Raw genomic sequence first — 72089 nt, 5'->3', positions numbered from 1 at the left:
CAAAGTTGCTACAGGTTCCTTTTCAACAATTTTAAAATTAGGACAAGGGGGGCAGAATGGGCAGGAGCAGAGGAAGTTTAAGAAGCAATTGCAGATAAGAAAATGATCGTGCCACACCCAGCAAGCCAAGGATGGACCCCCAGCTTGTGGTAGCTGAGGGCCAGGCAGCCCCCAACCAAAGCCTGTTCTCCAGCACCCAAAGGTCAGGTGGCCTGGAAGGAAAGTAGATGCAAAGATAATCTGCAGGGACATGGAGACGTGGCCGGTGGAACACGCTGGACAGTTCTTGGCAGATAGAGAATTCTGGAGCGTTGCCCTGAATCCGGCCATGGCCTTGCCCCAGGTACAGGATGCCTGCCTCAGGAGGCATACTGCGGGCTGAGCACCTGGACATGCTGGACGCACTGGACACACTGCCTGAATCCGGGTGTGCACAGCAGACCCTCAGTGTCCTCACGTCACAGGGAGACCCAGCAACAAGCAGGTGTCGAGCTGGAGCTGGAGGCTGTCACCACAGGGGTTGGGGACAGTCCAGCAGAGAGGCTGGGAGGGTGTCCTCTGTGCGGGAAGGAGGGTGCACACAGGTGGCCACTGGTCCTAATGGAGGATGGTGGCTGACCCGTTCTTGTTCCCCAATCTACCATCTGATTTGACCATGATGGTCAGTTAATCTTAACTGGGGACACGATCGTGCAGCCGACAGTGATGGTCACACAGCTGACCGCGCTGCTCCCACCTTCCCTGCTGGCTGGTGGCACAGCCCCAGGAAGGGAGCGAGCCCCCTGGGCCTGTCCTCCAGCACCGGCTGGGTGTCCATCCTGCTGTTGGCCTTGGTTTGTCCCTTCCCCACCTGCAGGAAGGGGTCAGGCGGATGCAACTCAGCCGGGACCCTGAGGACAGGGACAGCACCCCGGGGGTGACAGACACCCGATGGGAAGGACTTGGTGGCAGGTGAAAGTGAACTTCACAGATGTCCCTTCTGGCACACACAGCGACTCTCAGGAAACACTGGCCGCTGACCTTTTCCTCTGCGCCCGCGAATGTTCTCTGACCCTATCAATGAGCACACCTCAATGAGCACTCCTGTTTATGTTGGTGAATCACTGTAATCAGTTACCACTTCTTTCCCTGCGGTCCGCCGGGTCATGGGTGCCAGCAGCCCCTGCCCCCAGCGCTGATTGGCGGTTGTGGTTTCCGAAAGTCAAAACGAGAGCACCTTAGTACTTATCCACAATTTCTCCCAAGGCCATTTCCCTCACTGGCAAGGAAACAGCCTCCGAGTCAATAATTTCATTTATTTTGTTTCTGTTCTCCTGTAACATTGCACCTTTATTCCCTCATAAAATGAATCCAGTCATTAGAAAGGTCAGGCGAACCTTGGAAAGAATTCTGATTTATTAGTCATTTGCGCGGGAGCAGGTGGTGACGATATGTAGACGGGTACAATTTGCCATGAACGAGGGTGCTGACCTGACCCCCGTTAGCTTGGTTTTACTCCCTTCTGCTTCCTGCCTCACCCTCAGTGCTCCTCGCCCCTCATGTTCTTTCCAGCGGGAGAGCACCGGTTTTGTTTTGCTTTTGTAAGAGTCAACATGATAAAAATATTGATATAATGAATTTAAGGTCATCCTCTCAGTTACTTGGAAAATTGAGGCAGGTGAAAGTCAGAGAAGTGTTTCTCCGTGTTCACAGTACCCCCGAGCAAAGAAACTGGTGTTGGTTGACATCCATTGGCGTTCATGGGTACAACATACCCACCCATCAGCAGTGAGGAATAAAAACAGGACAGCGCCCACGCGAGAGCAGAGGGGACGCTGTCCCTAAATCTTGTGGGTCTCTCACCGCTGTTGATGCTGCCCTCTGTGTAGAAAGCGTTCACAGTCCTGAGACCTCAACATTAAGATCCAGTGTGCTCTATGTTCTTGTCCGGGCTGGGTCTCACATTAATACATTTCTTAATTTCCCCTCCATTTGCTCACTTCTTGGATATGACTTCACAGTGCTTTCTTCTCTGCAGTGCATTCTTCTCTGATTCTGAACAAGGAAGACCCTTTTAGAAAGACATAAAATAAAATCACAGTTGACAGTCATGTTGACCCGCTCTGGCTGCCGTAACGAACTCCCGCAAAATGAGTGACTTCCTCAATGGAAGGAAGGCTGTTTCCTCAGAGCTGGATGTCAGATGTTGGAGGCCAAGGTGCTGGCAGGGTTGAATACCTCTGAGGCATGAGGGAGACCGTGTCCCTGCCTCTCCCAGCCTCTGGTGTTTGATGGCGTCTCTAGCGCTCCTTGGCTGGTAGACTCATGGCTCCCACCTTTGTGCTCATCTTCACGTGGCCTCCCTGTGTGGGCATCTGTGTCCACGTGGCCTCCCTGTGCAGGCATCTGTGTCCAAATTCCCCTTTTCAAAAGGATACTCACTATACTGGATTACTCCGCTAGGATCTCAACCGAACTCATTATATCTGCAAATGACCCTCTTTCCAAGTAAGTTCCTATGGTGAGGTCCTGGGGGTTGGAACTTCGACATAAGTATTCTGGGAGGACCCCATTCAACCCCTAACGACCATATAGGTTAAAGTTTTAAAACTCTTCTGTTTCTGTGTTTCTAGGAGAAGCATCATTAAATATTTTGGAAGTTATTTTATTTAAATAAGATGAATACTTTTTCCTTCTAATGAAACCAAGTCAGCTTTCTTCCAGTTAAAATAAATTCCCTTATTTCTCCAGAGCGACTTCCTGTAGATGATCAAGAACTCTTTTCTCCCCGATTTCTATTTAGAGATTTTTTTAATGTATTTCCCAAAGATTTGAACAATGCAATGTTTGCTTTTTACAGCAAGATGGAAAATACACCTCTGACAGTTTGTGGCAGGTTTCACCTTGAGGCCATGCAGGCTTTAACGACTTCACAAGTCAGCCATCGCTTCTGCACTGCTGCGAGGGAGTCTTGGGAGACAAATCCCGTGTAACGGAAGCACATCAGAAGCACAGATTTGGCTCATTCAACCATTTCATTATCACGGATGATTGTGAATAACTTACACATATATTCACCTTACAGAGTCTTTCAGAAACCAAGGGCACTAAATGTGCATATTTCTGGCTGTTGAAGTGCAAAAACAGAAGGGATACCCTCTAGTACCTCCGAAGTCAAAGGCCAGCACTTGGAAATGAAACTGTGTGACCACTTTTTACACCTGTTAGGAAAGGAAGCAACTTTAATCCTCACCGTCCCCGTGAGAGCCGGACCTCCCCAAGTAAGAAGGTTTGGGGACACCACCTTTCACATATTGTGCTCAATAAGTAGTTCTCTCTGCATTCAACCGGTTCCATCTTTGTGGAAGTTCTCTATATAGAGAACTCTTCTTGTTTTAGATCTCTGACCAAATCTTATTTAAAATTATATTCATGAAGAGATTTTAATAATATGGACAAATACTTACATAATACTAAAAGAGAAAGGAAACATTTCATTGTATTAAAGATATAACCACTTCAGGAAACTGAATTTGGCTTTACAAACACTCAATGTCCGTCAAATTATTCACAGGGATCTGCTCTAGATAGAAATCATTCTCATGGTTCTTTGCATTTTTATTGCTTTGTCGATGTTCTTATAAAACAATTCCATTGTTTTATAAGCCGTTGAAAAAGATAAAACAGAAACAAGTCAGAAAGGGAAGAAAAGACAGGCTAGGCAATTCTGCAAACACCTTCTTAGTTGATGTTAAAGAAATCGCCTTGGATGGGGCCATACAAAAAGTATGTAAGAGGGGACACTGCCCAGGACTCTGGTCGTAAGAGGCAGAGAAACAAAGTGGCAGATTAGGGTTTACACAGATGCTTTTAGTGTCTTCCAACTCTCAAGGTCCTCTGCAATGTGAGCTTGACACTCTTCCAACCAAGACATAGGTCTCTGGCATTGGAGCTGGGATGGAGGGCTAGCGAGTCCCTTGAAAAGAATGTTAGGAGCTGCTGTATGACTCCTGTACCCATCACAGAGAAGGTGATGCACTTGGTCTCTGGAACCCTAGCACTTGCCCTAATAGCACTTGCCCTAAAAGAATAAAGATGTCCAACTGTCCTGAGTCCACCCCCATGTGAGGAAACAAAGCCATCTATAAAGGCACACAGGCCATCCTTGGGTCCCTCCAGCCCATGTGCGGAACCCATGGAGAGTTCAGCCCCAAGCTTTTGAATCTTCTTTGGGTCCAAGACCCTAGATATTGGAGTGTTGAAGAAATACCCCTTGCTGGAGCCTCCTGTATTCCTGACATGAGACCCACAAGAATAACCAGTGGTTGGTTATCCTGACGTGGGGGTTGTGAGTTACACAGAAATATTATCCAAGCATGTAGTTCAAGTTGGATTAAGAAGAAAGGAAATTGTTAATTGATTTCAATCATTTATCCTGAAGATTCCTTCCAGTGTTCCCTTTCTGCTACCAGATGTCTGATCTTCCCTCCAACTCAGGCCTCCTTGAGGGCTTTCTATCTCATTGAGTCACTTCCATGCGTCCGATGTGAATAATTCTCCGTCATGCCCACCACAGTATCTGCTGCGGTACGGATGACTTTCAGCTTTATGTTCTCACATTCCAGCGGGTTCCGTTCTCTCCATTTCTACCAACTGGTCAACAAACTGCTGACAGCATTTGTCTCTGCCCGTCTCTTCTCTACAACCCCTAGTTCGGCTTCCTAGTCCATTGTCCACATCCCCGTGAAGATCTTACCATTTTGCATTTCCATGTACCCTTCAGCCACCCCACCTGATCACCAGATCAGGCCCGAAGTCCTTAGCGTGACCCGCTAAGATAGACGCAAACCCTCTGTCCCACCTCATCTCAGTCTACTGCACTTCCTGGCTTTGCTCTCATGGTCCAGTCACATGGTCCTACTGTCTGTCTCTCCGATGAGCTACGCTGTCTCCTGTCAGAGTCTGTGTAGCTGCTGCTTGCTCTGGAAAGCTCTCTTGCCCCTTCCCCGTAATGTACTCTTTGACCTAGTTAGGTGTAACTTCATGTTCTTTCCTTTGCTTTGAGAAGACTTCTTGAAACCACCTCACTGAGTTTAAATGAGAACAAAGTAATATTTAATTCATAGAAGAAAAAGTTTACTGAAACATGATAAATATATCTTCTTTTACAAAAGAAGACTTTTCTTAGGAAAAAGCAAAAGTGCCCTGACGTATACATTAAACCCACAATGGAATGAGGTCATTTTGAAGTCAATAAGAAAAAAAGCAGCATTGATTTTGATTGGCTTGCAAGAGAAGGAATGTCTTTCATCAATACTTAATACCTCACGTGGAACAGACCCCTTTTCTTTGAATCCTATAAATGCTGCTGATAGAAGTCATTTGGATGAGACTTCTAAAGCGGAAATAAGAACATATGCAAATTTCCTACATGCCCTCAATGACAATGCCTGACTGTCCTGCTTCCCCAATGAGCGTTCCTGCTGCCGTCTTGCTCTTCTTCGCAAAGAGCCAAAGTATGCAGCGTTTGTAACAGTCTGCTGAAGCTAATTGCCGTCAGACTGAGCAGAAAGACTCCGTGCCATAGGCTTACAACTTCAGTACTAGTGTCCCTGACATTTAACCTAGATTCTGAGCATTCGTGTGCAAAATGACCTTTTTTGTGCCCAATCCTACGTTGGCATTTTTGTGCCCAATCCTACGTTGGCATTTTTATGTACGTTCTATCATTTAATTATCACAAACATCTGGGAGAAAGGTGGCACGGACCTTACGTGTGAGACCACGGAGATCCATCCCGTTATTCAGCAAATGTTCAGCAGCCCCCTCTTGGGTACCACGTAGAGCGCAAGAGACACAATGGCACATGTGATTCCTTCACTGAATTTACAAGGATACAACAAGAACGATTAAGCATATCCGTTAAACTAAGCATGCCAGTTGCTTAAACAGAGGGATCTGGGGTCTAAATTGTTAAATGCCATTTAAAATGTTTCTAGTATCAAGTTATATGTCAAAGAACATAAGGAAGTACTACAAGTTTTAAATAATAATATAGTTTTAATTAGCAGATTAATTAATTGGTAAAGATAGATTATTCCCTCTGGTCCCGGGTTCCTGTTCTTACCTCATGCATGTCTCATTCTGTCCAGGTCTGCGCCGGGGCGGACCTGCCTTGATTTGGGACACTGGTGGCTATAAGCAGAGTAATTCCTGTTATCAGTCATGAATGGCAAGTTTGGTTTTTACTGTATTATTAATTGTTTTGTTTTCTCGAATTAACAAAAGTATCTTGACTGCCTGTCTTATTTATCACCCAAAGAAAGAAAAACGGATGTCACATCTTTGTTTTGCTTTTCACATTCGCTTAAGGCCTGGGTGTCTTTTTTCAACGATGTGATGTTTTCCTTTCGACTGAAGTAAGACAAGGGACAAGGGAGCATTGCACAGCACGTCAACTGCACACACAGCGTGTCTGATTCTGTAACCCTGCCCACGTGGGGTCACCGCCCCCGGCAGTAGCAGGAGCGCCGCTGTGTGACGAGAATCCAGTGAGAGGACCGGCCGTGTGCAGGGACTTCCTTCTGTGATGCTGTGTAATTCCCCTGAAGAGGGTCTTCAGATGTCCACAGGGTGCCGCCCGCAGCATGGCGCGCCTCTTCTTAATTCCAGCGTCCCTCCTACTTAGGACATTTTATTGATTCCCTTTTTGGTGTCCTACAGAAACACAGGAAGGCAGCCTTGATCTTCTGAGAACTCTGTGCACTCTCTTCACACTGAGGCAGGACACAGACCTTCCTAGTGCGCGGAGCCTTCTCCTTGTGTGTACTCCTCCTAGGATGCCTGAGACAGCCTGGGCGCTCTGTAAGGAGTCATTCCTCTGGGTCAGGCAGCAATGATGGAAACCATGTTTGCATATTGACTATTTCGTTTCATTCAACAACTTAATTTACTAAACATTTGTCTGCTTTGTGTGTGTGAAAGGTGTTTTGCTGAATGCCATGGTGGGTCAGAGGGCGATGGACAACCTCTCAGCCCTCCCCTTGCCGACACTGTTCTGATTATTTCAACATCCTGTTTGCAATATGTATGTCTCCCTTTTCACAAGGGAGTTTAAAAAGTGGACGAAAGTTTGGTTTCTCCTTTAAAGAGCTTGATGGTGTTTTGCAAATGGGCTAGAGAGGTGAAAGCCACACAGCTTGGGGTGGCACAGGGTGGTGCCGGAGGACATCACTCAGGAGACACAATCCTAGCGAGCTCTGGGCCAGACAGACAGACAACAGGCTCTGCCATCCAGCAGGGCCCCAAACCAGTCAGTTATCCTCTCTGCTTCTCCAAGTGTAGAGACAAACCCTTGAACACGACAGTTCCCACAGGTACTGGGCAAATGAGGAAGAATCCCAAGAGTGCTACGTGCTCTTGCTGTGAGCTGGAAGGGACCGTAGGGAAGGAGGCTGAGAGCTCCCCGCGAGGATATGATGCGCATCCCTGGGGAGCCGCCATCGGTGAGGGGAGCCCGGGAGCCACCTGCTGGGGACCAAGATCACACGTGCATCACAGGCTCGGTTTCTTTCTCAATTTTTAAGTGAATTAATACAATAAAGTGTTTTCCATTTCTTCCTTTATCAGGGCTCAGATTGTCCAGCAACATGAAAAGCACGTTCACAGTGGCCGGAGGGTGGAGGCAACCCAGCATCCACCCATAGGTGGACGGATGGACCAGATGTGCTCTGTCTGCACCACACAGCAGCAAAGGAAGTTCTGATCTTCAGAAATGGTTACAAATGGCAAATTTTATGTTGTATATATTTTACCAAATTTTAAAAATCCCCCCAAACAATGTGACCGATGTAGGCAAGACAACTGTTCTTCACCTAGCCTCACGAAAGGAGTTGGTCGGTCCACGCCAAGAAGGAGCTTAGGGACCCCCCAAGTCTGTTTCTCTCTTATTCTATAAAGGATATAAAAAAGAGGAGAGAAAAGATCCACTGAGGGTCCCCCCCAAACTGTCTTGACTCTCTCACCATTTGAGAATTTACTTTCCTTTGCACGTAGATGTGTGGTAGACCGTTCTGAAGCTATGAGTTTGCTGATATGATAAAGAGGCTCTTCTGAGGCAAGGAACCAACCTTAGCATTTCTCTTGAGGTTGCTACGACTCTTTATAATAAGAGAAGTAAGTGTTTGCCAAAGTCACATATTTCTAGTGAATTTAAGTAAAGATACAAATATGAAAGCTTTGGATGTGGACCCAATTTGACCAATGGGTCTGAGAAAGACCTCCCAACCACCCCCCTTTGCCTTCATCATCAGACCCAGGGGGGAGAAAAAAAGTGCTTCTTTATTCACTGGAACACTGAGTAACTCTTACTGCTGAAAATGACTTTGCATGTAAGAGTAAGATACCCTGTTACAATGTTACATGAGTTTAAGTCATTCTCAAACTAATTTAAGAGAGAGTTGTTAACACCAAGGAGGATGTGTTTCTTGTTGTAAACACTAACACTTGCCATTGGAGGAAGGAAGGGCATGTGCAACAATTAGAGAACCAAGACTCAGCCTTTCCTCAGATGTTAGGTCTGCCTTCCTATAACATGTCTAGTATTAGCTCCAAGTCAGCTAGAAGCCATAAGGACATTCTGCTGCAGGAGGAGTTGAGTAAATTTGTGACGAATGCTTCATACACATTATCCTTTATAACCCTCACGGTCGTTTTCCAAAGCAGGTCGTCAAGTTGCCTTATAGGAAGAAAAGCCAAGCTCACGTCACGTGTGTACAAAAATGCGAAACACCTGTTTGAACCTCAGTTTGACTGAGTTCCGAGGAAGGTCCATTTCCAGCGTCTTCCCGGGAGATCGGTATCAGGATGCATTGTCTGCCCACTTCTCTGAAGCTGGACCACAGTGCGGGGATCGTACAGCTAGCACTCCTAGTCTTCTAAAATCTCATTCTTCAGGATTGGTGTGTGCGTTAGCGACCCTGGGGGCCAGAGACTGGATTAGAGAGATGACCTCTTATTGCCTTAGCCGGTGCGGACATTAGATTAGTGAACAATATAAAGATGATAATATTTTATCCCTAAATAAAACCTTAAGATTCATATTTGTAATATTTGTTATTTTGCCCTGTTATCATTTGAATTCCAGGGTGAAACTCTGGACTAGTTCAAGCTGACGTTTTTACCACCACCACCCCATGTGTGAGTAACTAGGGCTCGGGGCAGCGTTGAGTTCCTCCAGGATGTCCACTGTGTAAGGTAGAAAGGTTTTAAGAAGTTAGGTATTTGGAAACAAGCACATCCTATCCTGAGCACACATAGGATTCCTATGGGTGAGCTAGACTTGGAGGCACACCTCTCCGCGTTTGTGCAAACCTCACGAGGGAAGCAATGAGCTCTCTTGAGAAGAAGCTTATGTGCCCCCAGACATCAATAGGTCAATAGAACACTCTTTAGGGCATGAATTTAAATGGGGGCTTTACTTTTAGAAATAGCAGCTCTCTCCTTTCTGAAGACTTTCTGGACTAGGCCTCTTTGTAATCCTGTTTATTGCTAGACTATCCATCAGTAGCTCATGTGGGAGTTGGTTTCCTCTTGAACTTCAGTCTTCGTGGGAACAGATGTACCAAATGAGAAAATGCCCACAGCAAAAGGCAAGACTTTCCATCGGCCCACACTGTCCATCAGCCACAGGAAATGCAAGCCCTCCTCAAGGGCTACGAATCCTCCTAGGGAGGGATTCATGATCCGGCTACGATCTCACAGTCATGGAAAATGCGTAGGGAGGTGTGAGAATTACCAGAAGTCTGCTTGTTTTTCTGTTTTGCTTGATTTTGTTTTGTTTTGCTATTCTCTGAAACTCCCCACTGGAACAATTCTAACATTTTATCCAATGCACTATAACTTAATCTAACATTTTAACATTCTTATATTCTCGAACATTCTAACACGATAGGGAAAGATCTTTGAAAACACGAGTTTTCAGATGCTAAATGCATCAGATCGCCGAGACCCAAAGAGGAATGCATGTTTACAGTTTGCAGTTTTGATGGGAAGTGGTGTTTTCTCATTTGGTTCTCATCATATCACTGCACTGCAAATGACATAATGATACTGAATCATATCATTGGCACTGTAATGATAGGATGCGAGAAAATAATAGGAAGACAGTCCCCTGTTGCAACTAAGTGTCACAGCTTGCTACAACTGGAGATGGCAATTTGCAATCTGCAACCTTTTTGCTGGCTGAAGATGCTCAAAGATGTTCAACAAACAAGACTGGGGATCCGTGATAGAGGTGAGCTCCCAGATTCAGAAAATACTTTGCCTCCCATTCCTTATAGAGGGCTGGAATTGCAAGAAAAGTAAACTTAAGCAGAGAGAAAATAAATCAGAAGCTAAAAGACACCCTGAAATGGATGCTGAGTCTGTATGAGCACAGGTACCAGCATTGCTAAATTATGCATATGAAAAGGGAAATGTACTGTAATTATCACAACCACACAGGCTTCTCAAAGTGATGGACTGGGCTCCTGGGGAATTCATTCTGCAAATGAATGAAGCCCATGTTGGGGGCAGGAGCCGTGCCTGCCACTGGGAAAATGAGAATGTAGGGACAAGGTATATTTCCTGAAGGAATCCGCTAGGAGGATAGCTAGAGGGTAGAGCGTCCTATTAGCTCAATGAGATGAGTGTACGGATAGAGGTGAGCTGAGAGCCGGCTGACTGCATAAGCACCTGCTGGCCGAGAAGATTCCTCGAGGAGAGCCCAGGTCTCAGTGGTTAGGGTTAGTGTAAATGACATTAAAAAGGAGCACAAAGAGTGTGGTACAGAGGAATCAATTGCAAAAGCAACATCAGGAGGGTTGAGGGTTTCAGGACACATCTTGTGGGTGGTATGGAGGCATTGGGGAAGTTGGAGCTCAGCTTGTATAGACCTATGGAGGGCCAACTCCCTTACTAAGCGGGAACTTGAACCTACGTCTGATCACTCTGAGGAGCAAGAAGTGAAACTGCCACTTTTATGAAGATCAGAATCATTATCACGAGGAGGCATTCTTGGCAATAGATTTCAAGACAGTCTTCATTAAAAAAGTATATCTTAAGGAAATCCCAACAAAAACAGGACAGTGGATAATCTGCCCAGTAAAAATCAGTATGATGTAGGTCAGGTCTAAAAAACCTAAATTATTGGTTGGGAACAATTTTGGGCAATGTGGCAAGGGGACAGAAGAGAGACATATACAAGTGAGGGAAACTATGTTCCAGCAGACCAGGGAGAGGGTTGGGGGGGAAGTTCCCAACATGAAGCTCATCTAAACCACCAGGACTTTCATAGATAAATTTTATGATGTTCAGGAATGTTCCTTCTATCCCTATGCTTTGAAGCGTTTTAATCAGGAACGGATGCTGGATTTTGTCAAATGCTTTTTCTGCATCCATTGAGAGGACCATGTGGTTCTTCTCTCTTCTGTTATTGATTTGTTCTATCACATTGATTGATTTGTGAACGTCGAACCATCTTTGTAGCCCAGGGATGAATCCCACCTGGTCATGGTGGATAATCTTTTTAATGTGCTGTAGGATCCTATGTGCTAAGATCTTGGCATCCATATTCATCAGTGATATTAGTCTGAAATTCTCCTTTTTGGCAGGGTCTTTGCCTGGTTTGGGGATCAAGGTAATGCTGGCTTCATAGAACGAGTCTGGAAGTTTTCCTTCTGCTTCAGTTTTTGGAAAGAGCTTCAGGAGAGTAGGTTAACACCTACTTTCTTCTTTGAAAGTTTGGTAGAATTCCCCAGGGAATCCATCAGGTCTTGGGCTCTTGTTTTTTGGGAGGTTTTTGATCACTGTTTCAATCTTGTTACTAGATATCAGTCTATTCAGGTAGTCAATTTCTTTCTGGTTCAATTTTGGGAGTTTATAGTTTTCCAGGAATGCATCCATTTCATCTAGGTTGCTAAACATATTGGCGTATAACTGTTGATAATAACTTCTGATAATTGTTTCTACTTCCTTGGTGTTAGTTGTGATCTCTCCCTTTTCATTCATAATTTTATGAATTTGGGCTTTCTCTCTTTTCTTTTGGATTAGTGTCGCCAATGGTTTATTGATCTTATTGATTCTTTCAAAAAACCAGCTTCTAGTTTCATTGACGTGTTCTACTGTATCTCTGGTTTCTACCTCATTGATCTCTGCTCTAATCTTGACTATTTCCCTTCTTATGTGTGGAGTTGGTTTGATTTGTTGTTGGTTCTTCAGCTCTTTAAGGTGTAGAGACAGCTGGTGTATTCTGGATTTTTCTTTTTCTTTTTTTTTTTTTTTTTTGAGGGAGGCTTGGATGGCTATGTATTTCCCCCTTAGGACTGGCTTTGCTGTATCCCATAGGTTTTAGCCAGAAGTGTCTTCATTCTCAATGTTTTCCATGAATTGTTTCAGTTCTTCTTTGATCTCCTGGTTGATCCCAGCATTCTTAAGCAAGGTGGTCTTTAGCTTCCGAATGGATAAGGAAGATGTGGTCCATACACACTATGGAGTATTATGCCTCCATCAGAAAGGATGAATACCCAACTTTTGTAGCAACATGGACGGGACTGGAGGAGATTATCCTGAGTGAAATAAGTCAAGCAGAGAGAGTCAATGGTTTCACTTACTTGTGGAGCATAACAAATAGCATGGAGGACATGGGGAGTTAGAGAGGAGAAGGGAGTTGGGGGAAATTGGAAGGGGAGGTGAACCATGAGAGACTATGGACTCTGAAAAACAACCTGAGGGTCTTGAAGGGACCCGACGGGGGGGCGTGGGAGGTTGGGGAACAGGTGATGGGTATTAGAGAGGGCACGGATTGCATGGAGCACTGGGTGTGGTGCAAAAATGATGATACTGTTACACTGAAAAGAATTTTTAAAAATGTTGAACTACACAAAATTTCGCAATTTAAAACTTTCCCAATTTTGTTTTGTTCAGGGATGTATGGGAAAAAAAAATTCTCATTTTGTTTATTCTTTTTTTTTTCCTGAAATAGCAACACTTTTTCCATATTTTTGGAATCTTCTTTATTTCTTCATAGCCCAGTGAACTTGGAAATGCATATTTTTATGAAACTTTCTCTACTCTGTGCAGAAAAAAATAAAAATAAAATAAAATAAAATAAACCGCCGGGACTGTGGCTCAAAGGAAAAGTCGTATATGGGTCATTTTCTCAAGATTTTGTTTCAGCCCATTTCTTTTTAAGAGACGTCACATCTTTATTTACAGGCGTCAGATCTTTGTTTACACTGTTTTAAAAACATCATGTAGTGACATAATATCATATGAACTGACTGTTGTCAGGATACATCTACACGCCATCATGAGAACAGAACTTTAAGACAAAACATTCCACTGTTAGATGAAGGCTGTAAACATGTTTGCAGTAAGTTTTGTTTGATGAGCTTTGTACAAAGGACACGGCTGTCTGTGTGGGCACCTGACTCTTTCCTGATAGGTTTGGCCTCTTTAGAACCGAGTTGCTTTTTCTCTCTTTTCTAAACAAGTGTTAACTGTGCAGAAACCCCTGAACCATTGCCACAGGGTTGTTTCCCCTCACCGCGTATTGACATGCAGGTTCTCTACGACACGTCTGTGTCTGCGACACCATCACTGCTCCTCCTGCTAACGCTACGCCTTTGTAGACTGCGCTGGACGGGAGCAGGGGGGCTGGCGAGGGACGAAACTCATAATGAACCAGACGCTTACACCCTGACCACGATCTCCCCATCTCTCCCACCCCGCAGCCTCCCTCAACCACCATTCTACTCTGTTCCCGCGAGTTCCGATGTTTCCAGATGCCACATACAAATGAGGACATATGGTATTTGTCTTTCTCTGTCTGAGGTACCTCACTTAGCACAATGACCTCAGGTCCATCCACGGAGTGTCAAATGGTAGGATTCCCCTCTTTTTATGGTTGAGTAACATTGCACTGTGTATATAGACATAGATTATATTTTTTTAATCTGTTCATCTGTCAGTGGACATGTGGGATGCTTCCAAGTCATAACTGCTGTGAACCATGCTGCCCTGAACGTGGGGGTGCCGATGTCTCTTGGAGGGACATCTCTGGGAGCTGGGAACACCCCAGCTCTGTGGGGACCCAGAAACTCCTGCACTCTGGACCCTTCCCGAACTCATTCAACATACACTGTACAGAAATATTTACTCTGTGAGTGAAGGAGACACAGGGAGTGTTTTCCAGACAATGATATTATTAGAAAATATCAAAAAGAAGCAACCATCCATTTAGAAACAGGACGCTTCAAAAACCAAATGCTGCATCACATGAAGGCTGAGAGACAAGAAAAGACAACATAAATCTAAGTTTCGAATGAAGAGTGAACGCTTTGATTGTGATACATAAAAACAATAGAAAGGCTGAAGACTCCTTTGTCGGGGCTCCGTATCTAAAACAGATGTAGAGCTACAAAACGTGCCCACATGCACAGAACCTAGTTCACAGAAGAAACGCTCCTGCCTAACCAGAAGCGCACGGCTCATGCAAGCCAGAGGCTGGGTGGTGTTCTTCCCTCTGCTGACAAAGCAGGAGGAGTTCTATTATATCTGGAACCATCACTGGCCGTCATAAATTGGAAATTAATCTACAACATGACTCTGCTTAAATTTACAATGGCCACAAGAAGTTCATCTATCTGGGACACAGCCACATAGATCTCCAGACACCTAGTGATTTAATCTTGTCCCACATCGAGCCTCAATGACATAATTTAGAAAGTTGCTGAAGAAGAAATGATTAACTAAGTTTTACATTCTATCTTCAATTATGCAAAAAAAAAAATGAAGCACAGTCCTTTGAGATCTTCTTGAATGGTTAATGAAAAGTAGGTTTGTTTTCATAAGACAGAAAACATTTCGCTCTCAAAATGAAAATTCATGATTTACACAGATTGAAGTGAGGAAACCATGTCATGAATATTCATTGGAGCATTAATGTTTGCAAAAACTACTCATAAATTGAAAAGTGGTCATACTTCAAAATTCAAGTGATGGGTGATAGTGTAAGATATACAGTGAAACATACAACCTTAAATTCACAGAATTTATCTGAGTCACAGAAGCTGAATGTTTGTGTGTGATTGAATTGAGACCTTGAAGCCTTGTATGATGCGGCCCTTCTCCTCACCCAAACTATCCCTTCTTCTAACCAAACCTCAAGCTGAATTCATCGTATCATTTACTAATCAGGGATCTTTTAAAAGTATAGTATATTCCTAGTGTTTCTAAATTTGTTCCAAAATATGTTTTGCAAATCAATCAATGATTCAATAACCACCACCAACAAAAAACATTTCGTTTTTTTGAAAACGTATTTTACGTTCCATCCCTCTGCGGCGGCTTGCCTCACCTGGAGGAGAGACTTGAACGGGACCTGAGGGAGAAAGTGTGGATGGCCCAGATTCTGTCTGCAGGAGGAGAGGTTTGATGCTGAGGAGAAACCTGACGGTTCCGCACCTGCAGGGAGCTTCGCCTGCCTGGATGAGAGGCCGCCCTGAGATAAACGGGGGAGCAAACCTGTTCTGTACATGGTTGTGGTCGGATTTCCTTCAGTGTAGGTTGCAGTCATCCGGTCAATCTTTTCTCAGATGAGCAGGAGGAGAAGGCCGGTAAACTTGATGAGCTGGAAGGGTTTGGTACGGAGTTTCAGCGCCAAAGCAGTGATGCCTCAGAGGAAATAAAGACGGAACCCTGGGCTAGGATGGACCCTAAAGTCAGCTGAGTTAGAGAAAGTGGAACACACACACACAGGTGCATGTGCATGTGCACACACACACTCACACATACTCACACATGCACACACACTAACACATGCACACACACGCACACATGCACACCAAATCTCTGTGTGTGTGTGTGTGTGGTCCCATAAAAAGCAGATTATTAGGTTAAGGCGTTTGTTGGCGTGACTCGTTCTCTAGTAAACCTCAGTGAAGTAGGACACATCTACGGGAAACACACAACCCATATGTGTTGGGATGGGTCACGAGAAATTGCAAACACCTACGCCAACACAAGGAACAAAACATTTTTCATCAAGCCCTACATTTTGGTCACACTCGACACAGAGCTCACCCACTTTCTCAGGATAATCGGTGTCCTGACATGTGCTATGCCATGATTTTGTCTCTCATTGAATTTCACGTAATGTTGTTGCGTGGCACACAGTGTTTTCTCTCTAGCTTCTTTCAGTCGACGTTGGCTTGGGAGACAGGTCCACGTCTGACATGGACCTCCCCCTGTAGATCCCTGGGGGGCACTCGCCTGTCGGGAAGGAGTCATCATCTACACGTTCGTCCCACCACACATGAAGAGTTTGGGTGTTTCCAGGCTCTGCTTCTCACGGGTAATGCTGCTATGAACACTGCATGGAATGCCTTTTTGTGGGCGTTGATGCATGCCTGTGTTATATGTGCCCTTCTGAGCAGAAGTGTTGAGGAATGAGTGACAGGGGGCTCTGGTAAGGGGTCCCCAGGACTGTCCATCTTCCCTCCCCCAGGGACAGCACAGGACAGGTGAGTTGCCACATACTCTCAGCAACACTGGAAATGGCCAGTCCTTCGAGTTGTAGCTACTCCTTGCGTGGCCGTGACTCTGTGTGTGTGTGGTGTGTGTGTCCACACGTGTGCACCTGTGTGGCGGGATACCGTACCGGCTTTCAATGCTCATGTCTGGTAACTAACTGGGTTGAACGTCTTTTCATACGTTGGTCACTTATATTTGTTCCTCATCGTCATTGATCCAAGAGAACGAAGGGCTCATGGTCTAATCCGTACACACGCGTATAAAATCCAGCCTCACTCGGGGTCTGGCCTTTGGTGTGTCACTGTCCTCAGCATGTGTCTTGATCAATGAAGTCAACAAAACCAAATTTACCGATACTTTCTTTTGAAATATCTCTGTATCTCAGGTAATGAGGATCTTTTACTATGAATAAATCTAGACCTGGGGTGCCTGTGTGGCTCAGTCTGTTGAACGTCTGCTTTCAGGTCAGGTCATGACCCCAGGGTCCTGGGATCAAATCCCACATCAGGCTCCTTGTCCAGTGGGGAACCTGCCTCTCCCCCTGCTCAGGCTCTTTCTCTCTCACTTGGACTCTCTCTCTGATAAATAAATAAAATCCTAAAAAAACATCTAGATCTAGACCTTTCTTGTTTTGTCTTCACATTTAGGTCTAGAAACTAGTTGGATGTAATTTCTATGTGGTGCGAGATAGGTCATTTTGTTGTTGTTTTAGAGTTTGCGAAGACACCAGCAGTGCTTACGGATACACCGTCTTCCCCCACTGTTTTGATGGACCGCCGTGTGATAAACCAGTGTCCATACATGTGCATGCTCCGTCACTGGGTTTCCATTGTTCTATGTCAGGGAGTTTCAAACTTCAGAAACTCTTTGAGGGCTTGTTACAACCACTTCCAACCCAGGGGTGTGGAGGAGCAAGGTGGGGTGCTACCTCCCTCCATGGGCTCACCCTGGGAACCCCGGGTCTACCTGCCTGTCCTTTACCAAGTCACCCCTTAATGTCTTCAGGTTATGAATCTGGCTATCCAGTGCTATCAATCCAACATGTTTTTCTTATAGATCACTTGGGCTATTCTTACCCCTAATAATTTTCATATGAATTTTAAAATCATGTTGTCAATCCCCGGAAAAAACATCCTGCTGTGATCATTAATGTACCACAGTGAATCAGTGAATACATTGGAGATTAGATCAGATCTAATCTTTCGGTCCATTAATACGACACTCTCTCTCACTTTGTTCAATTAAGTCTTACAGTTTTTCTTACCATGATTTATAGCTTTCCATGTAGGGAACACTTACATATTTTGTTAGATTTATTCCATTTTCATTTAAAATTTTTTAGCTTTCACTTAAAATGTTAAAAAATAACTTTATTTTTATTTTTAATATTTATTTATTTAATTAAAATATGACAGAATTTCGTTCCTCATTGATGTACCGAGGAGTACGTGCCTGGCACAGTATCTCCCAAAGCATGTTCTGAAGAATACAGTTAATGGCGTTCTTGTAAGTGGTTGAAGAAAATGGATCCTCTGGTCCATTCGTTTGAAAAATGCTGATTTAAACAGGGTAGTCTGCTGTATTTAGTGATGGACTTCCTGAAGTCTTAAATACGATACATTGTGTACCACCAAGAAAAGTCTGCCTTTCCTCAAATCATTGATCGTGCAACCTCCTTTGTGTAAGGAAACAATGTGTAAGACTAGCATCCAGCAGAACAAGGGAACTGTTGTCTGACACCGCTCAAGTATGAGTCTGGCTGTTAGTTTAAGACAATTTCTATTCCACTCATTGTGGAGCTTTTCATTCCTGCTTTGTCTAGGGGTGTGTTTCTTTGTCCGTCATAATGAACTGGCATTAAGCTTAGTCACAAAAAGGCATAAAAATCTATTGAGTTGGGGAGCCTGGGTGGCTCAGTGGGTTAAGCCTCTGCTTTTGGCTGGGGTCATGGTCTCAGGGTCCTGGAATGGAGCCCCGCATCGGGCTCCCTGCTCAGCAGAGAGCCTGCTTCCCCCCACCCCCAACCTCGCCGCCTGCCTCTCTGCCTATTTGTGATCTCTCTCTCTCTCTTTCAAATAAATAAATAAAATCTTTAAAAAAAAAAATCTAGGCATTGATCCTTCTCTAACCTCCCTATGACAATATGTGATACTAGTAATTTTCACAATATCATACCATCGTTAAGTCCTGTAATAAATTATACTTTATTAAAATGAATAGGTCTTTCTAAGAAATATTTTTAAAAATATAAGTATATTTTCATTCTCATGGTTTCTGTTACTGTTATGTTGAAAAGGCTGTTGTGCATCAATCTTTTGTCTAGTCAATTTTTGAAGTGATGCATTAATAAGCAGCAGTTTCATTGTAGACTCTTCAGAACTTCTACACACAAATTCACGTATTTGCAAATGGAAGCATCTTTTTTTTTTTTCCTTTCTGTCTTAGAATTTTATGTCTCCATTTTGCTTCTTTTAACAGCTTAGACCTTCCAACGTAATGGTCAGTAGAAGTGGTGATAACAAATATCCATCTCACAGTCCTGATCCCAGGGGACGGCGTCATTGATACACCATTACGTATGGGGTAACTTGTAGTGCTTTTCACGTTAAGGCTATTCCCTTCCATGCCTGGTTTGCTGTTTCTTTTTTCACCACATTGAATACTACCAAATGCCTTTCTACATCCATCTAGAGAATCATGTGATTTTTCACCTTCTGCTATCTTAATGTACAATATTACATCGACTGTTTTTTTTAAGGGTTTCAAGTTTTCTAGAGCAGATTGAGATTTACAGCGACCGAGCTGAAAGTACAGTACATACCCCCCCTCCTGCCCCACGAACACAGCCCCCCCCCCCGGATGACACCTGGTGAACATGACAACCCCCCACTGAGACACCATCCAGGACGCAGCGTCTGAGGTTTACCTTAGGGCTCAGTCTTGGTGTTGTCATCTCTGGGCGTCTAGACGAGTGTAGAAGGACATGAGTCCACCACTACAGGGTCCCGCAGAGCCCTCTCATTGCCCTAAACGTCCCCCGTGCTCCACGGACTCATCTCCCAGCCCCCGACCGCTGCCAACCACTTCTCACTGTCTCCGTAGACCTGGCCCCTTCCAGGATGCCATAGACTTGGAATCACGGTGTGTGGCTTTTCCAGACTGGCCTCTCTCACTGAACGCTGTACATTGAAGTTTCCTCCTCGTCCTTTTAAAGTGTCTGTGAACATCTGTGCAGCACAGTCTTCAGCTCCTTTGGGGAAAAAGCAAGGAACTGGTGCTGTGTCATATGGTCAGAGAATATACAGCTCTGAAAGAAACTACCAGACTGTTTTCCAAACTGGCTGCACCCTTTTACATGGATTGATTTTCGAATGGAAAGGTGACCTTGCATTCTTGGAATAAAATCAGCTTGTCATCATGTATGACTATTTTCCTGTATTGATTGAGTGGGTTTGTTGATGTTTTCTTTGGGATCATCAAATCTGTGTTTATCGGGGGATTAGTTTGCAATTTTCTCCCCTTATAATGGTTTTGTCAGATCTGGATTTCAAAATTATTCTGATTACATATGATGAGTCAGAAAAATTTTCTCCCTTTGTATTTCCTGGAAAATTTGTTTAAGATTGTTAATGTTTCTTTCTTAAAGTGTCTTGAAAATTTACTGGTGACGCCTTCTGGAACTAAAAATGTTTTGTAGTTATGACCTTAATTATACATGCAAGTGTTTTTTAGCAGATACACAGCCACCTAGTTTGGGTAGGAAGCTCTCAGAGATTGGGAGGGTGGGAAATATGTTAAATATTGAGGCTATGCAATGCGGAGCAGGAATATGAGGGCCCGAGAGAAGAGCCACCTGACTGCTAGGGAGGCCCAGCACCCAGGGGTGACTTCAAGCAGGTGTCTGGAGCTGGGAGCCTACCTGGGGATATTATCTGGTCATGAGGGATGTATGAGGTCATGATCTCAGAGTCCTGGGATGGAGCCCCACATGGCTCTCTGCTCAGCAGGGAGCCTGCTTCCTCCTCTCTCTCTGCCTGCCTCTCTGCCTACTTGTGATCTCTGTCTGTCAAATACATACATAAAATCTTTTTAAAAATGAATAAAGGAATGGCATATTATGAGTAGTTTAAAAACAAAAATTTATTAACACTAGGTTCAATTCTGTTCACTTTTTTGAGATTTACAACTGAATGTGAAATCAATGGACTAAATGAGCTGTTACACTGGACATGATCTGAGCTCGGAGCCCTTTTATCAACTTTCTCTATAACATGGACTTTGCAAATGTTTAAGCAAAAATGCTAAAAATTTTAAATTCACAGACATAAAAAAATCAGATTACGCTTCAGTGGATTCCATTTTAAGTCGAGAACAGGCTTATTGTGATGTGTATCTATAGCACATGATGTAATGTTACCGGGTAGGGCAGCCCCGATCTCCATGTGGGCAGTAACTCATACACCACCGTCTTCTACAAACGGTGACATAGCTACAAATAAAACCTGATCGTCTTGATAGTAATAAAATCATATCAACAGTCCGTGTTTTAACTGACCTCTGATTTCAAATGGTTTAAATCTAGGAAGCATGGCGGCGTTCGAGGCCAGCCGGTGAGGTCATCACAGCTGATACATGTAATTCTCAAACTGACGGAACTCTGGAAAACCCATTCTGCCCTGACTCGTCTAAAGGAACCCAGAGCTTGAGTAGCTGTGTTCTTTATACGCCGCAGTGGATTTTAGAAGGGGACAGAAGTGAATACCTCCTCTGTCTGGTTAGTGGGGTCGCAGGAGGGGACAGAAGGACAGCAGGCAAGCTTGCTGAGCCCGGAAGGACGCTGAGACCTCACAGCTGCCGGCTTTCGCTTTCCTCCTCGCCTCCCTGGTCTGCCCTACCAAGAGCAACAAAAGCGCAATGCGTCGCTCTTCGCAGCGTAAACCTATACGCGCCCCACCCCACGTTACCTGCAATCTACCATTTTACTTTACATCTCAGGAGCACAAGCCTACAGATGCTGCACTGAATGAAAAATCACAATGGAAACTGGCACAAAGTTGGCTCACCAATTATTTTAACAATATTCAAGTAAAATTTCTTATTTTTATTCTATTTCTGGTCTCAGTCTATGGTCACAACATTACCCGACCTAAGAACCTGGTCATGCAGAAGTACTGATAAACCGTTGAGCACTGACAATGACTCAAAAAGAAAACATGTCACTTTGGATGTCTGCTTTGATTGGTCTGCAGTTTTGGGCAGACTCAGAGGCAAATGTTGCCTTACCTTTCCACACAGCAAGACTACTTGTTAAAAAATTATCTTTATTTTATGCTAATAAGACTGACAAACAATGGTTTATACAGGTACAGTGCAAAGAAAAGCAATGATTTGAAAAGATTATTTTTCATGCTTAGTGAAAGCATCGTACTTGTTTAATTTCAAGCAATACTGGGATGCCATTGAAGAAAAGAAAAAAAATAGGAGTGCCTGGGTGGCTCAGTCAGTTAAGCCTCTGCCTTCAGCTCAGGTCACGGTCCCGGGGTCCTGGGATCGAGTCCCGCGTCGGTCTCTCTGCTCAGCGGGGATTCTGTTCTCCCTCTTCCTCTGTGATCTCTCTCTCTTTCACTCTTCCTTAAATAAATAAATAATTTTTTTTTAAGAAAGAAAAAACATTACAACCATCCGTAATGAGATGCAGGTCCTCCGCCATCCTGCCTGCAGAGCCTGCAGCGGCCCCCAGCCCTGCGCTGGCACAGCAGTGAAGGCAGCGGCCATCGTAACAGATGCTGAGAAACCCACGCTCGGTGTCTCTGATGCGCTGCCCATGAGGTCAGCACCTCACCTGTGTGCGGTCATTGTGTCCTGATGGCCTTGCTTTGAGACCAGTGTTACTTGTGTCCCCATATTACATGAGAAGAAACTAATTGCTAATGACGAGTAATTTGCACTAAGTCATAGAGACCCGAGGTGGCTGAGATGTACGAGAAACCCAGGGTGTCTGACACAGAGCCTATGCTCTCTTACTCAAGAACACGGCTGTCTGCAGATTTGCACAAGATTTGCGCTGGTCATACGACCTAATGTCCAAAACAGAAGGCAGCTGAGACAGGCAGTCAGCTGGGTGGGACACCAGATCGAAAGGCAAAAAGTCGGGTTAATTCCTGGAAAAGAGTATATATTGTCTCTTCTGGGCACACTTGCCAAGTTCATAGAGGGGATAGAATTTGGAAGGGGTGTCTGCCTTTGAGAATTTCCCCCTATCAAATACCAGAAAACCATATCATGGTTCCCCAAGAGCCTAAAAAAAGAGAAGACTCTACAAAGGTCAGAAACAAAACCAAACATATTCTGACCGTACCATCCAACAGTCATGCTCCTTAGTATTTCCCCAAATGAATTAAGAACTTATGTTCACAAGGAGTTTTATAGCAGCTTTAGTCACAATCGCCAAAACCTGTCAATAGCTGAGATGCTCTTCAGTAGATGAAGGGATGAGTCAGCCGTGGTCCATCCAGAGAACGGGGTATTACCCGTCACTAAAAGAAATGAGCTCTCAAGCCATGAGAAGACATGGGGGAGGTTTGAATGAATATTGGCAAGGGAAAGAAGCCAATCTGCAAAGTCTGTGCACATTATGATTCCAGCACCATGGCATTCTGGAAAAGGCAAAACTATGGGGAAAGGACAAAGATCTGTGGCTGTGGGGGGTTGGAGGAAAGGGAAAGATGATCAGGTGAGGAGAGAGGTTGTATATCAAGTCACTGCACTATGTACCTTAAATGTACACAATGTCTAGGTCCATAGTATCCCAATAAACCTGAGGGAGGGGGAAGACTCAAAGATCCACTGATTAATGTAAAAATACTAAACCTTGATCCTTAAAAGATTCTTACCTAAAAGAATATGCTAGAGAGGAAGACTTCCTTTGCAACTAACTGGGGCAAAGGGACCACAGTAAACAACTAGAAAAGTGAGTGATGCTTGGGACACATCACCTTTATAACAACGGCAGCAGACACCTCAGCTCTGTGGCCCCTGTAAGAGGAGACACAAAAGATAAAAGCCCTGGGTCACTCTGCTGGTGGCACGTTCTGACTGCAAGGGAGAGGCCGGTGCAAACAGAACAAAGCCAAGCTTACTAAAGTTAGGGTCCAGTGTAGGGTTCTGGAGTGAGGGGGTGCATGGAGCTCTGCAGAATGAAAGAGGTCCAGAAATCCGCATCTGGGGTCCACAGAGTGCCTGCTGAGTGTGAAGATGGCTCCTCACAGACTGGCACTCCATGGGAGCAAAGCCCAGCTGGGAGCTGTGCATCAGATGGTTCTAGAAAGTCACATAGGCCTGGCATCACCTGCATTTCCACGGGTGAGAATGCAGTATTGCATGTGAACGTCCCAGGAGTTGAGGGTCCTGCACCTTCCGTCCCATAAAAGCAGATCCTGGGCTTTCCAGTCTCTTCAGAATTCAGGGCGACACTGTCCTTTGTCACCTCAGTTCTCTGATGGGTCGGAAGAGATACTGAGTCTTAGTTTGACCAGCTTTTTCTTGTTGCAGGAACATGAGGGACAACCTCCAAGCTCCTACACACATGAGCTGGATCAGGAGATCTTCCATTGCTTTTGATAAAACAACACTTGCTGCAAAATACTACTCCCTGAACATTTGTCCTGACTCTGTCCAGTGCCCGAAGTCAGTGGTACAGAGATCCTTAAAAAAGTTCTCTTGAATTGCTTTTCTCTGATTGTTTCTAGGACATTCTTGTCCTTGTTTTGCAGTGTAATACGATGGATCATCTGAGTGTGAATGTCCAGACTGACAAAATAATGTTAAGAATTAGCAAAGTAATGGTGATTGCTTTTTGTTTTGTTTTTGATGGGGACTCTGATACTTTCCACGCTTTAGAGAAAGACCGTGCCAGTCGTTAGGAATAATGATATTTTAATGGTTGTCATTTCATTTTATTTGCTGGCATATACAGTTCTCATTCTTTTTATTATAGTGATTTAGTTTGCCTTTAGGGAAACATCCCTACTCGGTGCCACACGACCCTGCTAGAGTAGCCACTGCCAAGATCTCTCCTCTACCTGGAAAGGGGCTGGCCCCAGCTCAGACGATCAGCCCTTCTCCCCCGACGTTGAATTCCAGAATGAAGAGCCATTATCGACTAAAACAGTGTGTCACCAATTGACCCTACTGCTCTGCCTGATGGGGACATTGATTATGTGCTCCTCCCTGGATTCCCAGAGCTGTTTTGTTTTCTGGCTTGTCCACGGCTTATAGGCTCAGCACTTTTGTGGTGGTTGCTGCTACTTTGAGCTAGCTTTCCAGTAAACTCCTTTATGCTCTTGTTAGGTCATAACCTATTCTGGTGATCAGGGAACCAGAAAAATATCTGCTGTTGAAAGCCTGCTCCCTGATGTTTAATAGCCATGGGTGTCCTCCATGACTAGTACGTGACATGGGTCTCAGCGTCCTCATGAGGGCCTTCACGGTCTTCAGCCCGTCAGTGATGATCTGTCACACATATTCTCTTGTCATATCTCTTGTCAGATAAAAAAATACCCTGCCCAATCGTTGAGTTCGTCTTCTTGTGGGTTTCAAGAACACATATATGGTTTGCTCCCCAAATTCTCCAAGTAAAACTGAAAAACTGCTGACTACACACTGAACCCAGTCCTCCGTGGCTTCTGCTGAACCTTTGTCATGCCATGTTTTAGATACGCCACTGGATTCTCTTCGTGTCCGTTTCTGACCATGTTCTGTCCATTTCATTCCCAGTCCACCGTGTATGTTGGTCCCTAGCACAAGATCACGCCACACGAACAAACACAGCATTAAAGGCTGAGAAGAGTCCATCCACAAGCTCCATCTGCTACTGACTCTGGCTCACGAAATTCCTCCAGACCTGTTCTTGCCACCATTTTGAATTTTACAAGTTTATAAAGTCATTCATCAGTTTAGTCTGACGGCTAGCACCGCTGGCTTCACATCTTGGCTCACCCTCCTGTTTTATAACTTGGATGAGGAAAGACAGAGTCACTCTGGGACTGATGTAGGACACTGAGTTTGGTAACTGGCCACAAGTGCTCCCTGGTCATCAGCACAGGCTAGTTTCCCATGCCTGTATGCAACCTGGGCCATCAGAAGCCCAAATACATGCTGCACACCCTCCTTTACCTGGATTACAGTTAGAGTTACCTCACTGTGAAAATATAAATCACTGTGTCTGACTTTTTTGACCTCAGGAAGAACAACAGTAGTCATCCTAACATTAAACCATTTCGAGGGCACCTGGTGGCTCAGTGGATTAGGCTTTTGCCTTCGGCTCAGGTCATGATCTCAGGGTCCTGGGATCCAGCCCCGCATCGGGCTCTCTGCTCAGTGGGGAGCCTGCTTCCCTCTCTCTCTGTGCCTGCCTCTCTGCCTACTTGTGATCTCTGTCTGTCAAATAAGTAAATAAAATCTTAAAAAAAAACACTTTGATAAATAAGGTCAGATGGTACTTGAAGATTGAATTTTCATGCCACTAATGAAAAAGAATAAAAATTAAAAAATAACAAGGCACTCTCTAGGAAGTGTGAGTCAAGGACTTAGTCCGGAGATAACTGAGCTGCTGGTAAAATCAGCCATGGTGACAGGCTCAGGGCATAAAGAAAAAAGGAAATAAACATTTGCCCTTAAGATACTCATAGTATCTGGAGTTCTTCAAAAACAGAAAACTCACATGGTCAATGATACTCGAACTTAAAAAGAAAAAACACAATGAAAATCAATATCATCGGCTTCAAAAATGCCAATAAAAAGTGAACTATGAACACAAAGGCATTTACAGAAACAGAAATTATTCCTTAAAACAGTCTGTTGACGTTAGGAGACTAGATACTTACTATAATGTAGCACTGAAAGAAAACATCGTCTATTGGTACATTTACACACACACACACACACACACACACCCCTCATCATGTAATTATCTTACTTGATACTTAATTGCATTAGGTCATTCCAATGTACCCTATCATACAAATATTTAATAAGTGAAGTAGAATTGGTTTTTTTTTTCCTTCAAATTTAACTGGATTTCTTTTGTGTTTGTAAGTTCCTAAGAATCTAAGTTGCTGTAGGTACTGAAGTTGGGACACCATGCTTTCAATAAATCATAATAGTTAAAAAAAAAAAAGTGCTAGAGATTGATTTTGTGGGCACCTACCATTTTTCTCTCAGACATGTTATTTTGAGTGCCAATACATTTCACCGTACACATATATATGGTAGTTTTAAACTCTATGAGTACAACATGGATTTTTATCAAGCTTTTCAATACCATTTCTGTCACAAATAAATTTTTTGAACAATGACCAAGTAGAAAATCCTCTGAATAGATGTGGTTAACGTAAAAACAAAACAAACAAACTTGCCTTAATTGCAAGAATATAAAAGTCTACCATATTTATTTTAACCAATGACTGTAGATAGTGAATTATTTTCTTGCTTTTATAAATTGATTAAATTTAGGAAAATTAATTTTCTGGAAATGTGTAAGTTGAAAATACACTTTGAGAAAGCTCTAAATCAAATGATTTATTTATCTTGCATATTACTTTTAAAATAGTTTTTCTTTATATTTTTTGAGGTTCAATTTCTGCAAAAAAGAAACAACAACATTCCATTGATGTCTATCCCTAGTTTCTTATTTCATTATTATTCTAAATTAACAGAATTCTACAAATACACTATATATGTGACAATAGTTACTATATGTTATATTGTAGAACATTAACTTCAGGAAGAAGTAGCATATTGAAAGGATAATATCCTACAAAATTTAGAGACAACAGAAAGTAATATTTAGGATCAGAGACACCAGATCCACTGCGGATTCAAAATCCATCTATGTAATGATGGGCCCAGTGGGTAATCTGTGCCTCACGCCTTCCTTTGTGAAGTGGGCAGGCGGATCGTAAACTGTTAATACAGTTTTGAAGGTCAAAGGAGCTAATAAAAGTTACAAATGGAAAAGTAGCTGCCCCTTAGGACTCAATCATTATTAGTGATTTTGACTCAAGATGGTCTTCACACTACCTCATTTTGTTGGAAGTAGCTTTCACTGGTCAACAGTGAGTGACTTTGTGATCATAACAACATGTCCTTCTTTTTTTTTTTTTTTCTTTAAATTTTTTTATTTTTTATAAACATATATTTTTATCCCCGGGGGTACAGGTCTGTGAATCGCCAGGTTTACACACTTCACAGCACTCACCAAAGCACATACCCTCCCCAATGTCCATAACCCCACCCCCTTCTCCCAACCCCCCTCCCCCAGCAACCCTCAGTTTGTTTTGTGAGATTAAGAGTCACTTATGGTTTGTCTCCCTCCCAATCCCATCTTGTTTCATTTATTCTTCTCCTACCCACTTAAGCCCCCATGTTGCATCACCACTTCCTCATATCAGGGAGATCATATGATAGTTGTCTTTCTCTGCTTGACTTATTTCGCTAAGCATGATACGCTCTAGTTCCAACATGTCCTTCTTGAAAAATGATAGAAAATTCTGTTTAGGAATTGAATAAGGATCATTTAGAATATTGAAAATTAAGTGAGAATTTATGTATAATGCAGTCTTTCCTATATGACGTTGGTTCACTTCCACAGAACCATGAACTCTACTTGCTAAGCCACCATCTCTAGAGACATCTTCTGTCCACAGGCCACAGAATTCTCTGAGTCTGCCCAAAACGCTTTAAATGTATGACATCTTTCATGCCAATGAATACTCAGTCCCTGTGAAAAACACCAGGAGAAGGGCTTGCTAACAGTATCATGAGATCAGAATTCACGAACAGTGCAAGGGACCCTTCAAGGTTCATCCATGATGAAGTTAAAGTTGGCAAACCATTTGGCGAAATGTTTTTATGAACAACAAAAATAAAGATTGTCGATCATGATCAAATCACTAGTTTCTCTAGTCCTCAGTCTCTGAGAGGGTCACAGAGGAAGGCATGGCGTGCTTGTGGTCTGCGTTCCTCATTGGAAACTGCCTAAATTTAAACAAATGTATATTATATATATACAATTATATATTATAAATAAAATATAAAATAAATAATATCATATAATATAAATATAAAAACCATATTAAATATATTACTTGATATAATTATACTAATGAATTAACATAATTCATAACATAATTCATAATTCATAACAATATTTATATTATACGAATTAACATGATTCATTTGAATTAACATAATTCATTACTATAATTATATTGAATATGAACATGTATAAATTTATATTATATAATATGATATAGATATATAAAACAAATTATATGAAACAAATTATTTCTATAACATAAAAATAAGGAACTGCGTATATAATATATATACACAATAATACATATTATATAATATATAGTTTTGTAGTATAACATATACACACACACACATATATAAAATACACATATGCAGCTCATTTTTCTTTCATTGTTTTGTAGGACAACCCGAATTTTATTTTTTTTTTTTAGCATGATTCTGTCTTCAGGGAGCAGTCTGTCGGTTGGCTAACCCCTCCCCCCGACCCAGGGTCAAGAACAAGAAGGGAAACAAAACACTGTGCAGAGGTTTTGAGGCAGCGCCCCTCCCCATTCGAAGGTCTTCCCAGGGTCTTGCCCTCCAGGTTGGACGGTAAAAGTATGTGCTTTTATGACCTCTGTCATCCCCACTGAATTGAATAGGGCGATCACGTACTATTTTACGACCCCCATGAAGAGGGTGTCCTTCAGGCCCGCGGCTGCACTTTGCACGGCTGCCCTGACTTACTTCCACCTGACCACCGCGCTCTCGGCGCCCCAAGCAGCCTCTTCCATCTTCGGTCGCGGGATCCGTCTTGGCCCCTTTTCGTTACCCTTCCTCAGAGGGTGAGAGCCCCCAGGTCAGGTTTCTTAATTTGGATCTGTTTCTCTTGCCCCTCCCCCTAATCCTTTTTCTTTCTCTTTTACCTTTCTTGACTATATCTTGCTTATTTTGTTTGTCCACTGATACGGCCCATGTGTCATTCCCAGACTCTTACTGTAGGTAACTGGCAGCTGGGCACAGCGGCTCAACTTTCTCAGGCTATCATGAGTCAAGAACCAAGAACTTGAATGAACAAAAGAGATAAAACGAGTTTCTTATAAGGCAGCCGGGACCCTTGATCAATAACACGCTATAGTGTTACACTTAAGTAATAATTTCTGTGATTGTTACGTCCTTTTTCTTTTCCTGTCCCCTTTCTTCATTAACACAGATTTTGAGGCTAAGGCATTTCTGGAGCATGTGCCTTCCGAGCCGAGTGCAGAAAACAGAGGCAAGTTTGGGACGGTGAGCTGCATCCCAGGCTCCGGGTTACGGACACAGCTCAGGTTGGGACCGTGAGCTGCATCCCAGGCTCCGGGTTACGGACACAGCTCAGGTTGGGACCGTGAGCTGCATCCCAGGCTCCGGGTTACGGACACAGCTCAGGTTGGGACCGTGAGCTGCATCCCAGGCTCCGGGTTACGGACACAGCTCAGGTTGGGACCGTGAGCTGCATCCCAGGCTCCGGGTTACGGACACAGCTCAGGTTGGGACCGTGAGCTGCATCCCAGGCTCCGGGTTACGGACACAGCTCAGGTTGGGACCGTGAGCTGCATCCCAGGCTCTGGGTTACGGACACAGCTCAGAGCCGATCCATGTTTTCTCAGGTTCCCCAGCTCAGGCTCTGCCGAGCGCTTGACGGTGATCAGAAAACTACCCGTTCCTGCAGGGACACTGCGCAGGGCAGGAGGGAGAGCAGGGGTCACAGGAGGGCTCCACGAAGGTGGGGTCAAATGCTGGGAAGACCTGTAGGTTGGTTTCTGCTGGAACCGGGCAGCACGACATGGGGGTGAGAGAAAGACATTTTCCTGGGGAAGACCAGTGTGCTCAGGAGACGGTGTGGGAGCTCCTGAACGTGTGTGTTTTCATCAAAAGGCAAGAGACACTCTGTGCATTTGCAAGGAAGTCCCCCGAGTCGCTGTGGCCCGAGGGGGCTGGGTGTTCGGGCTGAGTAGGAAGGTTGAAGGGCTCATGTTCTGAGGACCAGACACAGAAGGTCACTCGACCTCCTCTCCAGACAGCAGGGGCATGGATGCCAAAGACCTACGCAGATCAGGGAAGGCTCCTTTACTGCGCGGCCGTGGAAGGGAGGGATCCCACACACATTCCCAATATCCGCGCCCTGACGGTATTTTCCTGTAGCCAGAAAACTGTGTGTCCCTGGGGAGGGCGAGGCGAGCACGAACTCCGGAGGACAGGTTGTAAACCGAGACGGAGGAAACACTGCGGTCCCTGGGTTAGTGGGAAGTGGCGGCACAAAACAGTCCCTAAGCAGAGCACACAGGACCCAGAATAAAAACTCACTCACAGAGAACGTTAAATTCCCGTTCCAGCTGACTCATTATACGCACACTCAAGGTCAACCCACGGCCCCCTTTGGAAGACGGTCACTAACGTTTACCACGTTGTGTCTCCTTGAACCACAGGGCTGCTACTGTAAGAGATGGCTTTTGTTTCCTGGGGCTGGAAGAGCCGAAGCTGGGAAGGCTGAAAACACAGCGAGCGGCCCAGTTTCCCGGCATCCTTGCACTCAGTGCCTCCTCAGCCCGGTGGCAGGGTGGCCCCCATATTCCTGTTTCAAAGCGCACCGTCACGCCCTTCCATCCGGACGATGCTGGACACTCGTTACCGCCTTCGGGGCCTTCCTGATGGACACGATGTTCCTCAGTGTCAGAAGCTCGTCTACACCACCTTGAAAGATTTTGAATATTATCCCTGTCTTTCAGCCCAAGTATGTCAGAAGAAGCAGCATTCTCCTAACATTACATTAATTCTTGAATTAGACCTCTACTTGGGGATTACGTTGCCCCTAGTCAGGCATAGAAAAGATTTATAGACTAATAATACAAAATTGGGTAAGAGCTCTACAGTTTTGCTGCTGTGGGTGTTAAACACTCTTAAATATTTTCCATCCAGCTGTGCAGAAAAAAAAAATAGTTATTTTTCCCTGCAATGTGTTCGTCTAAACCATGTAGAAAACATAATATTAAAATACAACAAATTTGAACCTAAATATAACATCAGCTAACTTTAACTGGCAGTTGCCAGATGGCACTTTACCTTCTATACAGTAAAATGCTGATTTTAGTGCCTTTGGAAGCCACAGAAAGTTTTGGCTTGTTTAAAAACCAGAGGAATTCCATTAAAAAAAAAAAAAAAGCGTTAGAACTAAGGTGCAAATTCAGCAAGGTTGCAGTACAAAATCAATGCCCAGAAATCACTTGTGTTTCCAAAAGGAAAATTCAGAAAACAATCTCACTTACAATAGCATCAAAAAGAATAAAAATTTAAGAATAAATTTAACCAAGGTGGTGAAGTTTTTGTACAATGAAAGCTACAACAATATTGCTAAAATAAATTAAAAAAAAAAAAACACAAAAAGGTGGGGAAAAAATCACCTCTTCCTGGATTGGAAGACTTAATGCTGCTAAAATGTCAATTCTACCCAAAGCAGTATATAGGTTCAGTGCAATCTCTAGCAAATCTCAATGATTCTTTTTCTCCCAGAATAGAACACTCCATCCTAAAGCTCATGTGACACCTCAAAGGACCCTGAATAGCCCAAATGATCTTGAGAAAGGAAAAGTTAGAGGCCTTCCAGTTCCTGATTTCAAGACATATTACAAACTATGGTAATTAAGACTGTGTGATAGTGGCCTAGAAACAGTCCTAGAGACCAATGGAATGCTGAGCCCAGAAATAACTCTCGTAGATGGCCACATGATTTCTGACAAGTGCTTGGACCACACCATGGAGGCAAGAATTGTCTTTTCGAAAACCAGATTTGAGAAAACCAGATTTCCGTAGTGACGTTGGACCTTTATCTTTTATCATGTAGCAAAGACCTGAATGCAAGAACTGACACTCTAAGAAGAAAATTGGGATGAGAAGCTTTAAGACATAGAATTTGACAATGATTTCTTGGCTATGACCAAGGGAATGTGTAATTTGATGTTTATCAGAACTAAAATCTTATGTGTATCAAAGGAGGGCGGAGTCAACAGAGTGAGCCACAGCCTGTGGAATTGGGAGAAATAATTTTCAAATTATATATCTGGTACGGGGTTTTATCTAAAAATGATTAAATAACTCCTAAATTGAACAACGGCACCATTTAAAAGTGGTCAAAGGAACTGAATGGACATTTTTCCAAACAAGATACACCAATGGCCAAATAATCCTTGAAAAGATGCTCAATAGAACTCTCCCTTAGGAAATTCATATCAAACCACGGTGAGATGCCACTCCGTACCCACTAGGATGTCTAGTATGGAAAGGGACAACAGAACGAGTCTTGGTAAGGATGTGCAAACGTTGGACCCTGTCTGCATGCTGGTGGGAAGTAAAGTGAATGGTGTCGCGGCTATGGAAAGTGGGGTGGACGTTCCTCAGAAACGTAAGCCTAGAATTATCCCTGGAACTAGCTGTTCCCCTTCTGGGTAAGAAGTACTTAGAGAAGTAAAGAGAACAGCTCAGAGAGATCCTTATTTTCCCACATTCATAGGGTCATTACTCACAGCGCCCACTGACAGAAGAATAAATGAACAAAACGTGGTGTATACTTAACACAGAATAACATTCAGCCTCATGAAAGGGTATTATTCATGTCTAAAAAGAATGACACAGGGGTGCCTGTGTGGTTCAGTCAGTTAAGCATCTGCCTGTGGCTCAGGTCAAGCTCCCAGGGTCCCAGGGTCAGGCCCCATGTTGGGCTCCTTGCTCAGGGAGGACCCTGCTTCCCCCTCTGTCTATGCCCCTGCCTCTGCTTTCTCTCTCTCTCTCTCTCTCTCTCTCTCAAATAAATAAAAAACAAATGAATAAAATCTTTAAAATAATTAAAAAATAAAAAACATGACTCATGCTACAAGATGGGTGAACCTTGAGGACGTGATGCTAAGGGAATAAGCCAGTCATCAAAGGGCTGTGATTCCACTTCTACGTGGTTCCTGGAATATCCAATCACAGAGACAGGAGGAGCAGAGTGGGTGCCGGGGCTGCGGTGTGCGGGGTGGGGAGTCCCTGTTTACTAGGCTCAGAGTTTTGGTTAGGGAAGAGGAGAAGGTTCTACGGATGGATGGTGGTAATGGTTGAATAACAATGTGCATGTAATTAATTACAAAGAATTATATATTTAAAATGGCTAAGATGGTTTTATGGCATGCGTATTTTATCACGCAGTATACGACAACAAAAACCTGAGATGTTTATTTGAAACCCCTAACAACAGACGAGTGAATAAAATGGGAACAGTTTAGAATTTTAAGGTCCGGCATAAAAAGAAACTGCTATCTTTTCTCTGTTAACCACCAAAGGCTGTTTGGGAACATACCTTGAGCTTCTTGTCATCTTTATCACAAACTTAACTCCAGATTTACCTTCCTAGAATTAAATTTGGATGCCATTGTTTAGAAACTATATTGTACTTGGTCATTTTAAAATTTATTTTTATAAATAAAACACCCAGTTATCTGTTAATGATACAAAGTATTTCTGTCTTTCTAATACAAAATACATGGGTTCAAAGCACCCGTGTTTTTGAGCTATCATGCGTAGGTTTTCACTTGCTTCTCAGAATTTTATTTAATGGGCATTTTTGTCTATCTAATGCAACTGGTGACACTTAGTGTTAATGAATAGATTCAAAATACAGAAAAGAATGTCCATGTACTAATAATATCAATTAACTCATTCATTTCTCAGGTAATATATATTGAATTTTATAAATTTAATTCCAGTAAAGGCCTCCGAATCATTTTAGTTTTGACGTTTATGAAATTCTGAAACTACTCTTAGCAGAACATGAAAGGATTTTTCAAATATAAAATTAAGTAATATTTTGATCAACTTTAAAAAGGTAAGACAGTGGAGAAGAGGAAAAGATAATTTGGAAAGTAAACAACTGAATGAGAGCAAAGCTTAAAGATCGTGCTATGAACATGAAATAAAACAGAATTTTAAGTGGTTAGTCAACATAAGTCATAAAATTGGTAAAAAAAAAAAAAACGGTAAAAAATAAGGAAAAAGAAAACTATAAGAGAACTGAAAGAGAAATAAAGGCTGTGTATCAGAAGTCACTGTGTTTACAGTTCACCGAATAGTAAGAAGAAAAGGAAAACACTTTGACCCCAGAAAATCTTAACTGGAAACAATTCTGTAAGATGGAAATAAATACTTTGGGGACATTAATAAGGGGTGGGAGAGAAGATAAAATTAAACAAGTATTTAAAAAGAAAAATATGAATTCAGAGAGTTCTTTGCAGTTATGCAAACATTTTAATATTTACTTGCAGCAGACAAGTCCTAATGACAAATAAATCGTGTGTAGCGCAGGAGCATGGGGACACGGCGTGACTCGAGGCTGGTAATGGGCAGGGGGCTCTCGGGGAACACGGTAGCATGCCTTACCAGTGGCCACGTCTGGAAGCCAACCCTTGTTGCGGAGACGATTACAGGACAGAGCGGGGCAGTGCCCACCTTCTGGGGTGGGGGGTCTGTGACAGGTCGGCACAGCGTAAAGATGAGACGTGCTGATGAAAGCTGGGCCAGGTGAGGATGCGGCTTCCGTGGGAGCTGAGTGGGCAGCGCACCGATTCCCAGGCAGGGAGGTGGAAGCAGCCGGACAAGCAATCCGCAGACTGTAAGAGGGAGCCCGGCACACGAGGCAATCACAAGGCAATCAGTGGCAGCCACCCCGGGAATGAACTGGCAATCAGCCGGCCAAGGAGGGAACCGTCGAGCATCCGATGCAGAGCATGTTCAAGGCTGCGGGACCATGAAAGAGTAGGACAGACAGGCAGACGGGTGTTGGGTGGGTTTTTTGTTTTTGTTTTTGTTTTTTTAAGATTTTATTTATGTATTAGACAGACAGAGATCACAAGTAGGCAGAGAGGCAGACAGAGAGAGAGGAGGAAGCGGGCTCCCCGTTGAGCAGAGAGCCTACTCGGGGCTGGATCCCAGGACCCTGAGATCATGACCTGAGCCGACGGCAGAGGCTTAACCCACTGAGCCACCCAGGCGCCCCGGGTATTTGAAGGTTTACCTTGACACAGATCCCCTTGGTGTTAAGTGGGACAGAAGAAATGTTGGTATTTTTTTCAGATGACATGAAAGAAAAATCTTTCTTAACGTAGTAACACTTCTTTCAATTGATGCAGCAGATTTGGGTTGTTAATGTGTTGATCAAAACAACAAATCTTTTTTGGGGTCTTGGCAAGCGTGAAGTATGATCCTAAGTATTTTGGAAAGCTTTTCTCATTTATTCCTCCCACAAACTTAGGGAACAGGTACTGTTCTTATTTTCAGTTTTTGTTTGTAGACATTAAGACAGAGAGTTTAAATAAGATCCTTTTTAAAAACCATACAGTATGCCGGTAGAGGTCTATGTTCGTTTTCCTAATGACAGACATTTTTTTCAAAGGAGACCATGATGCTTCGACCATAATATCTAATTCTTTAAAATGTTTCCAGATTGAGATCATTAATGTTTCTAATGGCATTATTTCCCAAACATGACGTAGAGCCAGAGACTCTACGTTTCTATGTATCTACGTATCTACGTATCTAAGTATCTATTTATTAAATATAATTTTGAGCAAAAAGTTTTGATTTAAAAATCAAATCTTACCATAAGAAATGTTTTATAGATCTATTACATAAAATAAGAATTGGATGCATCAGTATGTTATATATTTGGAATTTTGAGAATGCCTGGGTGGCTCAGCAGGTTGAGTATCTGCCTTTAGCTCGGGTCATGATCCCAGGGTCCTGGGATCGAGTCCAGCACTGGGCTCTGTTGTCAGGGGGAAATCTGCTTCTCCCTCCCCCTGTGCGCCTCCCCTTACTTGTGCATGTGCACACGCTTTCTCGCTCTCTCTAAGTAAATAAAATAAAAATATCTTTTTTTTTTTTTTTTTTTTTTTTTTTAAATAATGGGTAACAGCAAGACCAAACCAATGAAGGAGAAATGTAAACATGTCATAGTTGAGTTGGGTGGTTGGCAGAAAATGGGACGTGATCAGCAATACCCACTCTTATGACAGTTAAATGAACACACTCATCGTCTTCTTAGTGGGGAGTTTAAATTTCTACTGGGGAATGACTTACAGTACTTCTAAAAAAATTAAGGTTTCTATTTTAAGATAATTACAGAATCACACACAGTCGTAAGAAACACTACATGAAGACTGTGTTCCCGACCCATTTTCCCATTTGATAACATCTTGCCAATCTGTAATGATACCATAACAAGGCTCTTAATACTGACACAGCCAAGAAACAGAATTTCATCATCACTGACTTCTCTTCCTGCCCTACCTGACCCTTGGCCCCCAGTGGCCACTGAATTCTGTGTCCTTTCCCCAGTCTTGTCACTCAGGGACCTTAATGGGCTCAAAGACCTGTGACATTCTGGGATTGGCTCTTGTCCCGTTTCTTTGCTTCTCTCCCTCTTTCCCTCCCCCCCCCCCCAGGACGGTTCTCTGGAGATCTGTCCCTGCTGCGGCATCACTAAAGGCTCCCTCCTGTATATTGCTGACTAATGCTCCTTGGAGCTGATGTACAAAACCCCGAGGAGCCACTTGTCACTGAAAGACGACTGCGGTGTTTCCAGTTCTTGGCTAAACAACAAAGTTGCCGTAAATATGTGTGGAGAGTTGGTGTGAGTCTCACTCTGCATTTCTTTGAGGGGAAAAAAAACCTTGGACACCTCTACTGGGTCGTATGGTAATGACGTGATTTTTTTTTTTTTAATTGCCCAATGATTTTGCAGAATGGCCGTGTCACTTTTGAAAAGCACCCATTTCTGGGATCCAGCCTCTCTGCAGAAGCACCAGCATTTGAAGGTATTGCCACTATTTTTTGCCTTACCCATTCTCCTCAGTGTGCCGTGATCATTCATGAGGGTCTTTGTTTGCATCCCCTAATGGATGATGGGGTGGAACATATTTTCTTGTACTACTTTGTCTTCTGTGCATCCTTTTGGTGAAAGACTATGTTTTCAGGGATCATTTCTCTAGTTTCTATACACTTGCGGTGGAATGGCTCTCCATGTCTGTTACCCATTTTCTACTTGGAACTTGTTTTACTGTTGAGTTCTGAGGTTCTCGCTGTGCTGCAGATACTGATGCTTTGCCTGGTATGTGGTTCACGAGCATTTTCTCTGCTCTGTAGCTTGTCTTTCTATCCCACTAACAGCCGTTTGAAGAATACAAATGTTTAGTTTAGTTTTGACAAAGTATAATCAATTAACGTTGTCTCTTTTGATCAAGACCTGAGACCGAGGGCCGGCTGCCTAAGCTACCCGGTGCCCCATCATGCAGCAGATTTTTGAGTTTACCTTGATTTGGCCCATGGACTTCTCAGATTCTGACTAGAACGCTGTTGCCAATTGAATTGATGCCCACCTATAGGAGAGACACGACTTTTCTGTGATTGTTTTCAAGATTTCAAATTTTTCTGTAGTTTTCAGAAATTTAAGCATGGTATTTTGGCATGGATTTATCCTGTTTGGGCTGTGCACAGGTCTTGGGTCTGTAGGTTTATATACCTTGTCAAAACTGGGGAGTTTTTAGCCATTAGCTGTTTCAAAGTCCATCCCCTAATTCCTCTCCTTCTGGGACTACAGTGACACAAATATTAGGTCTTTTTTATAGTCCCACACATTCCTGAGGCTCTGTTCTATTGGGCTTTTTGTGTTCTATTTTCTTTCTGTTGTTCAAATTAGGCGGCTTCTATTGTTCTATGTTCCAGTTCACTGGGTCTTTCCTCGGTCCCTTCAATTCTGAAGCTGGGCTCCCCCACCAAGTTTGTGATTTTGACTGCTCTATTTTCCACTCCTCAATTTTCCATTAGATTCATTTTCATGTTTCTTTGCTGAGATTTTTTGTTTCTTTGCTGATGTTTTCTATTTTTCATTTGCCTCAAGTGTTTTCATAATAGGCAATTGAAGCCCTGTCTCATGATGGCTTTAACATCTTTGCTAGATAGTTCTAACATCTCTTCATGGTGGTTCATCTATTAATTACATTTTTTGAAATTACTGAGTTTGATATCTTCCTGGTCCTTAGTATAAAGATTTTTAGTTGCATCATGGACATTGAAAAGTTCTGCTGGGAGGCTCTGGACCTTATTCAGTTTTCTGTTTCAGCAGGCGTCCTCTGCCAGGGTCCTGTGGGGGAGTTAAGGACCACCTCACTGGTGGCCAGTGGGGGTGGAAGAGAAGATGTTCCAGTAGCTTCCAGTGACACCCAGAATGTGTGTGCCTCATGACTGCTGGGAGGACTTGGGAGTTACAACCGCCCATGTGGTCTCCACGGACAGGGACACTGCAGTGGGTTGTTACTGCTGGCTGCGGATGAAAATTGTGAGTCTCCACTGAGCCATTTCAGTGGGAAGGGGGAGTAGCTTCTTACTACTGCCGGTTGGGCTGGAAGTCCCTCTGCTCTCTGCTGATGCCTCGGGAGTGGACTTTCCTTCCTGCTGACTGGGATGAAACTCCCACCTCCCATGACACCCCATGACTCTAGTCTAGAGGGAGTGTGGGGCGTCCTCACTGCAGCTTTGACCACATGAAGGTGTTCTGCGTGGTCTTTGCCGACATGGGTGGAGTAGGGCACACATTTTTCTGTAGTGTTTGGCTGGCGTAGGGTCATGGTTGTACAGTTGTTTTCTATTTTTCTAAGATGCCCGTTTTATTTTCTGTTGGCTAGAGAGGCCGGGATTTAGCTGGGGCATTTTTAACTGTTCTCACCAGCATGTCTGTGTTGTCAGCCTCTTGAACCCCATGTCTTGGATGTAAGAGACAAAAGGAAAGCCTACAAAGCTCCCTGTCATGCTGTTCCTTGATTCCTGAGATTCTTGCCTGGCCTGATGTCTCTCCACCTTTCATAGTGCTGTTATCCGTGTTTTGTAGATGACGGATGGGAGTTTCAGTAGTAGTTTGCAGGAGGAAATAAGAAAAGTGCATCTACTCTATGGTTCTGGAGGTGGAAGCAGAGGGGACTCATTCACAAGCTAAAGTATCCAAAGATGATTAACACAACAACTCCATTTTCTGAAATCTAGTATGAGAAAAAAATATGCACAAAATGCTCACAGACATTTTATTATTTTAATAATGGGAAAAGTTAAACATAAAGAAGTACCTATAGTAAGAAATTGATTCTGCACGAATTGCAGAATACGATGTAACCGTGTAAAAGAATACTGTAACTCCTCTCTGTATATCATATGGAAATAGACTCAGGATACATTTCTGAGTGACTACAAAGCAGATTGCAAACACAAGGCATAGAATGGACTCCTTCATAGAAAATACTGTGACCTGTGTGTATATAAACATGCACATAATTTGGCATTTATTCCGGTTCCCTATCCTGCGGCTACATCTGAGCAGAAGCTAAATTTGCTGCAGAAGAAGGAAGGCCTACGTGTGTTTCTGAACATGTAGATGACGATACATGCTGAGCACAGACGGGAGAAAGACCCCACCCTCATCCGGCTCCCAGCTCTGCCTGGCAATCTCCTACTTCGGCCCATCCATCTGCGCCGGCCTCATATTAACTCTTCACCCATTGCTCATAATGAACACAGTTCAGTCTGGGTCCCCCTCTTCCCCTCAGAAGTTCACTTTGCTTCTCAATTTATAGAAAAGGACATTTTCTTAAGTTCTTCTCTAAATGAAATCTCCCAGTCGGCCCCCAGGGTCTCCCCCTCACCATCCCTAACTGTTGGCATTTCCCTCCGGTTAGGCCCTCCCCGCCCCCACCCAGGATCCAGGGTTCTTTCACCTCTTCCAGATTGTGCTAGATTGTTCCAGAAATTGCTCATGGTCCTCATCTTTAGTTTCCCTCCCTGTTGGAGAGGTCTGACTGGTCTGTCACCAAGCATCTACATTCTGTAGAAATCCTCGAAAATCACCTCAGAGCCTAAGTCTGCCCTTTCCATTTGTCTTGGTGCTTCTCCAACCCCACTTCCATCCCCAGCACATGGACAGTCACACCAGTGACGTGACCCTCTCTAGGCTTTATGTCATCCAGCCACAAAGGTCGGCTGTTCTTTCTCCTACTGACCTTGCATGGACATTACATCTGCTGGGACCACCTCTGGAGATCCCCTTCTTCATACACTTTCTAAACTTAGCTTTCCAGAAAATACGCCTCGACCTGGTTTTCTTCTTCCTGCCCAGGTGGTTCCCCTTCAGTGGGTTTTCAGGGACCCAGATCATGTTCTCGGTTTGGAGATGGTGACAAACTCCATCCATCACTCCTCAGGACTCTTCCGTCTCCACTCAGTTTCTGGAAAAACTTCTCTGGACCTGGAGTCCTTCTGCATCGAAGATCCTAGACTACTAGTGCACAGAATTATCCAGGTGTGTAGGGTTTATCCCACTGGCGTACAAGTGAAGCTTAGAGGTATATTGGTGTGACCTCTTGACCATTGGTTTGAGACATCAGTGTCAAGGGAGGCATGCAGGTGAAATACATTTCTTCTCCCCTCACTAATGTTTGTGATGCTCCTCCATTCATGTCTGTGGGGCTACAGACTGTTACAAAAAAATGTGTGTGTCAGATCCCCAAACAAACCTAAAAAAAAACCAAAAACTCTATTTGCAATCACAAGTTAGAAGTTTCCCATAAACTCCTGAACTACGAATCCCACACATGGTGCACAGTTTTATTTCAGACAATAACATTTGCTGCAATAAAAATCTACTTATCAGTAAATAGAACGTCTCTCTTTTCCATTTCAATTCTTTAATCATTGTGAGTCAAACTGAATTATTCATAATTCTTAAAACAACATAATGTTTGGACATGTTTGCTATAATTTAAAGTAGCAATTTGGATGGAAAGAAAACACTTCTCTTTATTCTTCATTTTAGCATATAAGTAAGCAATTAATCTCGGTTTGAGTTTATATGACTGTTCAGTAGTAATGCTTTCCCATCCATTTGCACATTTAACTCAACATGCATTCTGTAATTTTTATTTCCTGTTTTTGTTGTTGTTGGAAATTTAGCCCTTGGGCAAAATAAAGGAAGTAATTACTTTTTGTCAAAATGTTGCAAGACTGTAGCTCAAGAGTTATAAAGTAGACTTCATCGAGCCTGTATGTCTTCTATTCCTACCATTATTTTACTTATCCTGAGAGCCCTTAGGAGACAAAGCTCATCATTAATGGATTCACTATTATATTTCTAATTTTAACAGAAGGTTTGGGGTATGTGGTGTTGTAAATGAGATATATTATTTGAAAAAAGGAAACACATAAGCGAAAAGCTTTATAAATGTTCTCCTTTGATATATTTCCATTTAAATGGCCAATTTTATTAAAGTGCAAAGGGACTCTGGCCACACACATCTTATCATTAGTAACCGTGCCTCTTAACTCAATACAAAAGAAATCCTAGATGTAATGAGAAAACAGCCTTCTTAAGACAACTCTTCAGAAAGGGGCTCAAAGTCTACTCATACTTCAGATTTATTTGTGGTCAAAGGATGCCTATTATAGAACTTCTGGCTTTCACTTTTTCATGAATTATCATAGTTGAAAACTGCTGAATTCGTTACTACTTGGACAAGTAATTTTATGATGACTTTTTCATAGAGTGACTTAGCACCCACTTACGTGGGAGTGAAAATTGTCTGGTGTCTATACAAATGATCCAGAACTCAAATGAGTGAACTCTGATGCCTTTTTATTAAGAAGGATATAACAACAATGCAGAAGAATGTAGTATCACTTTTAATATTGATAAACTCAGAATCCACATTGGTGAAAATCTTGCACGGCCCTACTTGAAGCAAGATTAAATTGAAGTAGGCTTAAGTGTGGAACTAAGAAAAAGTATTAAATTATTTTCTTTTCTTTTTCTACTAGGATCTCCCTACCTTATTTTGGTACTTTTTACACTGTTGGTGGGAACGCAAGCTGGAGCAAACACTTTGGAAAACAACATGGAGGTTGCTCAAGAAGTTAAAAACAGAGGCACACTACAATACAGCAATTGCACTACTGGGTATTTACCCCACAGACACAGATGGAGTGAAAAGAAGGGCCATATGCACCCCAAGGTTCATAGCAGCAATGGCCACAATAGCCAGACTGTGGAAGGAGCTGAGATGCCCTTCAACAGACAAACGGGCAAAGGGGATGTCGACATACTCAGTGAAATATTATGCAGCCGTCAGAAAGGAAGGATACCCACCATTTGCATCAACACGGATGGGGATTTTGGTAAGTGAAATATGTCAAACAGAGAAAAACAATTATCACGTGGTTTCACTCATATGTGGAATATAAGGGCTAGCATGGAGGACATTAGGGGGAGGAAGGGGAAGCAGAAGGGGATAAATCGGAGGGAGAGGCTATGGACTTGGGAAACACACTGACAGTATAGAGGGGAGAGGATGAGATGGGTTGGCCCAGTGATGGGCATTAAGGAGGGCACGGATTGCAGGGAGCACTGGGTGTTATACACAAACAATGAATCTTGGAACACTGCATCAGAAACTAATGGGGTACTGTGTGGTGACTAATATGACGTATTATAAAAACAAAACAGAACAAACAAACAAACAAAAAACAAGGGCAAACTGGGTGGCTCAGTTGGTTAAGCTTCTGCCTTCGGCTCAGGTCATGATCCCAGGGTCCTGGGGTAGAGCCCTGTGTCAGGCTCCCTGCTCAGTGGGGAGACTGTTTCTCCCTCAGATGCTCCCCCTGCTTGGTTTGCTCTCTCGCTGTCTCTCTCTCTGTCAAATAAATAAATTCTTAAAACGAAACAAAAGCGAAAGCAGAACACAAACCAGCAGCACACACTTGGAAATGTTAAATCAGAGCCTGAAGCCCGGCCTCCTCCAACCCAGAGGCTGTTGTGCAAGTGCTCAGTGCCATGTGTTTGGCTCCGTGCAGGTGGAGGCAGAGATGGTGCAGCCGCTGGGTGCAGGGAGGTCGGGGTGATGGTGGTGGTGGGCACCTTGCCGATGTCCGAGGGACCTGGGCAGCGCCCCATCAGCCATGGCCCAGGCTGGATCAGCTCAGCCATTTTCTTCAGACCCTCGCTGGCCATGCTGGGACACAGTGGCTTCAGGCTGGGTGCAGGGTCTGGGGACAGGTGTCTGTTTTGGGGGCGGGGGTGATAGCTGACGGGGCCCTGTGCTCGATAGCATTGCCAGTAATGGGAGGATACATCTTTCATTCAGGCATACACGTGGTCCAGAGAGCAGCCTTTTTCCCCTTGAAGGACGTCATTCTTGTCCTGAGAGAAGCCCTTCCGAGACTCCAGTGGAAGTCTCTTCTTGGGAGGGACACAGACGGGCTGCTCGTGGGTACAAAGAGCACCCCGCCTGCAGTGAGGCTGATTTGGGGGCTGCCACAGAGAGTCTTCTTCTTCTCCCATCCCCCACCATGCAGGGTCCTCACCTTCTGTCAGCGCTGGCTGTTGGCTTCTTAGCATGACCCAGACTCTCCTCCACGAGGGCTGAGGCCAAGGCTGCTGCACGTGCTCCTTCGCTGCCATTGGCAATGAAGAACTGAGTGTGTGGCCAGCATGCAGTCTGTGGCATCCCTCTCACTTCCCCTCGGTCTTCCAGGGGCAGGAGGTAAGGCTCCCCAAGTGGGTCACTGGGGGATGATGGCGAGAGGCCCCTCCTGCCCGCACCGTGGCCCAGACTCATCATCTTCCAAAATGTGTACTTCATGCCGGAGGAGGCTGTTCCACCCTTGTGAGGTGTGGTCCCCTGGTGGGCAGCAGCATCTGGGACTTGACGGGGTCATCCCAGTGCTTCTGGGGCAGCTGTTTCGGGGTTGGTTTGGTTGTGATCAGAAGAGCGGTTGTGTCAGCCTGGACCCAGCCCCCTCTCTTGCTGTAAATTGAGTCCTCATTGAGTCACTCTTACAGGAAGCTCTGAATGAAGGAACAAATATTCCAAAACCCCTCCCAGAATGGAAAAGACTAAGCCCTTGAAGGTAAGAAAGGTCAATTCACATTGAGAATATGCATTATTTCTAAGCAGGATGGACCTCCGTCCCCTTTTAATATAAAAGGGGGATGATTTAATGTGCTTACCCTCAGTGGTTAGGTGGCCTCCTAAAGAAGTGCTCCCTACGATTGTCACTGTCACAGGCCAGCAGGGCGCTCCACTGACTTACGCTAGGTGAAGCCACACGTAGTCTCCACTCTTGCCAGCGGGCTCAGCTCACGCACCCCTCATGCTAGCATTCACGTGGCCCGTGAGGAAGGCTAGATGTTGTCACAAGTAATTTTGTCAGTCTTGATGTGTGATGCTTCTTCTGGGGTGGCTGCCTTCTGTGGGGGAGTCCATGCAATGCAAAGATCTCTGCGCTCCAGGGTCATCCCCCGTATGTCCACCGTCATTCCTGCACCAGGACGTCCTGACATTCCCCTCCTAGTCCCTGATGCACCAGCCAACCCGTGCAACACGAATCACACTTCTCTGCAGTCCAACCTCAGGCGACTTCTGTTTCATGTGCGTGGCTGCCCCGGGGCATTACTTCAAGCAGTGAAGCCCTGTCACTCTCTTCTTATTCCTCCTCTGTGACAGGCTGTCATTCATCTCGGAACTGACATCCACACACTGAGCTGGCCCATCGCCAGTGGAGCTCGAGCTTTTCCTTCTGTGTCAACTTGTCATAGAGGATCACCCATACAGACGTGTGCTGACAGCAGGTTGTGTTCTGTGAGGGGTGGATGGTGTGGGGGCCTTGTTACCTGTGTGTAAGTCTTGCCCTGTGATTTTGCTTAATTCTGGGTGTAGCACTTCTTTCTTGCAGTAGAATGTTTCTGGGCCACCCAAACTGGTGACTCAGTGGGTACCTGATAGCCTCCTTCGTCGAGGGTGATGGGACCAAATGGTTACTTGCTGCCCTGAGGATAGGACCCAGAAGCACAGACGACTGGGGATTGTTTTAGAAAAGATATACAGTTCTTCACAAAAGAGAGCCTGACCTTGATCCAGAAGCTGAAGTGTCCACACTGTGGCTCCTCCATGGGACTTGTATCTGTTCTCCTCACTGACATCCCTGGAAGGAAACTGTGCCAGGTCTGTGGTCCACACGGCATTGGAGCTCAAACCATCGCTGGGACCATAGCGGCATCCGTTCTGCTCAGAACCCTCCAGAGGGCCTGCCTTTGGGCTCAAGTGTGATCTGAGCTGTAGCAATATTATCTGCCGCCGCCCAGCCTGACAGGCGCTGTAGGAGTCCGGATTCCTCAAAGGGATGGCAAAGGGGGCAGAGTTTCTGTTTCTGTCTTGTGGCAGAATTCCCTCTTCTTTAAAGATCTTACCCTTAAGATGTCCAACTAATTGGATGAGGCCCACGCCTATTATGGGGATGTACTCAAATTTACGGATTCTATGTACTAATCACATCTGAAATATACCCTCCCGGGAGCATCCAGACAGCGGGTCACTCTAGCTGACCCAAGCTGGCGCATAGAATTACCCATCACAGGCATTGCTGTGCCATCTTCGGGATGAGTGGTGTGTAGTTTCAGTAATTTCTCCCTTAATCTTAATAGTGTTCTTGCATCCCCCTGACCACATCTAAACATTTTACTGATGTGGCAGGACTCTGAGTGTGCATAGAGTCTGTCTCCATCCTATGGAACACATCTGTCTCCGGAATGGCTCATGATCTATTAGATGATGCCAAGGATTCAGTGGGTTGAAGTGGTATCAACAGGCTGTTTGGGAAATTCAGGCCTCTCGAGAGGACGTTATGGCAGAGGTTTGGATATTTAAGCTACCCTTAGGGCAAAACTAAATCACACTGTTGTTTTATCCATGTGGGTATGAACTTGTTCTGATGCCTTTTCTGACTGTACCCAGATAATGTTTACTCAGTCTAGTAAGCACCAGGCACGGATGCTAATGCCTGGCGAAATGTTTAGAAGCATATTTTCATCCTCCAAGACCCACATGTGCTTTGCAGGATGCTGACTGGTCATTGAAATGGTGATATGATGAGGACCACCTCCAGAGCCTTTCTGTTGGTAAAGGTAGCTTCCAGTCCCCGAGGGCTGGACTATTGCTGCTGATGTTAAGTCTTGGCCACATGGGGAGAGGGACAGTTGTAGGGGTGTCCCTTTGATCATTTGTATACAACAGTTTCTGAGCCACTAGGTAAGGCTCCAGGATGGGAGGTGACAAATTTAGACATGCCCAGTCTATTTATTCATTTAAGAACTGGAGACAGAGCCATTGGGTAGATCTATGGACTTAGTGGGCTGGTTATAGACAAACTTTACTCAGGAATTGATTCATTACCTGGTCTTCATGTGCTCTCGCTTTAATAAGGAAGCATGAAGATATTTCAAGTCTCTGAACTTTATCACTGACACAGACCCGTGTACTGAACTTACCTGGTATGAATTACTGGACATCCCCACACCTTAGTGCCAGTGACTTTGTCTATACAAATTCTAGACTGTGTTTGTACTGTGGGGGAATTACCAAGATTTTGCAAAATATCTAAGCCTTGGTTTCTTCATCAAGTAAACGGAAATATCAAAGCAAGAAAATGGGGACATTTCTTCAGTGTCTAACTCTGAGTAATCTGATTATGATTGCCCCCTTACCTATAGCTAGATTAATATAAATCACATAGAATTCATGTGATGAAAATGTGATATCCCAAGAATTAAATTGTTAGGAGATGCATTTAGGTGGGTGGTTGACTCGAAAGACAATATTCCTGAAAACAATAAAATGGATGCTTTAAATGACCGTGGAATGTTGAGACATTTACGGTCGTAGCATTCACGTAAGACAAAAATCTGTTCTTGGTAGAAAAAAATGTGAAATTTCTCAGTGATAAATTTGTTCCAGGGACAAATGCTAGCTCGGATATGCAGTTTATCTGCATGAAGTTCTCCAGGAAATTTGTCTGTGACAAAGAGCTTGCAGTGTGGTGGAGGACATGTGAGCCTGTCTACTGATGTGAACACTTGCGTATCACTTGTTTCCCAGGAACTAACAGATATGTCCCCTAACAAATGCAGAGCAAACATGTAGAAGATATTCCTATGGGATAAACAGCGTGTGTGTGTGTGTGTGGGGGGGGGTGGGAATGTGAAATACCACGTTCCAAAAATGATGCCTTCAAACTACATTTCAAAAATCACATTTAGTTTGTAAAGTCTGGGAAGCCTTTACTGGCTAATTTTGGGAGGTAGAGATTTCGTAAATTTTAACACAAAACCTCACAAACTGTCTTAATTCTGCTGTCACTCCCAAGGACCATATTTAATATCGCATTCCACAGTAGGGTCACCCTTTACTCTAAGACAAGACTTTCTATTCTTTTCTTTTTTCCCCTGATATATCCAGAAACAAAACCACTTTAAGAAATAAAGTTACATGTCAGCAATATTTAAGGAAAATAGTTTACATAAGAACATTCAAAATAATATTTGAATCAAATATTTGAATCAAAAATTTTTGTTCAAAATTTAGGAAGTGAATGATCAGGAATTCCTGCAGTATTAAAATATTGTTACATCTACTGTGAACTGTAAGGTTTTCTAGAAGCAACACCTGCGATTTTGTGGGGCACCCCAGTACTTCTCTAGACACAATGAGGAACGGCTGGAGTCTCCAGCTGCTGGTTATGGTCCACAACTCATGAACGGAAAGCCACAGTGCATGGATGTCAGATGCGTGCCTCAGTGCTTTCTTTCAAGAATACCAGAGCCCAATGACAACCATTAACAACGTTATAAATTTATCTTTGGATATAGAGTGAGAAGCAGGCAGCATTGTACAAGGGACTTGAGGCAGTATTTTTAAACCTCGGCTCTTCTAGTTTTTCTTGAATACGGCTCCCGAAGGGAAATATACATGTCAGAACAAAGCAGGCGGGAGGAAAATCACACATGCACGGACACACGGACACATGGACACACGAGCACACGGACACACGAGCACACAGACACACGAGCACACGCACACACGGACACACGAGCACACATGCACGGACACACGGATACACGAGCACACGCACACACACACGGATAGATTTAAAGCAAGGGGATTCAGCATTGCCTCCGGGCATGTTCGCAACAAGAGTATTAATGGCTGAGTACGAAACATGGTGAGAGATATTTGAGGTCGCTCTAGGAATAAAAGACCTGAAAACGTGCCTTAATTCAGTGAAGGGGAGTAAAGAACGGGCACATTTTTATTTCCATGTATAAATCTTCATATGCTGCTGTATAAAGATTACGTGACCCCAGAAAGAATGCAGCACCGGAGGGGTGGGAATATGAAACCAGGAAAACGGGCACGTGGTTGCCACAGTCTGGAAATGGGCAGAGGTCCGACTGCCTACTGGTCTTAGCATTCGTGCAGTGGCAGTGTGCAGTGCTGAGTCTGTGCTTTAGGACTGACACACACACCTTTGCTGTAGAATGGTATTTTCCAGATCTAAAACTGGAGAAGTGAATTCATAGAGAAAAGCGATCCTTCTGCTATATGACCGATTTTCACATTTTTGAGAATGACTCCGCTGTTCCTTGCTTCTTCCTGACCTTCCCTAAGCCTGTCTCCCTTTCTTAAACCTTTCTTGAAAGGACACAACCTGGTACAATCTGTGACCTTCCCCCTGGACTTCTCATCCTGAAGGACTTGAAGCCTGGTGCTGGTGTTACTAGCAGCAGACAACCTCTGGCTTTGGGCCCTCTGGGCATTGCCCCCAGCATCAGATCCCAAGCTCACCACCTTTCCAAGAGCACTTCAAACCTGTTACCCATCAATACACAAATAGACAGACTTGAATATCCTGCAACTCTAGGAAAATTCCGAAAGGTCATTATAACTCCGGAATTTCCCACGGTTTTGTTTAAGGTTCTTCCTGGAGCTCCATCACAGCTTGGCCTCTGCTGATCCTGCCAGGGAAGCTGAGCTACCAGGAGCTGTGGGGCAGGTTTGTAAGACGGGGCAGCCCTCCTTACAGAAGGGAGAGGGGCCAGCAACAGGGGTAACATTCAGTGCTTCAGCGGACATGACACGCCGCGGTTAACTAACGTCTGTCACTTACATTAGGGCCCTCTCGCGGCTGTGGGTTCTGTGGGTTTGGACAATTGTGTAACAACATGTATCCATCATCATGGTATCTCAGTGAGTAGTTTCAACGCCCAGAAAATCCTTCCTGCTGCACCTGCTCACCCTCCCCGCCCCCAACCCCTGGCAGCCACTGACGCTTCACTGTTCCCACAAATGTACCACATTTCCAGAGTGTCATGTAGTAGCAACCATACAGCAAGCAGCCTTTTCAGATTGACTGTGTTCCCTCAGTCATGTTCCTCCATGTCTTCTCATGGCTTGGTAGCTCCTTTCTTTTTAGAACTGGATAATGTTCCGTACTACAGATGCTTGTTTTTTTAATGGTATAGAACATACGAAAAATGATGTAATTAAAAGGTAATGAAGGATAGCAGCAAAAACCAGAAAATCCAGTCTAGCCAAAAACAGAACTCATGAGAAAAAAATAAATAACTAAATCTCTCTGATTTATTTTAGTGAATAAGAATTCCATTTATTAGAACAGAAATTACAAAAATGAGAAAATTAAACTAGGAAATGAGAGAAGACAACGTTTAGGAAATAAGACCAAACAGCATTATTACAGAACTCATAAGTAAAGTAGGAGAAAGGGTAAAGCATGATAAATACAGCTGATGTCTAAATTATTAATAAATCATGAAACTTTGGGGCAAGTACAGTGAATTCAAAAGAAAAGCCAGATAAATTATGGCATTAAAAAGGCCAAAATTTGCTTCATAGAAGAGAGTAAAATTATTTCTAATTAAAAAAAAAAACTGTTTAGTTCCATTATGCAGAGATTAAACTTAAAGGAAAACGATCTTTATGAAGATCCCATACAGAAATAGTAACTGAAAACCATCTTAGTATTTCCAGCGTAAAGAAATACTCAGCATGCAAAGCCTGGTGGGGGAGGAGGAGGCGTCGTCATGTTTGGGGGAGGAGGAGTCGGGCCTGCAGAGGCTGCTTTCCAGGTGGTCGCAGGCTGAGCTGGCACATTCCTGGACCTGCGTAGGAGGGACAGGGTTTGCCTGTGGCGTTCCCCATCCCCCACCCGGGTCTCCACCACCTGCTGCTGCCTGGGAGCCCCATAGTGAGGCTGGGCCTCCAACCCAGGGCCACAGAGCACCTCCTCCAGACGGCACATGTTCTGGTGTTTATGCGGAAAGAGAGATGCTCAGTTGTTTAATCTTGGTATTTGGGGTCCCAGTTTATGTTCATCTAAACCGACAATCAGTGGTCAATGATCAGTAATCAGGCCGGTTTCGGGGAAGAGGTGGATCCCAGAGGGAGCCCAGGGAAAGCGAGGAGGCCCAGAGACAAAGGCTGAGGTTCCCTGTTCCCACTTAGTTTCCTCCAGGGGTCTGTGTAGACATGACCCTGTGCCACCGTGTTCCCCGCATGGCTGCGCAGCCCCTCGGGGAGGGCAGGAAGGTCAGGACCCCAGGGCCCCAAGTCACACACGGGCTGCGTCTCCAGGAAAGGGAGACAGGTCAGGGTCCTAGGGGATCCTGGCGGGGATGTATGTGTGTTTTAGCAAAGTCACGTTGAATTATTGAGTGGAGCAACTCACTAGTCAAGCTCACCAGCAAAGAGGCCATGGCAGTGATGCAGGAGGGCTACAGGGAGAGCACTGGGGTACTCGTTTGTGAACATACTGGGATTAAGGACCTGTGAGTCACCCTGATGGACAAACCCACGTATCAGCCTGTCAGCCTAGACGTCAGAACACAGGTGAGCGGGGGGTGATGAGTGTAGCGGTCACCGCTGAAAACTGCAAGTATCAATGAAATGTTCGAGCGTGTGGATTTTACATAATGAGCAAAAACAAAACCCAGCAATTTGAAAAAAAAAAAAAAAAAAACCAGGAAAAGCTGTGTGCCTGAGTCAAGATAAAACCAGGTAAAGGTAGAAAAAGAAGGACTGTATCTCAATAGATAACATCAGTTTTTCAAAGAAAAACTTAATGAGAGAAAACAAAGAAAAAGTAACATTAACATATAGAAAACTTTTGGTCATTATTTTGGCAGCCTGGAGACCACGAGGACACTCCAGAAGAATGCAAGGTAGTAGGTAGGTGGCATACACGCCAGAAATTCATAACTTCTTAGACATTTTAGTATAACGTAGTGATCTGTGCAAGGTAAGATTCTGTTATCCACTAAAATAGGAAAGACACTTTGAAGATGAGCTTTAATTTTTCAGTCTTGGTGAAAGGTAGATAGATCTATCCACATTCCTTGATGATAGAGTTCATAAAACCACACATGTGAAACTATAGGTAATCCTGCTGACAATCTATAATTTGAAATGATGCCCAAGTACGTGGCAAAGATGAGCATCTCATTAACACTGCCCGAGACTGACAAGTGTTAGGGGTGTGCCATGATGGGATAGAGGGAAGATCCATTTCTCTGGCATCCTATTTCCATGAGGACAGTTTTCCACAAGACTGGCACAGCTGGGCTTTCTCTGTGCACTTAACCAGAGAGAACTACAGGGCATTTTAAGAGGGGATGCTGGTTGGGGTCATTATTGGGCCATTTTTCTGTGGTATCATAATCCAGTCTAATAAAAAACCATCAGCACTGAGATTTATTGCCTTTCCTCTCTGTTTGTCCCAGTGCACTGTGCACGGTGAGGAAACAGCCCCAGGAAGTGTATCTGTCCTGGAGAGTCCCACTTTCTTTCTCTGCGTGATTCTTCTGTGGCATATTGGAGGCGTGAAGGGAGGAGAGGGAGAATGTAGGTGGACCAGTGAGTACGGAGGTCCCATCCTTGACCTCACTGGGTTTGCCAAGCAACGTGAAGAACAGATAAGAAGCACAACACATTATGAATAGTCTTTTGAGAGGGAAAGTAGCAATTATAGTTAATATCAAACACATTTTCTAGTTGACCAGGTTTCTTGTGCATTCTTAATATTTTGAAAGAACTTACAGCTTTATGAGTCCCAAATGCCCCCAGAGAATTAGGTTCTCCAGCTTTCTTAAGAAGGAGGACTCAAGCTTTCACTCCAGGTTCTGCTAATCAGGACATTTATTATAAGGAGCACGTTGGAAGTGTGCAGCCTGAGAAGGACACTCTCTATGGAATTCATGGTGCCAACATGGAGAGCAGCAGTGGCCTCCCACATTCAGATGTGGTAGCAGTTGTGGAGGAAATTCATGACGTAGATGTGAGGTTCAAGTGAGCAGAGATGATGGTACCAATAAGGTTGAATCCAGAAAACCCCCACGAATTAGAACATCTGGTTTCCCGGGCATTAACAACAGTGGGAGCATTCTCTTTATCAGTGCCTTTCCATGACATACTTTGAGACATTTTTAGTGGAGCATAACCTTGGACTAATTTCTCAACTTGGTAAATGATTCCATGAGCATCCATTGCTTATAGCAAAATATACCTCCTAAACAGAGATATCAAACCCAGATGTTAGGGTTCAAGGGATCTTCCTGGGAGAAGTAACATCTATACTAAAAGCTAAGTGGAAACTTAATCAAACAAATGAGAGTAAGAAAGCAATGCATCTGCAGGCATAGAAAACAGGTTAAGAGGACCAAGACACTGTACAAAGATATGCTGGCCTCCCAGAAATGAAATAATTTCAAAACCACTGGGAAATAAAGAAAAAGGAATTAAGGCTAGAGAGTAAAAATGGACTTAAATCTTGTAAGCCACAATAAAGATCTTGCTACATAGAAGATAAATGTAAACTCTCTAACGGGTATTAACAAAGAGAATGATATGCCCAGATGTTTAAGAGAGAGAGAGAGAGATTGGAAGATGAAGTGCTGAAGAATGGAGAGCAGGTAAGAGACTAAGGTTGTGATATAATCAAGAAAAGAAGGGGGCATGGACTAGGAAATGGAAGTGGGTATGAGAAGTTGATTAATTCAGGAGCTATTTGGAACTAATAGAAAACAAGTCTTGGTGCTTCGTTAGGCATGTTAAAACAGAGAGAGGAAATAAAATAGTTACCCAGCATAGATTATTGGGTAGCAAGGTGTAGTTATTGAAATTGTTAGCATGGTAGGAGAATAAGAATCAGATTTGGAAAAGAAATGACACCTAATTTTTGCAATTTAAGCATGAGGCATGCCAGCTTATGGGCTATTCAAGAGAAGATGTACAAGTTGGCACAGGAGAGAGATCTGGGCTTCCATCATTGTCATTGTTTCCATCTTCATATAAATTCAACAGAAGGCATCAAATTAACTGGAATTTTCCATGGAAAGTGGGGACAGTATAAGGAGAAACTGGACACAACTATGGTGATAGAAATCCTTAATATGTAGTCAATAGAAGGGAATTTCACAAGGTAGGTGAAGTAGAGGCGACTGGAAAAACTGGAAGCCGCCAGGAAGGATGTTGTCCCAGATGCCCAGGGAGGAAATTGCTTTAAGAAAGTTGGAACAAATAAGGGAGCTAAACAGTGCTCTTAGTGAAAATGACTTCTGTGACATGGCAGAGACAGGGCCAGACTGCAGCTGGTTCCTAACTGTGGGCAACGAACACATGAAGACACTGGATGCCGACAGTTTTTAGGAAATCTAGCTACAGAGATGAAAGTGAAGACATAGCTTTTGGAGCAGAATTGTGGAACTGAAAGTAGTACAGAAAAGCATTCTGTTGATTATTTACCTATTATTTTCTTTCAAGGAAGGAATAGAATTGAGTCTGATTAAGACCAGATTTAAATGATCCATATGAAGGGAGCTAGGAAAAGTGGAAATTATAGAAGACAATATGGTGCACTAAATTGTCTATATTAAAACTCTGTAACCTACTTTCAATGAGTATGATCGGCACTCCCTTTCACATAGTCTGCAAACGTGGAGATTCCTATAAGAAAAGCTGAACAATTCAATGTATTTGTCTTTCTTAAAATTCCATAGAAATATTTTAAAACATAAAAGAGTCAAATTATGTTATATCTGTTGTATTGTGATATAGAAATACAAAATAAATTGCAAAAAAAGACAATAGTGAAGAATTATGTTAAATGGTCATCCTTCAGCAGAGTAACAGAAAGAAAAAATATATATAGTTCTAGGCTATAATTGAAATTTCATGATATCCAGTGGGGACTGAAACAACTAAGATATTGTAGAGTTAAAAAAAAAAAAGCCCAAAACCTCACAGGTATGCTCTAAATTTCTAAAGGAGATAGAATGTTTCTCAACCAGAGAATATAATTTTCAACAGGAACATTGGGACCAAGTCTGCAGCCTGCTGATAAGAAGGACAATGAGTGCCATACAGCTAAAAGTGGTTCCAGGGAATATGAACTATTTAAATTGAACACAATATAAAATCTCAAACTATGTCAGCACATCTTAAGAAAATTATTTTATACTGTATATGCAGAGGAATTTAGAAAATAAGGTTGATGTAATAAAGGAACTAACAAAATTCAGGAGTGTAGGATAAGGTTCAAGTATCTTAAAGTGATGCCTCTATTGTCCAAATATTACCATTGTTGTGAAATAACTTGAAGCAGTAATGTGACTGTGAAATTGGAAGTGAAATCAAGTCTTCCGTTTTTAGAAACTACTTTCAGAAAGGTCTATCGAACAACTCAAGCAGTGAGTTCTTGAGAAAAGTAAGATATTCAGGTTAAACAGAAGATAGTGTCATTGAAATCATTCTAGTTTTAGAATGCAGTTACTCAACTAACATATGTTATCTTCGCGGAGTTCCTTGGTGGAAGCTTAAACACTGGGGTAGGATGCAATCTTGAAGTACTTCAATGTGGAACATGACTAGTAGTTGACACATGCTTCTGAGAAACTTAACCTGTGCTGCTGAAGCATGGAGAGTCCCACAAATAACAGATTCATGAAGAAAGTGGCTCATTGTTATTTCTTACGAGGAGAAAATCTGTCTTTTATTTCCACATTCCTCATCTTTGTGTTCAGATTTATGTATGTATGTCAAATGATATTTTATTTTGATGTCTGAAACTACTGGTTTTAAGAGCTAATTTGGGAACACAGTTACACAAAGCTTACTTGTTAAATGGTGTCATTGCGAATGGCTAAGGACCTATGAGCATTTTCTCTTCCATAGAAGACTTGAGAATCCCGGCAAAGCCTGACAAAAGCAAAGGCTTGCATTAATTCAAGAATAGCTGAATCTCTCTAAAGACTGATTTTTCCAGCATGTTAATTTATTTTTCTCTCGTGCCAATCCAGCTCCATGGTATACTTGAGAATAAGCATTCTGCAGCCATGAGGAAAACCAGAAACCAGGCTACCTCTAGAGGAATACAATCAGAGCTGAGGCTCTCTTACAGTCCCATATTCAAAACACTGGTTATTATTCGACCTGTCCACTACTCCCTGAAAAATCCATGTTCCAGGCCTGCCAGTGACTTGACCTGACCTAGTGGATCACCCAGTGTGAACAGCATTTTCCTCGTGGGCATTGTTCAAAAACAATTAGTACCAATTGTTTAACATTGCAGCTGTCAGACTGAGGTAACAGTTGGGAGCAAAAACAAAACAAAACAAAAAACAAAAAAACAAAAAAATAAGCAAACCCTAAAATTTAAAAGGAAAAGCCAAGGAATGAGATATTCATAGGAACTTTGAAATATTCTGACAGAAACGCTGAATGTTAGGGGCCCCTGAGTGGCTCAGTTCGTTAAGCATCTGCTTTCTGCTCAGGTCATGATCCCAGAGTCCTGAGATTGAGCCCTGCTTTGGGCTACCTACTTCGCAGGGAGCATCCTTCTCCCTCTTCTCCCCACTCATGTCTCTGTCACTATCACTATCTGTCTCTCTCAAATAAATAAAATCTTTAAAAAATCCAAATAAATCCTGAGTGTTAAAGGCATACCCCAACATGCACACAGGCCTGTGTGGTACAGACTGGGAGTTTTTATGGTTCCACATGTGTGAGTTGAACTATCCAGTCATTAGCTAACCAAGAATAGTCCCCAGGGCTCAGATACAACAAAGAATACAGACTTTACAGAATTAGTTCAGAGACCTGTTAAACTAATTGCAAGACCAATAAACCCTAGGGAGGAAGGTGAATCTAATTTATTGGGTTGTTACATTATATTATTTAAAATGTCCAGTTCCAAACAAAAAATTATGAGACATGCAAAGAAAGTGAGGTGTTTACACAAAAATAAAAATAATCTGTAAAAATGTTATTCAAAGAAACCCAGACCTCAGATTTATAAAGCAAAATTTTAAATTAACTATTTGAAATATACTTTAAAAACTAAGAGAAAACATGTCTAAAGTATATTAATAAAATGATATAAATGCTATCAAAAAAGATACAAGTGAAAATTCCATCATTAAAAGTACAGTATCTGAAATGGTAAAAAACAAAACAAAACAAAACACCCACTATGAGAACATGATAGCAAATTTGAGGAGGTGGAAGAGAGAAAAATAATGAAGTTGAAGATAGGTCAGTCAAGATTCTCTAGTCTATAGAACAGGAGAAAAAAAAAGAATGAAACAAGAAATTAATAGATCCTCAGAGGCCTGTGTGACATCAGATGTACCAACATAAGCACAGTAGAAGTTCCAGAAAAAAGAGGAGAGAAAGAGAAGGAGGCTGAATACATATTTGAAGGAAAATCCAAAACCTTCCCAATTTTAATTAATAAACATTAAAAATATCAGTATTACATGTGAGAAGCCTAGTGGTCTCCAGGTAGATAAACTTAAAAAAGGTCCACATCTAGTCACATCATAATCAAATTGTCAAAACACAGAAAGAATATTAAAACCAACAAGTAGGAAGAAACTCATTTGCATAAGGAATAATCGAAAGATAAGCAGCTCATTTCTCACCAGAAACTGTGGAAGCAGAGGCAGTGGGTATTAAAGAACTCAAAGAAAAACACTAGTCAACCAAGAATTCTATATCCAGCAGAACAGTTCTTTAAGAATAAAGGAGATAAAAGGACATTCCCAGATACACAAAAACTGAGAGAATCTGTCACTAAAACAACTGCCCTCCAGGAAATACTAAAAACAGTACTTAAAAAAAACTAAAAGGACACTAGGTAACAACTCAAACCCACATGAACACATATAGAAGAGTAGTAAACTTCACTACATAAATAAACATAAAAGGCATTGCAAATGTATCTTTTTCTTTATTACACTTTTTCCTTCCTATCTGAATTGAAATACTGAACATACTGAATAAGGCGGTAATTAGAAGGCTGTAATCCTGCACATACAATGTGTATGGATGCATTTGTGTCACAATAACAGCACAGAGGAAGGTCAGAGAGTAGACAAAAATAGCAGCATAGTGTAGACTACTGAAATTTATATAGTATTATTTCAATCTGAATGACTATAAATTAAAATGTTAGGTATAAACCTAAAGTGACCAGTAAGAAAAATAATGCAAAAATACAAAAGAAGAAAAATAAGGATAGTAAATTGGTCTACTAAAATCTAATATGCTGAGCACACAAGAAGCAGAGAGCCAGCAATGATCAGAACATATAAAACACAAATAGCAAAAAGGCAAATGTAAAACCAGCTTATCAGTAATTACAACAAATGCAAATGGACTAAAGCCTACAGAAAAGGCAGAGACATCCAGATGGATAGAAACAAAGAAGCAAAACGAATGATGATTCATCTATAAGCTGTGGACAAGAGACAAATTTTAGTTTCAGACGACATAAATAGGTTGAAAGAGATGGAAAAAATACATGACAAATGGGAACTGACAGCGGGAGAGGCTGTGTTCATACCAGCCAGGTTAGCCTGGACTTGAAGACAAAACCCTAAACTCCAGACGAAGCTGGCAGTTGTATAATGGGAACATGGTAGATATCCTAATTGTAAGCTCAAACACAGGGCTGAAAGGGAAGTGTGTAGCTATAAATAATATTAAAAATCTCAAGTCAGTAACCTAACCTCCCATCTAGAAGGTGGCCAGAAACGAGAAAAAGAACAAACAAAACCTTAAAACTGAAAACAAATTAAACCTAAAACAGAATCAAGAAGGAAGACTTAGAAATGCAAATTCTCAGGTCTACCCCAGACCGACTGCGTCCAACAGTGTGGGCCCCACACGCCTTCCAGGTGGTTCTGTGGCTCTCACACCTGAGCAGCCCTGCTCAATCATGAAAATTTCCAAATCGCTTCACCAGATGTGAGCTCATGTTACCCTTACCACAGCCTTGAGAATTGGACAACGGGTGTTTTAGGGTTTCCAATTCATAAGTGACAACACTGGGACTCTGGTTTTGTGACATGCCCAGAAGGACGAGCTGGGATTCTGGCTGAGGCTGTCTCTGCTGGGCCATTGTTCTCAGTGTAATAAATCACAGGCTCATGGAAAGATGTAGTGCAATCCTCATGGAGTCTGGCGTATCCCCAGAATTCATCCAGAATCCGCACATTTTCTAGGGCATTCTGTTAATTCTCTATGCATTAACTTTACTCTAACAAGTTTCTTCCTCGCGAAAGGAAGAATTAGAGGATAGATCCATCGATAGACAACCACTGATACTAAATCGCTGCATTTGAATACTGAATTCTGATTGGAAACTATAAATATTTTTAAATAAAGTATTTTTATTTTTTTAAAGATTTTATTTATTTACTTGACAGATGGAGATCACAAGCAGGCAGAGAGGCAGAGAGAGAGAGAGGAGGAAGCAGGCTCCCCGCTGAGCAGAGAGCCCGATGCGGGACTCGATCCCAGGACCCTGAGCTCATGACCTGAGCCAGAGGCAGAGGCTTAACCTACTGAGCTGCCCAGGTTCCCCCTAAATAAAGTATTTTTAAATAAAATAAATCATGGTCTAGTATTACTTTTCCTTGTGAGGGCATGCAGTAGTATAGCTGCTTCACTGATGTAAAAAAAAAAAAAAAAAAGAAAAAAAAGAAAGAAAGAAAAGAAAAAAGTTCAGTACTCCGTTCCTTAAAAAACAGATTTTTTTTCCGCTCTAAATGCAAGGTCCAGATGAGGGGTATTCGGGCTACAAATTCCTCTCTCTGCCTTCGAGGCGGCCGCTCTAAAACTTCTCACCACTGACCAGTCGGCAGGAAGGAGGAACGTCTGCTACTAGTGACCTGACTCCGCGACGCTGGCCAGTCTCTCCTGTTCCAATTCCTCCAACAAGAGCTTTGTCACCGGGCCACATCCAGATGCCACAGAGACCACATGGGGTCTCCAGCTGCGGGTGCAGCCTGAGCTCACATGGGGAGGGGTGGATATTAGCAGAACAGTCGTAGTCCTTAAAAGCCTGCCTTTCCCAAATGAACCTTCTCAATGCAAGTCTGTATTTCACTCTTTTCCCATAATACCAGCGGCAGTCGGTACTACTTTTCATCCTCTTTCACTGTTCTGAGAGATCGGAAAAAAGGGGCCACAGAAATTGTTTCATCCACGTGCCTCACAAATGGGGGAGGACATGGACAAGGTTCACTCAGAGGGATGACGGCAGAGTGGAGGGCCACACTGCAGCCTCTCGTCCAGGACTCGCATGTGCTGGTCCTGCTGCCCATGGTGCCATTTCAGAAATAAGAATTTCAGAACGTGCAGACGTATTCTGTGGAATGCTTCCTTTGCAGGGACATAATAAGGGAGTGTTTTCTTCTGAGGGGATGTTTTGGGGAGAGTAGATAAGGGAAACAATTGAAAACTACCGTCTGTGAGAATAATAAAGGCTGCAGGTTTCAGAAAATAAAGCAGAATATGTGATTTAATATACTTTGAAGTTCAAGTATAAGCTTCTTTGAAGCAATTCTCTATCTTACATCTCAAGAAAAAGTTCAGAAGAGCTTTGTTGAAAAGGTCAGCTATATAATTTTTGCATCATTTTAGCTAAATTGAGAAGGGTGAATATTTTTAGCAATGGCCTTGAGCTTAATTCATGTACTCACAGTGAGGTACGACGTATGCTGGTTAATACAGATTATAATTGATATGTTGATTTTCCTTTTTTATTTGTGGTGTAAAGTGCTATTTTTTGTGACAAAATAGTGTTTCATCATTTCAACCAATGTTACATAACTTATGAATTTACATCTCTACCAAGTTCACATCTCTATGCACACCTCTATGTTAGTTACGAATTACCATGTCTGTTAAAGGAATGTCGTGATTTCAGACCTGCAGTGTTCAGAATTACCTAAAGCATTACCCCTTTATAGGTAAAAATATAGTTATAACTCTTTCCTACTCTTCTAGACTCAGCTTATTAATTTATATCATGCCAGCAGCTGTGTGCTTGGCTTTGGTTTTCTTGAAATCATTTAGCATGCTGTGATGCCTGGGTGGCTCAGTGGGTTAAAACCTCTGCCTTCAGCTCAGGTCATGATCCCAGGGTCCTGGGATCGAGCTCTGAGTCACGCTCTCTGCTCAACGGGGAACCTGCTTCCTCCTCTCTCTCTGCCTACTTGTGATCTCCATCTGTCAAGTAAATAAATAAAATCTCTTAAAAAAAACCCATTTAGCATGTAAATGGCAGAGTCCACTGATTTACCCCCCTTCCTGTTCAACCGACATTTTGATAAGTCATGACACAGTTCCTGCTCACTGAAGCAGGTGATGTAAACCCAGCATGGGCTGTGCCAGGTCGAGCTGGACAATCAGTGCACCAAAGGCAGGAACATAAGCCAACAGTTTAATTGTTAAACATTTCTGGAGCAGTTCAATTTAACTCATCTTCTTAGAGTGTATTTGTATGTGTGTGGGAGGCACTGCCCTCAGGGCAGGAGATGTGAGGCAGGATGAAAAACACTCCTCACTCACCTCCAAGACACTTTGACGGTTGTGTTCCTGTTCCTGTTCCCTAACCTAGGTCTAGCTTTACCTCTTAGAATTCTAAACCTGTTAAAGCACCGTTCACTCAATATGCATGCCTCTGCCGGAGTCTTAAATAATAGTAGTAGAAGTAGAGATGTGTCAATAGTGTGGAAATCATTATTTTCAGGTATTTCTTGACAGTATGGACTAAGTTCTTAAATAGCGTGTCTTTGGCAAGACTAATGCTAATTTAAAGAAGAGGAAGAAGAGAAATAGGAAAAGAAAGGAAAGTAAAAATCAGAAAACAGATAAAGGAAGGATGCCCGGCTGGCTCAGTAGGTTAAGTATCCTTGAGATCAAGTCCTGTGTTAGTATGTATGTGGGGGGAGGGTCTGCACTTAGTGGAGGGTCTGCTTGGGATTCTCTTTCCCTCTGCTCCTCCCCGCAAAATAAATAATTAAATCTTAAAAAAAGAGATAAGAGATTCTTAAATATAATTATGTATAAGTTTACAACACTTGACATTCACATCTACAGCACAATTTTTTTTTAATTACCGATTACAGTGAACAATGAAGCTAAATGAAGGGAACTACTAAACCAGTTGTAATTTGTATTTATCTAATTCATTGTAAATATATAACAATAACTATGAAAATAACATTAAATAGATAATCCAATCTAACTGAATAAATATTTTTAAACATTAGCCACACATAAGAAAGCTCAGCTCTCACAGTCAGACACATAGATATTTAAGATATCGTCTGTATGTAAAATCTCAATCTCTTTGTGGGAGTGAAGATTGCACAAAATGAAAACCATGAACCCAAATATAAGTAAAAAGTCCAGGAGGAAAATTTCAAAGCATGGGCATTATAAAAAGTGACAGACATGTTTGATAAAAAACTCAATAATCCAGTGTAAATAAAGCATGGGCCCCAGTAGGAAAACAGGGTAACATTATTCTGGAAATGCATGTTGTCTTGAGTTTTTGTTTGACGGGTACATGTGTTATTTATTAAACATTAAGGTCTATGGAAGTTTTCAAGCAGCAGAGCAACATGAATAAAGTTGTAGTTTATTTGCCATGGACAAATATTTATGGGAACTATGCATGGAAAAGCCATATGCAAAAGAGTTGCCACCATCCAAGGAAATATGAGACCGCTCCTGTGTTAGCCACAGGGCAGTGGGAAAGGAAAAGAGGGGTTAGAGCTTCATGTGAGTGATTCTGTACAGGTAGACCCAATATGTCATCTTTCTAGGGAAGACGAAGTGAAGATAAAAAAGGTGGATCCTGAGATTCAAGGCCAGGACCTTCCTGAAAAGGGCACTGGTAACCACTATATGGATGCCAAGGAAGTGGACATATTCGTGAGGGACAATCGTGTTCACACGTGTTTGCAGGGACACGTGTTTGCTTTGGGGTGTGGTGGAAATGGACACAGGAGGTTAGCAGCGAGGTCGATTCTGGAGATGGAAGGCAGGACAGCACTGCTGAGCCCAGGGGATAAGAAGAAGAAGAGCGAAGAAGGTGGGCAGGAGAGTAGGCTTCGAGTTTGGAGTCAGGCAGAGAAGGATGCAGGGTGTAAGGATGGATTACTGGAAGGGACCAGAAATGGCGACCTGGGATACAGAAGGTTCAGGAGGTCCACTACTGGAGAAGACCAGAAAGTACTCCGGGGAGGAGAAGTGATCCAAAGCGGATGTCTCCGGTTTCCAGGAGGGAGGGTAAGGAACAGGGCGAGGGTGTGTGATAAATATCACGGTGTTACTAGGTGTAGTCTTGGTGGGGATACGTGGATGCGACCTCTTGGTCTCAGGGTCCTGAGTGCTGGCGAGGGAGAGGAAGCCAATGTACACTGAGAGCTCACGGAGACTTTAACCTCAGAACTGAGAAAATACTGTATTGAACAAGAATCAGGAGTGATGAAGTATTCTTTTTTCTTCTTTGAAGTAGAGAATTTCAAATTTTAAAAATTTTAACAGGAAAAACCAAAATTCTCTTAAAATTGTTTGAAAACCATGCCGGAAAGGATCTTTGATATAAGACAGAGGAAAACATTAGACACGGAGAAATTGGGTCTGCAGATACCACTCAGCCAAAGAGATAACGAGGTTCCACTTCAACTAATAAAGGAGAACGAGGGGAGAGATGTGTAAAGACAGAAGAAATGTGACGGAGAAAAAGCGAAGTGAGGAAGGCAACCAGATAACTATTCTGCGAGACAATGTGCTCAGGGGGTGATCAGCGCCCGTCTGAGCTGCTCTGACACGCTTTCTCCCCGCCACACACACCCTGCAATGCAGGACATCACACACACCACTGCCCTCTGTGAATGCAGAGCCGTCCGGCCAAGCCAATGGTACTCCCAGGAGAGGGAGCTCCTGCAGGGGCTGCAGATCCTTGGACGCACCAGAGATCATAGGAATGTAAGTGTCAAATGAGACCCGGAGTCACCTGCTGGCAGGAAATGGGCTCAAACCAATCTCACGGGAAGGTTATGGGCTGTGTGTGCTGGGTGCTCCACCACGCAGGAGACACACTGAGTGTGAGGACACGTTGATGGAGAGCAGGAGGTATGAAGGCGGTGGGACCCCCTGCAGTGGCCCTTCTCTGTTGTTTCAAGGAAAGTGATTTTATTGGCTTGTTTGTTCATTCACGTAAAGCTATCAAATGAAGATGGACAAGGGAAATTCAAAAATTTTTTGACTGTTTATGTGGCATCAAGGTGTTCGGACAATGTGAATCTCAAAGAACAAGCTGTCTAGAGAGCCTCCTGTTCTCAGAGAACGACCCGAGAGACCAACGGCCTGGGTCCCAGAGGTTAAGCCCCTGTGCAATGTCCCGTCACCTTGTGAGTGATGAGGGCAAGACTCACACACGGAGCCCAAAGCTCTCATGCTGGTGTCCACGCTCTAGTCTGAACAGTGTGGTCAGCAACACAGGATTTCAGAACCTGCATTAAAAGTCCAGTCCTAATACTTGATATATATTCCTCTTTAATGTATGTTGAAATAATCATTAATATCTTCATAGGTGCCTGCATCATCAGGAATGGCTACTGTGTTCTTGATGCTGTTTAGTAAGATATGTTGGCAGGTTGCTCGAGAGGAGTGTGGGCAGGTCGTCCATGATGACTGGTCGTGGCTGGTCTTTCGAGTGTTACCTCTAACATTCCACGCACGATCTTAAGCTTTCCTTAGCTCTAGTTTGTCTCACACATCAACATAGAGTTTTGATAACAGAGCATTCTATACTAAGCAGTTTGTCCTCCGTTTTTCTGACTTTGGAGTATTTATATTCTTGATTTTTTTTAAATCACTAAAACAAAAGAATAAACCGTACTTTCTCCACCAAGCTTATAAAATCCCCTGAAAATTCACAGACTAGAGGTATTTGAATTCTGCTTATTATTCCTCATATTCATTTTTAAGAGGCCGTCTGGCGTGGATTAGGTTTCAGATCCCAGCCCTACATACTAGCGGTGTGATCTTGGGCAAGTTACTTAACTTCTCTACACGTCGCCTCCTCATCTGAAAGGGAGATGATGATTACACCTTTCTCTAAGGGATCTTATGAGGATCAAGTGAGCTAAAAAAAGCAAAACATTTGAATAGGATCTGATGAGGAGATAAATCAGTTGATGGAAACCTAACCAGAACTGGCACAGCTATCAGAATTAAGAGTTAGATACAGTAAATTAAAAGGACTGCATTCTGTATTTCAAAACGTAAGTGGAAACATGGAAATGTTTTTTGTTTTTGTTTTTGTTTTTTTTTTGGTCTTTAAATTCAAAATTAGACTGATGAAAACTACAATGTGTCAGATGGAAAATACACCGGATGAGATTAATGATGAATAAGACGTTTCAGAATGAAAGAGCAGCGGATTTGAAGACACACCACGCGAATTGTCTGAAACGAGGCAGAGGAAGCACCAGGCAGTCCACACGGAACGGAGCCCCGGAAAGACGTGGCCTGATTTGAGTTTCCTAAAAAACATGTCCCTGAGGCCTCCAAAGCAGACAGGTGGAGACAGGAAACGCATTTAAAAGTAATACAGTCGATTATCTTTCAAATTGCTTTGGTGCAAAAGAAACAGGAAGAAAATCTCTGAGCTGAATGACTTACAGAGAAAATCTTAACCAGAGCCAGAATGAAATCTCACTCTCTGTATAGAGAACACACGAGAGTGACAGCCGATTTCTCAGCCGCTCCAGGTTGCAAAAGTTGTTCTTTGACCAAAATAGAACTAAATCAGAGATCACTAACATGAATATCTCTCGAAAATTCCCAAGTATTTGGAAATGACACATTTATAAATAATCCATGGTTCAAAAAGGAACCACAGAGGAGATTAAAAGAACATTACAGTGTAAGAAAGCACAACATATTAGAATGTGTGAGGTAACACTAAAGCAGGTGAGTAAAAGTTACAATGTATCTGCTGACATTAGAAAGGAGCATATTCTCAATTTAACGACTCCATTATTTTCCCACTCGCAACACGAGGAGAACGAGATGAGCAAATCTAACCCAAACTTAGGAATGGGGAGGAAATAGCCATCACAGTGGCATCTGAAATAGGAAACAATAGAGAAAATCAATGAAACCAATGCTAATTGTTTGGGAAAGAAAAAAAGAGAGGCAGAGAAAACTCTGGCCACACTAATCAGGAAAGAGAGAGAGGGAGAGAGAGAGAGAGAACATTAGAAGATGACATCATTAAAGAACCTACCTACAGATATTAACAGAAACATAAGAAAATATGATAGGGCATTTATGGTAGTGGATTCAACAGCTTAGGGGTGCCTGGCTGGTTCAGTGAATAGAGCATGCAACTCTTCTCTCTCTTTTATTTTTTTAATTTAATTTTTTTTTAAGTGATCTCTACAGTCAACATGGGGCTTGAACTCACAACCCGAGATCAAGTGCACACTCTTCACCAGAGGGAGCCAGCTGAGTGCCCCGGAACACGTGACTCTCAATCTCGGGGTTGTGAGTTTGAGCCCCACATTGGGTGTAGGGAGTACTCAAAAAATAAATAAAAATTAAAACAAAAAATTCAATTCAACCACTTAGATGAATAGGTAGATATCACAAAAGATATACATTTTTGAAGTTAATTTAAAAAATAATAGAAACACCAAGTAGTCCTATAGCTAGTAATTGGATCTGTACTTAAAAACATTTCCTCAAAGGGGCACCTGGGTGGCTCAGTGGGTTAAAGCCTCTGCTTTTGGCTCAGGTCATGATCCCAGAGTCCTGGGATGGAGTCCCACATCGGGCTCTCTGCTCGGCAGGGAGCCTGTTTCCTCCTCTCTCTGCCTGCCTCTCTATCTACTTGTGGTCCCTGTCTGTCAAATAAATAAATAAAATCTTTAAAAAATTTTCCTCAAAAAAGACAAAGTTACCTTAAATTCCTAAGGCATCTTTCGTGGAATATTGCAAAAGTTTAAAGAAGAAATAATACCGATTCTACATAAATTCTAAAAAAGTGAAGAGGTGAGCATACTACCTGCTTGTTCTAGGTCAACATTAACCTGAAACCAAAGTTGTGTAAAGGTATTATAAGAAAAAAAAAACCACAAACAAGTATGTTTCATAAATACAGAAATGAATATTCTAAATTAAATTCTAGCAAATTAAATCCAACATTACAGACAACGATAACATTCATGACCAAGGAGCTCTTACCTCAAGAATTCAAGTTTAGTTGAACATTAGAAAGTCAATTGATGTAATTTATCCTATTAACAAACTCAGTAATAAAACATGCTATGTTATTCCCTAAATCAATGCTGATAAACATTTGCCAAAACCCACATGCGTCCCTGATCAAAAATGCTCTGTAAAGTAAGAATAAGTGATTCCTTTTTCCATCAACTTAAGTACATCTGTGACCCTGACATTCACATCCTGCTAACTATTGGAAGACTGGGCTCCTTGTGATCAGAAACATGAGAAACACACCCACTTCCACCACTTCTGTGAAGCACTGTGCTGTAGGTTCTATCCTGTGAAACAGTGTGAGAGTAGAAAATGAAAGGCACATGGATTGGGAAGAGAAGAGAAAAATGTATTTATTCACAGGTAATCACTTATGTAGAAATGACATAATCACCTCTGTACAAAATCGAGAGGAATCTATTTTAAAAGCCATTAGAACTAATAAGTGTCAGTGTTCAAAATCAATATAGAAAAATCAATTGTATTTTTATATGCTTACAACAGATATTTGGAAACTGACATTTTAAGTAATATGTATTAGCATCAGAAAATACTTACGATATATTTAGTAAAATACCTTTTAAGATTTGTATGGTGATAACTATAGAACACATAGCTAAAATAATATAGATAAAATGTAAACAAATGGAGAATATATCATGTCTATGGATGAGAAGATTAAATATTGCCACATATCAATTCTTCCCATAGTGACAATCGTGATCCAAACAAAATATTTGGTAGAAATTTCTACAGAAAAGGAAGTGAAAGAAATGTTATGGCATCCTGGGTAAGACAGAAGAACAGGGGCAGAAACCAGACCAGGGAAAGCCAGTGCCGGAGATAAAAGAAGAGGGTCCACTCTAGCCACAGCGGAAGCCTTGGGCAGCCGTGTGCTGTTGGTTACAGGACTGCTAGTGTTTGTCAGAACGCCTCAAGATTCAAAGCCATACAAAGGGAATTTTACACCATATAAAATCTACCGCAATGAACACTACCCATAAATGTAGCTTTTTAATCACCCTTAAAGTCTCTGAGTTTGAAATCCTTTCCATTTGACTGTATTCCAGAGATCCGTGGACACTGGTCACAGACATTCCAGGGGTGAGCGTTGTGGTGCTTTATCGTGAAGGAGGCACCCACAAGCGTGGTGGTGCCCAAGGAGGTGCCATATGCAAGTGAACTTCATCTTCCAAGTGCTGTGTTCGAAGTGGTTTTTTACACAGCCTGCATCAGAATGCATCAGGAGACTCAGATGCTCACTTAATGGGGGAGGGTATGTGCTCTGGTGAGTGCTATGAATTGTGTAAAACTGGTGATTCACCGACCTGTATCTCTGAAGCAAATAATACATTATACATTAATTTAAAAAAAAAATTAAAGTGGGAAAAAAAAAGATTTTCAGGCTCTTCCTCTCCATCTGAACCCTAACCCCAAGGGCTCTAGAAGTCTGCATTTTACTCCAGAATCCCGGGTTATCTGATGGTCATTAACATCTGAAAACCACTGAGCGAGGGGAAAGACGCGAAGTTCTTGTCTACTCGCGTGTTTTGGTGACAACGCGACTTGCTGGACTAATAAAGAGGGAAAGGAATGAACATGGATGAGTCAAGTGCCCCGAATTTCTGTTCAGACATGAAATCCCTGTGTGACCTGAGCTGGGTGACATCTTCTCCGCACGCTTCATTCCAGTGATGAGGGTCAATATGGAGAGTTCTTAACATCTCTAAAGCTCAAGTCCTGAAACTCGTATTGAGTCTCGCTCGAGGTGCAAAAAACCCCAAAACAAAACAAAGAACTACCAACTCTAAAAGCCAAGTCACTGCATATAATTTACTAGGGCTAGACTGAACCCCTGTCCTTACGTGGATACAGTGCGGCCATGCTGAAATCAAGAATAGCATTACCCCCGCCCTGCCCGTCCTCTTTAAACTCCCAAGTTCGTTTTGTTCTTTATGCTTCTGGTTTACATGATCTCAGTTGTTACTGCTATTCTCTAAAAGAATGTTTTTGGGGGTAGCCAAGTCATCCAAATTTGGATTGATGTCAACAGTTGCATTCTGGAAGGTGACATTTTAGAAGGTTGATCAATCTGAAAATCCAACATCCTCTGGGACTGAAGTGTAGCACGGGTTGGTGTGCAGTGGTGACACCCAGTGGCCAATTAGCTAAAATGCAGAGCGATTGCACGAAAAATGCACACAAGGGCTATGTTTTCCATGGCAGTGTAGTTCAGTTCAGGGATAAATCAAACTCTCTCCGTTGTTTCGGGGGTATAATATGTCCACCATGTTTTGTAATGAAATGAAAGCTGCATGCCACTTACTTTACATTTCGTATTGGATTTTTAGCACAGACTTCCTACAAAATCCAGCATACCCAGGTACTCGAAATTCTATTTTATTTGAGTCTGTCCTGGAAAAAAAAAAAAAAAATCCTTTCCATCCACTTCTCCCCCTACCCATTGATCAAAACAAACCTCACAAAATGCTTATTCTGTTGTCTATTTTACTTTTTACTCTGTTTATTCTACTTTTCACTCTGTTTATTCTGTTCTTTTTAAAAAAAATTCAATTAACCACTTATAGAGCAGGTGTTTCAGGCTGCCAGCCTGTGCTTATGAAAGCCCTGTGTTCCTTTATCTGACATAGTCCCCGATCTGCCCAGAATCCCATGTGCCTTTCCTGCCCTCAGCCGTCTACCTCCCCCTAGCACACACAAGTGGAAACTCCGAGCTGAATGCATCCCATCTGGACGCCTGTTTCCAGCTTTGGCTTCGAACAGGTGCAGTGGGTGCCCACACAAGCAGTACCAGAGACCTGTAGGGCACTATGGACCATTACTGGGTTTCTCTTGCAAAAGACAATATTTCACTTTTGCATCACAATATACTTTTGGGGACTGTTTTCCCCCAGGTAGATTATGGGTTGGGGAAAGAAAGAGTTATTGCTACAGAAGCCATCGACTCTTCTGCAAGAAAATGTCAGGGATTTACTACATAAAGCCACAGATCTCTTGCAAAAAATGCTAGATGCTCTATATCTAAAACCTTGGAAATATGAGGATGACCTTTTAAAAGAGATTAGACGTGAGCCATCATTAATTTGTAAACTGTTGGAGCCTTTATGTATACACTAGTTAAAATGCTGTCGGCATTTAATGCCCAGTAAATTGACACTCCTTTTTGAAATAATTGACTTAAGTTAGATGAGTTATTTTGAAGTTGGGTTTGGTTTTAACCGTGTAGCATGAACTATTTCTTTACAGGTAGCATATGAGTTGACAGGACAAGATTTTTCAATGATTTCTAGATATAAAATTGAAAGGGTAAGTCATGTAGTGAATGTCCTAAGGTGGTTTCAAGGGTTATTTTATGTTCCTATGTAATGCACCTTTTGCATATAAGGAATTAAATGATAGATGGAAGCAGAAGTTAACAATTCATGTTTTAATTTTAGATCATTAGAATTAAGTTATATGGGTATACTCCTCTCGGTTCCCTAGATCTGTGTAAACAGTGGCCAAGAGGCACAGCACACAGATCGCACTGACTCAGCGTATCAGCGACACGATCAGCAGCAGTGGTCGTCCTGGGAAGCCCATGGTGGAAAACGGAAACCAGCAGCCCTCCTGTCCAGAGTGGGACTTGTTGCAGTCTTTCTGGAGGATGCACTGTTACATGTCAGACACCTTACACAGGTGCATACCTTTTGATCGAGCAAATGCTCTTCTAAGACTTTATTACGGAGAGAAACACATCTAAGTGTATGCAGTCGGTGTCGTTTGATGGGGTGGCTCCGTTCTGTAGAGTTCCCACAAACACTGACTGGGTGAATATGGACTGACGCTCTTAGGAGAAATTTGAGGTCAGGTTCCTGCAAGCCTCTGGTCACAGCAGGGTCATGACATTCTGGCTCATAGACAACAGCACAGCAGCTCACGCCGGAAGAAAGCGTGTCTCACGTGCCTTTTCTCTGTGAGGCACGTCACAGCCTTCTTGTACTTGGGGGCACTGGATAGCATTTCTGGTCTGGGCATCGTTTGAAATAGCAAAATTGCCAAGATAAGACACACAGTTGAAAAAAAAAAAACCAAAACAAACAAACAAACAAACAAAACACATCTCAGTAAACATACCACAGTGAGGATACTTACTTACGGTGTGAGAGCTGAAACACAGGTAGAGCTTCACCGTTTTGGCCTCAGCTGGGAACATGTGCCCAGGGCAATGCAGTTTTCAAACTCTCACACACATGCACAAATGACCCCAGAAATACGCCAAGTATTGGTTTGGGGATTGCTGATGAATTTTGGGGAGTTGAAGACGGGCAATATGAAGTCCACAAGCAATAAAGGAGTAGAACACATACTCATCTCTACACACATGCAAAGGACGATGAAGACGTACGTCACAGTAGTCCCCCTAACGTTAACACACCGCAAGTAGCTGCGATCTGCAGGCTGAACGCTTGTTCTCTGAAAACGCTACCAAACAGATGTGGATACGCAGAGGGAAGTTACAGGAGGTCACTACTTCGAGACAGTCTTGGTATTTGCAAAGGGGAGGGCAAGGCATGGTCCTATGCCAGTGTGTGGAGTTGGGTTGGAAGGGGAAGGAGTAGGAGACAGGTGGAGAGGTCCGAGACGGAGCCGCTGGGGGTTAGCACACCCTCAGCCGGGGGCCGGCGTGGGGAATTTTGTACAGCAGCCGTGAGCAGTCATTTGGTACCTTGAGCAGTCATTTGGTATCTGCCAAGGCTTTAGTCTAGTGTCCCTTTATGAGGATTTTCAGAAAACCCCTGACACACACCAGTCATTGTATCAGCCTGAGTATTTCATAATGCACACATTACATATTCCAAAGTCATCATG

Source organism: Mustela erminea, chromosome 21 (assembly GCF_009829155.1).
Source record: "Mustela erminea isolate mMusErm1 chromosome 21, mMusErm1.Pri, whole genome shotgun sequence".
In the NCBI taxonomy this organism is placed as follows: domain Eukaryota; kingdom Metazoa; phylum Chordata; class Mammalia; order Carnivora; family Mustelidae; genus Mustela; species Mustela erminea.
Note: the sequence above shows the minus strand (reverse complement) of the source record.